The 72,089-nt window shown below is 36.4% G+C and overlaps 3 protein-coding genes, 1 long non-coding RNA gene and 1 pseudogene across 4 annotated transcripts in view; 4 read left to right on the top strand and 1 right to left on the bottom strand.

Annotated features, from left to right (window-relative positions):
• Positions 1-12,161: 12,161 nt before the first annotated feature.
• LOC145088986 (homoserine kinase-like) lies at positions 12,162-16,075 on the bottom strand (annotated as a pseudogene).
• A 283-nt stretch (positions 16,076-16,358) lies between these two features.
• On the top strand, positions 16,359-23,482 carry LOC145090220 (MLO-like protein 9). Its single transcript, XM_079028537.1, has 16 exons — positions 16,359-16,492; positions 17,211-17,317; positions 17,406-17,463; positions 17,558-17,781; positions 18,805-18,921; positions 19,111-19,171; positions 19,270-19,358; positions 19,637-19,711; positions 20,601-20,689; positions 20,848-20,897; positions 21,195-21,235; positions 21,569-21,742; positions 22,352-22,387; positions 22,473-22,540; positions 22,633-22,693; positions 23,026-23,482. The coding sequence occupies exons 1-16, from the start codon at positions 16,471-16,473 to the stop codon at positions 23,257-23,259; spliced, it is 1,506 nt and encodes a 501-aa protein (XP_078884663.1). The 5' UTR covers positions 16,359-16,470; the 3' UTR covers positions 23,260-23,482.
• Positions 23,483-24,853: 1,371 nt separating this feature from the next.
• Positions 24,854-40,112, top strand: LOC145085905 (uncharacterized). Its single transcript, XM_079023590.1, has 8 exons — positions 24,854-24,995; positions 32,222-34,940; positions 35,085-35,615; positions 36,059-36,649; positions 37,531-38,190; positions 38,446-39,474; positions 39,598-39,637; positions 39,722-40,112. Exons 2-7 carry the CDS (start codon positions 32,250-32,252, stop codon positions 39,616-39,618), a joined length of 5,523 nt encoding a protein of 1,840 aa, XP_078879716.1. The 5' UTR covers positions 24,854-24,995; positions 32,222-32,249; the 3' UTR covers positions 39,619-39,637; positions 39,722-40,112.
• Positions 40,113-50,186: 10,074 nt separating this feature from the next.
• On the top strand, positions 50,187-51,643 carry LOC145090219 (uncharacterized). The gene is made up of 3 exons (XR_013701436.1): positions 50,187-50,271; positions 51,153-51,203; positions 51,327-51,643. It is a non-coding gene; the product is annotated as an uncharacterized LOC145090219 (long non-coding RNA).
• Positions 51,644-64,962: 13,319 nt separating this feature from the next.
• Positions 64,963-72,089, top strand: part of LOC145088985 (uncharacterized) — a 7,129-nt gene continuing 2 nt past the window's right edge. The window contains exons 1-7 of the mRNA XM_079027492.1: positions 64,963-65,312; positions 70,003-70,069; positions 70,120-70,468; positions 70,661-70,890; positions 70,978-71,063; positions 71,210-71,731; positions 71,830-72,089. The exon at positions 71,830-72,089 is cut by the window's right edge and continues 2 nt beyond it. Coding sequence (XP_078883618.1) covers positions 64,963-65,312; positions 70,003-70,069; positions 70,120-70,468; positions 70,661-70,890; positions 70,978-71,063; positions 71,210-71,731; positions 71,830-72,089 — 1,864 coding nt within the window. The remainder of the gene's footprint in view (positions 65,313-70,002; positions 70,070-70,119; positions 70,469-70,660; positions 70,891-70,977; positions 71,064-71,209; positions 71,732-71,829) is intronic.

The raw sequence follows: 72,089 nt of genomic DNA, 5'->3' as shown, positions 1-72,089 counted from the left end.
AAAATAATTTCAAAATTAATTTTACATTGAGTAAGTAGGGTTTTAACCCTAAAGAATCAGTTTCACATCTACACTTGTCGACGGGCCGTTTTTTTTTCAATTTCTCTCTCAAGCATTCATCAAGTTCTTCAAGTTCTCCCATAATTCTCAAGCACAATCCAAAAAGGTATCAAATTTCTTCCTATTTTATGTTAAGAGCATGATTATAAGGCAATCCAAGGTAGAAATTGCATGAAAAACCCGTTTTTGAGAAGTTCTAAATTTCTAGGGTTTTGATTTCTCATGAATTAAGTTGTTTTGAATGCTTATTTTGGCCTAAATACATCAATACTAAGTGTTAAGACAAAACCCTTGAAAGAATTTACAGGTTAAATGGTCCAATTTTATGAGACCCATCGACCGACTCGTCCAGGTTGCGCAACTCGTCGAGTCGGGCATGGACTCGACGAGTCCAGTCGATTTACAGATGCCATCCAGTTTTTAATTATATTATGTGTTTTCTAGGTTTTGTTTATTTGTTTTGCAGAGATCATGTTCAGAAGGGGACAATCTTCAAGTGGTAGCCAAGGGGAGTTTCCATGGCTAAACTTCCCGCAGATTGAATCCGCTTCAACAATGAGGAAGTGGAAGAAGAAGCTCTCCGATATTAAGAAGAAGGAGGTGTATGTGCCGAACAGAATTGATTGGGAGTGGCTGCAAAGTGTTAGTTATGAAGAAGAATTAGCTCCTTACCTTTTGAAGGAGTTCCAACATGAAGGCGAGACAATGATCTGCGATGGGTGGAGCCGGGTCTTCCGCATACAAGAGCCGGTCTATTTAGAGCTTTGCTTGGAGTTTTTCTCCACGGTATCTTTTACCGGGTGAGTGGATATGTATCACCCAGCAAGCTTTACTTTTTGTCTTGGGGGAGAGTATCGTCAATGCTCGGTGGTGGACCTTGCCTGCCGACTAGGGATCTATGATCAACCCTTGGTGACAACAAACATCTTTCGAGCCTTTTTGGCAAACACTCACATGGTGTTCCCCGATGGAGTTACAAGCACGGGTTGGTGGAATACCATAGAAAATAAAGTTTACATCCCAAAGTCTGCACAAGAAGGGAGCATTCGATCCCCAACTCACCGCCTCATTTACCGCCTTATTTCCTCCACCATCAACCAAAGGAAAGACGATGACAAGGTCTCCAACCTTGACGTTTTCTACTTATGGAGCATAATTACACCCGGCGTATTTTGCAACATCCCTTGGTGTATAGCTTCATACCTTTCGGAGGGTGCGGTCAAAGATCGCAAAACCTCCTGTATCAATGGTGGAATGTTTGTCACCCGATTGGCTAATTCATTCGGGTTGATGAACCGCGGTGCCTGGAACTTCATGGCATTGATCCTGACACCTCCGTTCAATCCCACTCTTTTCCGAAGAGCACGGATAATTGAAGACTATGGTGGTGGCCATTATGCCATTCCAAATGATGACCCCGTTGTTGGTCCCGAAGCACCGAGAAGGCAGGTAAGATCAAGAAGAGAACGGGATGTGGAGGACGAGCTGCCAGTGATTCCGGTCGAGAATGAAGACGTACCAATGGATTGGTACAATGTAGAGATGAGGCGGATGCAGGATCAAATGGCGAGGGGGATGAACTTTAGCAACCAATCCCACATACGACTTTTTGACCACTTCAATATCCCACATATTGATGGTGGAAATTACCCATTCATTCCATCTTGGGATGAGAGGATTGGTGCGCGACGAAGTGGAGCCGGGGGAAGTGGAGCCGCCAATGATGATGAGGAGGATGAAGATTGATTTTTATATTTTTGTGTTTTTAATCAAACAATTTTAATTTTTTGTTTTGTTTTATTTTTTTGGTGTGTATGCTTTGAGATTTTATTATGTTTAATGGTTGTTTGCTTTAGTTATTTTTCAGGATTGAATTATGATTGCTTGCTTAGGATGGTTTAGAGATATAAAGCATGGATGTTTTTGCGAGTGAGAGCGAGTAAAGGAAGCAGGATTTTAACGTCAAAGTGTCGAGTCCGGTCCTAGGGGTATGAGCAATTGATCCGAATGTGAGGAAGAGTTAAAGAAGTTTTTAGAGGCTAAAACAGTTGCAAAATACCAAGATTTTTCGTTCAGTGGCCAACTCGTCGAGTGCACTAAGCTGACTCGACGAGTCGCCTTGTATTTCCACAAATTCTGAGAAGGCGCGCTGCTACTCGACGAGTCCACCATCAGACTCGACGAGTCGTTCATTTTTTATGCCGAAGGACTGCTGATTTGATGCTGATACTTGTACCACTTGCTTCCTTATTCTTCCATTTCCATTCTTGAAGATTTTACACCGATTTTCGCATATTTGGAGCGACCCACACGAGACGAAACACCCAAGACATGGATGAGATGTTACCATGTCTAAAGTTGATTGAAGTTGGAGCTTTATTGAGAGTGATCAACCTATCCACTGCTATCCCAGGGGAGTTTGTTCTACTTCCCTCTTTATTTTTATGTTTTTATGCATCATATGCAATGAGGGCATTGCATCATATAAGTGTGGGGTAGGGGGTTGGTTACATAATAGTCAATTTAAAAAAAATTGCATATCAGAAATATTACTTAGGATTTAATTTAGAAAATTTTGGTAAAAGTAAATTCGGATTCCATGTTAGAATTGTGTTAATAATTGCATGAAGACCCAAATGTTTAGTTGAGCCTATATACATTCTAGTGCATTTGTGGCTTCCTTATTTCAGTGAAATCATGAGACAAAAATACGACCTTGCTCAGCCTGAGGGATGCGATATGTTTAGCAGCCTAAACCTGAAATGTATCCAGGAAAATTTTTATCATTAGCCAATAAAGGTTGAGATTGAGCGCCCCTGCTTAAGCATGTAGGGATTTGAGTGACAAAAGTGAGGTATACATGTAAAATAAAAAAAAAGAGAGAGAATTACAAGAAAAATTGTAAGAATTTTGGAGCAATTGAAGTGAAGATCTAAAGATCGAAAATTCCAAGAAATCCAAAAAGTTGAAGATGCCAAAAATCAAACAACAAGGTGGTGAATTCAAAGAAATCAAAGATCAAATGTCAAAGAAGTGAAGAATTCCAAAGAGCTCCAATGTGGTATCGAAAAATTGTAATTTTCTAGAATATGTATGCTTGGGTTGCTCAATTAAAAATACCTTGAGGGTAAAGAGATTTTCTGAGGATGGATTCGGAGGGTTGCATAAAATGAGCATAGTTCGGGGTGAGTGGGCGAATGTTTATGAGGATTGTGAGTATTTGGAGTATGGGGGGTTTTTTAGGAAATTTTAGACACAAATGCATGCGTTGCGGTCTTGGCATAATGGTTGGGTTAGATTGGAGTTGTTATACATAATTCTAATGTGTTAAAATTCAGTTTTGCTTGAGGGCAAGCAAAAGACAAGTGTGGGGTATTTTGATATGTGCATATTTAGTGTGTATTAAGTATAGTTTTTTATTCATATATTAGCTAAATTATTGCATATTATGGACAAAAGGTACTTAAAAGTGTTAAATTATGTTTTTCAGTCCAAAGATGAAGCTCGGAAGCGAAAGGAAGCAAGAGAAGCGGTTAGGAGCTCAAGAGTGGAATGAAGAAGGAAAACACCTAAAAGAGGCTTCTACTCGTCGAGTCGAGCCTTGACTCGATGAGTCCGGTCGCGGATTCAGGAGGATAACGATTCGGAAGTCAAGATAGTTATCGTAATACGAAGAATGTGAGAGGGACTCGAGGAGTCACCATATGACTCGACAAGTCGGAACGCATATTTAACGATAACTCCACAAATCGAGAGGAAAAATTCTGGGAAGTTTCAGAAGTGCTTTGCTGCGAATAAGAAGCCAGAAGAACCCTAGAAGTCGACCAAGGAAGCTAGAATTCAATTCCGGGAGTAATTAAGGCATAATTTCATCATTATACTTATTTCTTTTGTTTTGTCAATATGATTAAGCAACTTGAACTTGTTTGTTTGCTGTTATTTACCTTAGTTATGAACTAAATTCTTTAGAATTCTGTTTGGGAATACAAAGTTGACAATATGGTTTGATTGATTGGTAGGCTTAATTCCAAGTTGGTGAATTTTTGTTATTTTAGCTTGCTAAAGAACCTTGTGTATGAATGATAATTGATTTTCTGTTAATAGGAAGATAATTGATTCGCATGAACATCTATTGATTATCAACCTCATGTGATATGTGACCACTATATCATATGTCTAGAATTAATGAATATGAAACTAGGATTAATAAGGAGATCGAGTAAATTCATGTGCAAGCTTGTAAGATGACCATCAAACAAGAGGTTAATTAAGAATAATGAATTAATTAGCTATTGCAAGTCTAACTTAACCCGGATAATTAATCTAGTAAATATAATTAAATTAAGCAATTGGCCACTGTTTGAGTTAGTTTATTTGCTAAGGATGAGGGTAGTGAACATGAACCTAATCACTTGAATCGGTAACCAACGAAAGAATTAATCCATTGCACTATTACCTTAAAATCAACCATAAAGTTAACTGAGTTGAACTAAACAGAAGTTTCTTTCCCATTATTGAATCTAGTTAAATTGTCATTTTCTAGTCTTTAATTAGTTTTAGTTAGTAAGTTTCTAGTCTTGTAAAACTAGAGAAAAAACCCCTATTTTCTTAATCAACTTAGGTAGAATTAGTTTTTAATTTAATTTGCCGTTCCCTGTGTTCGATACCCTGCTTATTTAGCTATACCACAATTGATAGGTTCCTTCCTTTTGTGTGTTATTTGATAATTAAAGTAGGATTAAAACTAGTTGGTTTTACACACATCACTATGCTTTATGATCTGCAAGATCGATTTGTTTGCCTATGGACTGTTATGTGATTTCCTTTTATATGTACACATGGTTATTTGCTTGATTTTTGGGTTGAGGCGTACCTACTTTGTGCTAAAGGCTAACATACCCTACTAGCAGTCCGGATAGATTGTAGGCCCGTATGGCGGTCCAGTCATACCGAAGGCTCGGATAGATCCAGATTGACTGAAGGCCCGGTGCGGGCGGTCCAGTCATATTTTAGACTCAGAGAGCGGACCAGGTGAACTGAAGGCCTGTTGAGGGTGGACCAGTCACGCTGCAGACTTGAGAGGCATGGTTGTTCTGCATTCTGATACAATATGTTATGATTATGGTTGTTGTGGTTGGTATTTTGGGGGTAACTCACTAAGCTTTCGGGATTACAGTTCAGTGTATTGGTTCATGTACTTCATGAGATTATGGCAAGGCGAAGGCATGATCGTACCGCTCCTCATGTTTTATGATTCATGTGATATGGTTCTGGGGGATACTCTGATGTTTAAACTATTTGAAAATAAGATGTATGAACTTAATGGTTTTTGAATGAAATAAAATGTTTAAAATTGGCTCAAATTTTTGGTTGTTACAGCCTTAGACCCACTCCTACTGGAAGGTAACTCACCTCGATGTCATGTAGTGTCTGAACTGTCCTCGGCGTGAAGATCGACTCTCCTTGACTCCTCAATCCCTACACGACAACCCTCAAGTCATCAAACAGAACATACAACCCTAACCATGGTCAATACCAAAACCAGGAAGAGTCAAAATTGGTCGAAGTCAACACCTAGTTGACCTGACTCGCCGAGTTGGTATACCAACTTGTCGAGTCCATACTCCACTAACCCGACTCCACTCATCGAATCTAGCAAGAACTCTTCGATTTCTCCTTCATTCAAACCATCGGGACCATCTTCATCCGAATCACCAAGTTCTTCCTTGAACTCAGCGAGTTCATCTCCCTCATAAGAATGTGTCCAGTCTACGACTCGCCAAGTTGTATGAACAACTCGTCGATTCCATCTTCAAATATTGGGAGATTGGCTTAGACTTGCCAAGTATGTTCATACACTCATCGAGTCCCATGATTCCCAGGTCCCTTTTCGCGTCTAAACATCTACGGGACTGTCCTCCCTAATAACTGGTCCATCCACAGAAAGGATTTGGTGGTCATTACAACGCGACTCGCCGAGTCCCAAGAACAACTCGGCGAGTCCATCCTTGACCAACACTATACAATCGATTTAGATGAGCCTTAACACCTCAAAGCCATAGATCTGGCCCCCTAATGTCCATTTCATACGTAAAGCGCCAAACTTGGTGCACATGCATAGGGCCTTTGGCTCAAAAAGCCATAAAAAGTGCTCTACAAGATGCATGGGGCTCTTATGGCCATAAATTTGGCACCTTTATGCCATGAGACTCTTCCAATGACTCAGATCTGAAGTCAAGACCCCAAATAACACTCTACAAATCCGAATATCACTTGGAAAGCCCTAAATGTGACCAAAACCCATGTCTAAATATGAATAAACACATAGAAGACCAAAAACATGGGCATTTTACCTTGATTGTGATGAAAATGGAACTAGATCTTTGAATCTCTAAGCCCCAACTTGAACTCTCAAGCTTCTTTCTTCTTCTTCAAGCTTTACAAACCACCAAATGCACCAAAATGGCCTTAGCACACTCAAAAATGGCTAGGGTTACGATACACAACTTTTTGGGAGTGATAAGGGCAATGTAGGCTGAGATAAGGTGTTTAAATATGGTGCAAACCCTCAGATTTAGGGTTTCACTCAACCAGCACCTACTCGCCGAGTCAGTCCCCCGACTTGTCGAGTAGGTTACTTAAACTGTCTGCGGGTCACGACTCTACTCGACGAGTTGGGCCTCCAACTCATCGAGTCCCAGAGAAAAACAAAAAATACTTGAATAATAGGCATACCAGGAATCAGGTGTTACAGGAAGCCTAGTAGTTACACAGGCCGTGTAAACGAAGATTCTTGAGCATCACACTTTGAAGGCCCGACCAAGTTACGCAATGTATTTTTGTATTTACATGGGTCGTGTAAATGGTAGTGTTAATTTACACGGGCCGTGTAAACGTGGTCATGAGTTAAAAACAATTTTTCTTCTTTCTTAAATGGTGCAACCGGTTCCATTGGAAGTTAAGTTGATTTTAGGAGTTCTTGGGGCAATTTTCTGGAAGAATTGGAAGTCAATTAATACTTGGAAACACTTGAATTTCGTTTGGATTTCATTTTGTAAGACTTTAACTTCAATTTCTAGATTTTGTTTTGTTCTAGTCATGTGTGGCTAGCAACCTAGACTCTCCAACTTTATGTATTGACTATTGTGTGTGATTCCAATCATGTGACTTGGTGTTTGTTTCTAAATTCTATCTAGTGAATTTGATTTTGTTTCAATTGAAAGTTTGATTTCAATTCTAGTTCTTATTGGCCATTTGAGTTAAGGTTGAATCACCCAATTATCTATTATGCAAAATCCGTAATTGTTTTGTAAAATAGAACAAGTAAGAAACACTAAATTGATTTTCTTATAATGATTCTAGTGTAAATCAAATTCATACATTCTTACGCTCTTGATCTTATGAGGAGTATTGAATGTTGTTGGTAAAATTCACACAAAGCATAATGCAATCTGTCCACCTAATTCTACGAGCTTGTTTAGATTACATTGGTAAGGTTAGAATTAATCAAAGAGCTTATTTTGATTAATTAATGTGGTGAATGGGAATTGCTAGATCTTGTTAGCATTTCTAAGTACCAACTTAGATAGAATTAAACAAATATCATTTCATACATGGAATCACATTGCTAGTTAGTCTTGCATGGAGTTGGAGTATTTACAAATATTGAATTTATTTTATTTAATCAATTGCTTACTTATTACTTCAGCTCTTTGTTTGAATCATTACATATAAATCCCCCGTCTTTTGTGATCACATTTGTACCTTACGCAGAAAGGGTATAAGCACTTGTTCTGTGTTTCTGTGGATCGACCCTACTTACCATGTATTACATTTTTAGGGTAAAGTAGTAGTGTATTTTGGAGTCATTTGTACCCCTTTATTTGTTGGGTTTGACATGCTTAACAAATTGGTGCCATTATCGGGGACACGGTGTTACTAATTGTCATAACCAGCAAGTTAGGGTTAAGATTTAGACTTCTTGTACGAAACCCTTCCTTCTATATAACCCTATTTCATCAAGATAGTGAAATTCAAACTACCATGTTATTTAGGTTCATACGTTCATGCATTGTGATTCAAGCCAAAACAACCTCATGCAAGTCCAAAACTCGATCCAATAAGTCAAGTCCAATCAGTTTTGGGCCTTGGCCCAAGAATTCTCGACCCAAAACCCTTATTGGATCAAGACTCCTTCAATGGGCCTTGTTAGGCCGAAAACCTCATATTCGGCCGGAAACTCTTTTGGGCCCTCTTATTGGCCAAGCCAAAAATCGAAACCATTTCTTTTTGGGCCGAGAACCCTATGCATCGGTTATGGGTTAATAAAAAAAAGAAAAAAGAAAGAAAAGAGAGGGGAAAATGATTGGATAATAAGCAATGCCACCTCATTTTTGTCTAGAATACCTCCAAGCCTTTAACCTCCATGCATCAAGGCATATATCCCATCAAACTCTAGCAACGTCAACCCTCTTCCCTCCACTCTCTTATACTCTTAGCCTACCCCCCTATATACCTCACAACCTCATTTTTCCTTCACTTAGCTTCAAGAAAACTCCCCTCCTCCTTCTCTCAAAAATCGTGAGTTCATCATCATCAAAGATCAATCCTAGGCTTCTTGGTAAGTCCATGTCAAACTCAAAGTGTTTTATTACATACTTTTGCTAAGAACATTCCGTTTACACAATTTTGTTGTGTTTTAAGCACTGAGAAACACCACCATTTCGAGAATCTCACCAAGAACACAAGCTTGGCTCGGAATTCCCTTCTTCTTCTTCTTCTACCACTCGAAAACTCCAAGGTGAGCTTCATACCCCATTTTTTTTTTGAGTTTTTCATACTTTTTTTTTGGGGGGGGGGGGGGGGGGGGAATACAAGTTAAGTTTTTGTTTAACCGTTGGATAATTGCATGGACCAATGTGTTATGTGTTTAACCTTTGGGTATTTGCATGAACATGGAGTTTACCTTATACATCTTTATAAAAATCATGAGAATGTGTTTGATAACATAGATATTGCATGAAAACTTGTGTATATGGTTTATACACTAAAAAATAGCAAAAATGAGTGTTGTGTTCAAACATATATAGCCTAAACTTAAACATCAACTTTCAACAGAAAAGTTGTGGTCTATTTAAGGACTGTTTTAGCCATCTTAAACTTAATAATTTTCAAAACTGTTTAAAATAAAAATATTTCAGTTTTATACTTTTCTAAGGACTACTCGCACGCATTCATACGATTTTCTACAATTTTTGGCGATTTTTACAAAACTGTCTAACATTTTAGAAATGATTTCGGACCAGTCTGTGAAGATGAACATTTTCACACTGGTTTGAGACCATTGAAAATTATGAACAAAGTAGATTCATTTTCCAAACTTTCAGAGTTTACGGATCCAAATTTCAACTTACGGTGATTTTTCTATAATTTTTCTAAAAACAGGGACAGAAAAGTCAAAAACTAGAAATTGTCCCCATCATATTAAATTTTTTATACTTTTGTTTAGATGAAAGTTTATGTGTTATAATCTTTTAAAACATCTAGACATGATAACTTACATGTGTTTATAGATTTGGTTATATAAATGGACTTAACAAAACATTCATAATAAACTATAATTGGTATAGTTTGGGAGTCACAAACCACACTTTCATTTTAGAGAACATATAATTATTCAAAGGTATAATTATTTCATTTTACAAGAAAAATGAGTCATAGGTCACGTAAATCTGTTAAGACTCTTGTGAGACTTTCCTTCGCCGTACCTACCTAGCGTACATCGTAAGTCCTGCAGTTATAACCAGAGTCTCCTAGAGGGAGAGCGAGGTAATTGTGTATATATCTATATGGATTTGACATCCCCACACCTGAAGTGTTCGCTACAGCTAGACAAGGCCAGTCTAGGGTGACAAATATCTTACCGAAACCGACGCCTGAAGAACGTCACGACATGCATATCAGTCATATTAAGCATGGTTATAGCGACTCACATATAGAATACCAATACGATTTTGTTTTACGGGAAGTTTACACTTCATCGGTTTTATTAAACTATAAAGCTGCAAATCATTTTTCAAGTATTCAGTCTCTTACACTTCCGGTCTTAGGGTTTAAGACTACAATCTCTCTTACATAAAAAATATTGGATTTTCTGGGAATGTTCACTTTACTTTTACAAACAAAAGATAACAAAGGACATGCATGAATATATCCATAGTTTTTGAACGAGACTTACAAATCATTTTCATAGAAAATGTCGGATTTTCTAAAAGAGCTACAAGAACTATTCTAAACAAGTGCAAAACCATTTTTATACAAAAATTCTTATAAACTCACCAATTTTTTGTTGGCACTTTTCAAAACGACTTGTATTCTCAGGGATTCAATAACAGGTAATCAACTTTGCTATGAGGTCAAGTGGTGCAACCTTATGAAATTTTACTTCTTGTCACTTTTGTGTAACTTATGAACAAGTACAATATGTAAACAATGTAAGTATGTATTCTCAATGTATGTCACTTGTAATGCTATGTTTCATTCATATTCAATTGTTATGGTACTCTATAATGACATCATCCGCCCCCGGATGTTTCCGTCGTTCCGGTTTGGGGGTGTGACACTAATTGTTTATGCCTAGATCTTTCCGTACAAGTACACCACTTCCAATTGACTCGGAGATAGAGAAGATTGCAAAGAAGTTAAGGAAGCAAACCAAGCTTCGTACGAGGCGACTAGGTTCCGAGACTTCTTCATCATCTAACCCCCCAGTCATTAACATTTGGGATCTTCAAATTTCGTAGCTCTTTTTTTTTCAAAATAAATATCTTTATTTATAAATGAAATGCTCATTTCGAAGTGTTTAATGTCACCGTTTTTCAATCAAATGTTTGATTTCATGGCCTAATATATATATATATATATATATATATATATATATATATATATATATATATATATATATATATATATATATATAGGCTTAGATTATTCTATTCAAACTAATTATTGTACATCTATCGTATGCTATGAGAATTACTAAGAGAATAAGTTGTTTAGCAATGCGAATACATTCAACCTTACAAGAATATCGTCATTTTCATGCATTCTCGTTAATTTTTTTTGTTCTCACACATCGTTTTTCACTCATTTTCATTCTGACATAATACGACCCAATAAAACATTCTGACAGAAATGATGATGATAATAATAATAATAATAATAATAATAATAATAATAATAATAATAATAATAATAATAATAATAATGATAATAATAATAAGTGTATAATAACCTTATAAACGATTTAATTAGTGAGAATGTATGTTAATGACAATAGTTATGTAAGATTGAACGTATTTATATTATCAAACAATATATTTTCTTTAACATTCTCATAGCATACGATATATGTACAATAATTAGTTAGAATACTTGAACCTAGCTCTCTCTCTCTCTCTTTCTTTCTCTCTCTCTCTATATATATATATATATATATATGTATATGTATATATATATATATATATATATATATATATATATATATATATATAGTTCACATTACTAAGTTTGAATAACTTTTTGTTTGATTTAAGTAAAAACTGTTTTTTTTTTGCTTCTTGAAATTCCAGAATTGTTCATTTGATTTAAAACTTGTATTCTGGAGTTCTTTTTTCCCCAACTTCGTAATTTCAGTCCGGAATCCGAAATATTGGTGTGGACTTCTGGAATGCCAATTTGAAATGTACTTCTCTGCTAGAAAAAAATGTTTCTTTTCTCTGTCTGGAATGCACCTTCCGGACTTGGTGATTTTTTTTTACCAAAAACATATTTTTGGTTATTTTCTTCAAATACACATTACATTATTAATAGATTACCTAATTTTTCTTGATTTATCTTGAACCAAAGTAGTCTGTTAAATCAATCCTATAAATTATTTTATTTTCGTGCTTTGTAAGGTAATAAACCATGGAGTGGTCTGTCTTTTTAGTACCTTTAGCATATATTAGACAATTTCCAACGCCACTTAGACATTTTTCCGTTTAAAATTCAAAATCATACATTGACCATTTCGTGGGCAAACTTATCCTATTGACCTACAATCATCTAAGAAATTTAAAAAAAAAAAAAAAAAAAAAAAAAAAAAAAAAAAAACTTTCAACATTCAATAGTAGCTTTCCTGTTTCCCTTGTATTACTTAAAAAACCGATCCATAGCCAAAGCTTTCAAATTCCCTTCCACCATGAAAGCTTCCACCATATTCTCCCCAATCTCCCTCCTTTTTCCCTCATCATCTATAACCGAAACCGTAGTTGGCCCTGCTCCACTGATCGTACACCCATAAGCCCCTGTCTTAAATGCAACCTTCTCTACAACATCCATTCCCAAAATCAATGGCACCCTCCTCGGCTCTACTATCTTATTAAAAGACAACGCCTTTCTAAACCCCTTTCAGATCTCCCTACAAAATTGTTGCCACCAACGCACCCACTTGTCACACCCCCAAACCGGAACGGCGGAAACGTTCGGGGGCGGGATGACTTCATGTGGTAGCGTAACAAATGAATACATAGTAAAGAAAGCAATACAACCATTATATATATAATTGAAAGTTTACATTTGTCAAAAGTTACATGTTCAAAACCAATTACAATATGATGTCAAAAATATGAGATTTAACTAGCGCCGCAGCATCTCTTCTTCAAAAGCATATTAGTACCTGAAATTACTGAATCCCTGGGACATACAAGTAATTTTGAAAGAGTTGATCAGCATTTAAGCTGGTGAATTTCATAAGTATTTAAGTGACAATGTTTGAATGAAATAAAAATGTTTTCTCTTTGTTCGTTTGTGTTTAGAAAATCCTATATTTTCTACTAGTATAAAAGTAGCCTTCACTCAAGACCAATGTTTGTTTCCAAAATGTATGTAAATGTAAGCTAACCAATGAGTTTGAAAACCTTGTAAATCAATGCATTTTTAATACCCCATGTGAGTTTTATAACCATACTATTGACTCTGAATGCCTATACACAACGTTCTTCAGGCGTTGGAATGTTATGACGTTTGTCACCCCAAACGGTGGACTGTAGCTAACAGTCAGGGCGCGGGTTGTCAAGCCCGTATAGATCTATACACAAACACCACGCTCCCCCTCCAAGGGATTCTGGTATATAATACAGGACTTGAAATGTGTACTCGAACGTACATGAAGTTAGTGTCTCACAAAACCGTGGTATAAAAACAGATCTACTTGTTAAAATGTTACGTTTGTTCTTGTATACGAAAGTAAACTTCTTGAAATATATGTTTCTAGTACATAAGATTTAGAAATTCGTTCGTAAAAACTATACCTATTATAGTTTTCAAAAGTGTATCTTGTTTGTTTAGAAATACTTAGAAAAAGAATCACTTGTTTATGAAAGCTTAGATTTTTGGTGTAGAGTCTAAGATAGACAAGAATAATCTAAGAACAGTTTAGTTTATACATGCATTACAACCACGTTATGTTTTAAAGGATAGAATGTTATTGTAACGTAGGTTAAATATATATAAAAGTTCCTTAGAGGTTTATAAATCGCGTGATTTGAATATATAACAGCGTATAAAAGAGTTTCTTTATGTAACACACGATAATACTCGTGCGTTTTACTTGTAATCCCCCCTTGAAAGCATATAAAAACGTTTAGAATAATTAAAAAGGTTGATTAAGGGGTATGAAACTCACTTTGAAAGTTTGAAGATAGCGAGGTGGAAAACCGGGCAGAGTTTCGTCTCGGGAAGCGGATTTTCCTCGGGATTCTCAGGGATCTCGGGAGTGAAATCAACCTTCGGGACTTGAGCCAAAAAGGCCAGAGCTTCGGGTTTGAACGGACACGGAAAACGAGGCAAAGTTGTGAGAGAGAGGAGAGAAATGAGCCCTTTTCTTGGAAGCCCTCGTATCCTATTTATAGGAAGGCTGGTCTGCCTCGGTACGCGGGGCGTACGCTCGTACGCAGCGCGTACGCGTACGTCATGCATGACCGAAGCCTCGACTGCCTCGGCCTCGGATGGGACGGGTCCCTGGGTGCGCGGGTCGGATGGGACGGGTCCCTGGGTACGCGGGTCGGATGGGACAGCGGGTCGGGTTCTCCGGATCGTGCGACGTGGACGGTTTGAGGCCAAGCTCCTCGGGTACGCGGGGCGTACAGGAGTACGCAGCGCGTAACTCGGATGCTTTCGGATAATATCCGAAATTTGATTTAAATAAATAATTAATTTATTTAATAAACTTCAAAAATTCGTATCTTCTTCATACGAACTCCGTTTTCGATGGTCCTTATATCCTCGCGTAGGTGAGACTACGCTCTACAACTTTCGTTTAGACTCCGTCGGCAAATTCCGAAATTATTTTTTTATTATTTATTAAAAATCCATCGTGTTTAAGGAATTTCTTTGAAAATTCATAACTTCTTTATCTGATGTCGGTTTTTGCCAGACTTTTTACCGCTGGAATACCATGGTCGAGACCTTCAATTCTCGTTTAGGTCATTCCGGCCAAAAGTCGCTCGATTTCTGATTCGAGTTTTTAGCTGTCTGTTGCTAAGTCGAACTTGGAAAAATCATAACTTCGCTAAATGAAGTCGGATTTGGGCGTTCTTTTCACGTACGATCATGGTTCAAAGACATTTAATCATAGAAGGAAATTAAATAGAACTTATTTGTACATTTTATTATGAAAGTAAATTTTATTGCTCAGAAGCGGTTACAATACTTGATCCACTTTGGTCGTTACAAATAGTTGAAATATCGGGTTGTCACACCACTTGACTACTGGTCCATTCATGGTGCAACATTGTTATCTCTTTCGGTAACCACGCCCTCGTCTTCTTCGTTGGCGCTTCAAATTATGGATTCACCAAGACAAAGTAGAGGTTTTTGTCGACCTAACTGCAACATAATCAACAGTAAAGGATTGTAGTTCCAAACGAGAATGAACCAACCGTGATTGTCGGCACGTTATAGGCGTGGTATCCAGATACTTTAACTTTCGGTTCCAACCCTACGAGGACTAAATACAATGTAGGTAACTTTCCATAAAAAACTCATTAACAACGGTTACCGCAATGACGACACTAGCAATGTTGGAACTGAGGGGTAAATTCTTTTCTAGAGATAGAGAGAGGCCAACGGATCAGATGTTAGAGCATCTTCATGAGGATATGGCAACAATACCAATACAATCACGTATAAGGTTTTTGTTGAGTTTATTAGCAGAGTTATCGGTTCCAATGATTTTGGTGATTGAGACCTCGCTAGAACTTGGGGGGCCGGTTTGGAGGGTGACATAGTCTCCGATTTTGACTTTTAAATGAATTTTGAGAAATGAACAAATAGTCAAAATGTGATTTTGACTTTTAAATGGAAAAATGCTCAAGTGGCTTATGAAATTGGCTAATATAGGTTAGATGGACTAAAAATACAAGTCACTTTAGAGTTTATTCCCTTATAAAACAGAAAAATAAGTTATAGGACTGATCCCACAATGTCAAAATACATGGTTGGGCCAATGTGTCATTTCCCATAAAAAAAACAACAATAATTGCAAAAAAAGAAAAAAAAAAAAAAAAACTATTAATGACTAATGTATACAAATTGAGAACTTAACCTAAATAGATGATCTGATCGTAATTGGAGTAACCGATTAGAGAAATTAGTTATCCTCTTACTTTTATTCCTACAAATCCTCCTACCCAATTAAATAATGATATGTGTCATATTAATTTAATAAAATATCATTAAATAAGCATTAAATGATACACATGTCACTATTCAATTGGGTTGGAGGATTTGTAGGAAGAAATAGTAAAAAAATATTTAATTTCTCAACGGATTATAATGATCAAATATAAAATTAGTTTTGTGTTTTTTACTTCTTTTTATTATTTTTTTATGCAAATGAAATCACTCAAAATAACCCAAAATGCACAAATACAAAACTTGCCGACTCACAGTGAAGGAGAAAAACCACCTGCATTTTCACGACATCAAAGAGAAGCATATGCATATGCTTTACATAACACATACATAGCCATGGACGCATGCAAGATACCTGCAGATTAGGGGGTGTTTGGATTAGCTTTTTAGCTTATTGCTTATAATTTATTTGTGGTGGGAATAAGCAATAAGCATGGGAATGATGCTTATTAAAATTAGCTTACTTAGCTTAAGAAACTGAATTTTATCTAAACACTTAATTTAGGGAATAAATAATAAACAATAAACACCTCTGCTATCCAAACACCCCCTTACAGGTCTTCTTTAAGATTGAAGTCCGTTCGAATCTCTACTATCCAAGCCAATGGAGATTGGAGATTTCAAGGGTCGAGCGCGAAATAACTTAATATATTATCAAATATCTACTCCGAAATAATGTTCGCACAAGTGATGAAAGGTATGAATCGTCTTCATCACTAAATAACATCATAATTTCGTGCACTTTTTTAGTTTTATTTGGTGAAAAGCCCCTTGTTTGGTTGTTGAAGGCAACCAAAACCACCACAGAGTTGGAGGTCGGAAGTTTATTTCCCGAATGCCCTAAAATTGTGCTTTAAAAATCGGATTTTTTTATTTATATTTTTGGAAACATTGCTTTCTCTTTAGTAATGAATTTCATTTCGGGCTTGAATCAGGATGAAAACGAGCTTGAAATTGGACCTAATTAATCTTCCCAACGAATCCACACGTGTTTAGACTTTTATTGGTGTCTAAATTTTTGCCAAATGTCTTCCAAAAGAAATGGTTAGAAATTGGAATGATGATTTTTAAGATGATATAACGTTACGAAGTTTTATGCTGGATTATGTTTTTGTAAGTATAAATCGTGTGGCCATGGTTTGAAACCACATAACTAAATTCCCTATTAACACTCTCGTTAATCCGTTCTTCTTCAATCATAACAAAAAAAATCCTATCTCACGTTTCCATTTCCAATCTGATTTTTTTTCCTTTCTAAACAAAATCGAATCAATGGGAATTCTTTCAATCATCAATTGCAATTAAATCGTCTGCAATTCATACTAGAAAACACCAAGAAACAATCAAGAACAGATTAGAAGGAGATGATCTTGAAGCAATAACGTCGATCAGAAATAACGCATAAAAAATGGCAGGTGAACGAGGGTTCGATCAAACGGCAACGTGGTCCATTGCCGTTGTTTGTGCAATCATTGTCATAGTTTCAATTGGGTTGGAGCATGTTCTTCATAGCGTACATCATGTAATTATCCTAATTCTCATCATGAAATCACATAAACACGATTTGATTTTGTTGCGCCTTTCTCATCTACGATTTTCTGGTTTTTTAGCTTTTTAAAAAACGAAAAAAAGCAGGGCTGTTGGAAGCACTTGACAAGATTAAAAATGGTACCTTTTTTTTTTTTTTTTTTAATATTGTTTTTTATTCTAAAATTAAAGGTATATAGTTTAATTTGATGACGTATTTGCGATTTGCATGCAGAGCTTATGGTACTTGGGTTTATTTCGTTGCTTCTGGTGTTTTGCCAGAACTATATTGCATCGATTTGTATTTCAAAGAAGCTTACGAAGGATTTCTTGCCATGCAAGAAAGAAGATTATGCTAAAGAAGATGGAGAAGGTGGTTATGATGAGGAAGCTAAGAGGAGATTATTGTGGTATGAACAAAGAAGGTTGGGAGGAGGTGCTCCCGTAGAATGCAAAGAGGTAACACTTTGGTTAATTACCAATTTGCCCTCATTTATTTTATTTCTCCATCCGCCTTCCCAAAGTTTAGGTTAAATTCATTTATTTAAGTATTTCGTAACGTATAATTTTATGATTATTTACGGATACTTGTACATACGTATTAATTTACATGGAACGGTTTTTATATTTATTATTTTTATAAAAACTTTAAGAATCTATATACAATTATACTAGGTGTGAGACCCCTGTAATACATGAGTTTAAAAAAAAAACAAATTAATATTTTTATAAAAACAGTTTTTTCCTGGAGATGAAAAAAAGAAAAGGAACATATATTTTTTTAAGCATTACATGTTTAATAATTTATAAAACAAATTAATATTATTATAAAACTAAATTTAAATTGAATTTAATACATTAATTGACAAATTACGTGAAAATTTATGGAAACATTTAAGTTTTCTTATTTTCTTTATTATACTTTTAAATTAGATTTTTTTTTATAATCTAATAAAAAGCAAAAAAAAAAAAAAAACTACAATTTGTCAAGTGGATTTAAATGAAATTGAAAAAATTAAAAAATGACATATGGCATATTGAATTAGGTAATGATACTTAGAAAAAAACCTTCATTTATTAGGTAGGATGTACATATTAATTTTTATTTTTTATTTTTGTAGTTCATAAATGTATTTGTTTTATTTGGACTCTAGCTAAACACAACCATTATTTGTTAAGTTGCTTTCAATTTCTATATCATTCATTTATGAATCTCTATCAAATCACCTTTCTTTAAGTATCTCATAAATTTATAATTCTTATATGTTGACGTTGTAAAAAAAAAAATCTATATTAATTTATCAAAGCTAGAATCTCCATGTTTTTAAATGTGTTTTTTTAGAATAAAAAAATATGTACAACTGAAATGATGTTTTTTGGAAGCTAAAGACAAGTCACAGTTATTATTTTAACTTTTTCATATTCTAACAATTATAATGATTCATATACAAAATTTTAATCCAATTGCATTATTGTGACTAGGGATATGAGGAGATTATATCAGTTGCTGGATTGCATCAATTGCATATCTTTATATTCTTCTTGGCCGTGTTTCATGTAATTTATAGTGCCTTCACAATGATTTTTGGAAGAGCAAAGGTTAGAATCTTAATTTTATTCTTACATATTATAATATTATTTTTTTTTATTAAAATGTTACATTGGATACCATTGACCCATTTGCAAAAGCCTTAAAATGCACATTCAACCTTAAAAAACTCATTTAGTTATTTTTAAAAAATGTTGCTCACTTAAATAAAAGTTAATTTTTTTTTTTAAATAATGCAGACACGTAAGTGGAAGTTATGGGAAAAGGAGATTTTGGAGGAACTTGTACCCCATGACGCAGGTACTATTGATATTATCATCATGTATTTGCTATGAATTTAGTTGATTTTTGAATAACAATGTTAAATGACTAATTTGACCCTATATGCTCATGTGCAGATCCATCAAAGTATAAGCTTACCAAGGAATTATCTTTTGTGAAACATCACACTGGTTCTTTTACGAGTACTCCGGCAATGTTTTACCTTGTAAGGGAGTTATAATAAAGTGAACTAGTTTTATAATCACTAATCGTTTTTTAAATTTATATATAAAAAAATAACATACACAAAGTATTTTAGTGAGTGATTTTTGACAATTTCAATGGTTAATTTGTAAGAAAACTATGGGTATGATAGTTATGAGCACTCACAATTGCATACTTTAGTGTTCCTTTTTCTGTATTTTAGAAAATATTATGATGATTAGAAAACTCAATTACTCATTAAAAATGTCTCTTTATTTACTTATTTATTTTTAATTTCAGGTATGCTTCTTTCGGCAATTTTTTACATCAGTTCGTAGATCAGATTACTTGGCTATGCGCCATGCTTTTTTCTCTGTGAGTTTTAGAAGCCTAAAGAATTAATGTCATTTTTTATATATATCTTGATTAACATTTATAACTATTTTAGTTTTGATTTATTTTTCTAAGACACCCTTTATAGTTGCAAAAAAAAATGTAAAAGAAAATAGTATTTGTGTAAGTTTAAAATATTTTTGTCAAAGATTTACGTGAATGCTATTTTATTTTTTATTTTTCTGCAACTGCAAAATTCTTATAGAAGTTATATAATAAAGTATAATGATAATATTTTTTTATTACTTTGTGTATTATTCATTTAAGAGTTATGAATATTGTCACCATCATCGCAATTGCTAAAATCCCACAAAAGTTGTGCGCTTGAAAAACTTGAACATATTTTCTCAATTTTCTGCTGTTAGAATAAACCTACACTAATGTGGCTTTAGGACTACTTTGGTAATATATCTAAATTAGAGGTATATTTACGTTTTATGCCCTGAACTATGTCAGGATGACAGAAACAGTCCTCAAACTAACGTGAGATGTTACTTGGCGATCATGGTTTTATGGAGAAAAGAAAACTAACCACCCTCCAGATTTCTGAAGAACATCTCACTTTAGTTGGAGGACCAGTTGTGAATTCACTATATAATTCAGGGTGCATACAGTAAATATACCTCTAACTCAGATTTCATTACAAAAATGGTCCTAAGATTTCATTAGTGTAGGTTTAATTAGACATTTGCAACAAAAATGGTTCTTTAAGCTAATACCAAATACATTGATTATAATGTTTTAAGCTTTACAAATATAATATTTAGTTAGGGTTTCTATATGTAATTATTTTTTTATAAATGTATTAAGATATAATGCAATAATTACAAACATGTTTACTGATTTTTTTTTTGTTCCAATTTTGATATAGGTTCATTTATCTCCTGGGAGTCACTTCAACTTTCAAAAATATATAAAGAGGTCGTTGGAAGACGACTTTAAAGTAATTGTAGGAATCAGGTAAATATTTATCTGAAATGTCTTAGTATTTGTTATTATTGCATTTTCGAAAGATATAATGATAATTATATAACGAAAATAATATGTAATAATTAAAAAATTGTAACATTCTTATTTTTATTTATTATCTATCTGACCATTTTTTATGATGCTTCCAGCCCGATATTATGGGCTACTGCAGTGCTTTTCCTTTTTGCAAATGTTGATGGTGAGATGCCCATTTTTTTTTTTATAAATATTTAAAGGATAAATAAATTTTTAATCAATGTATTTGGTTTGATGTATTAGCCATGTACTATATTTCCAAAAATATAAAAAAATGTCATAGTTGCATTACCATGATACTTTTAACTTGTATTTATTTTCATTTATACTTGTTAACTACAATGCTTTTTTATACATTTTTTTAAAGTACAATAATTAAAACGTTCACACCAAATACACTGATTAAAAAAGTTATTCACTAATTAATTTTCTATACTCACTCTATTGGAAACATTTGCAGGAGCTCGTGCTATGACTTATCTCTCTTTGTTTCCTGTAATTGTAAGCATCCATCTCCTATATTCTTTCATTCATATTCTTATTTGTCATAAATTAACTCTACCCAAAATAAATGCAATAATTTTATTTGAATTTTTGAAGTTAAACAAGACCTTTAATATGTTGGGTAATGCTCGGCTATAATAAAGTAGTAGCAACATTAGTTTTGGCCCATAACATTCGTCTACATCAAAGCCTCAAAGGAATTGGAATATCTGACGACATGGAATGGAATTCAATTATCAAAATTGAAAATTTTCATAAAATTTTACTTTTTTTTTCAATATGTATATAATTAAGGGTATTTTAGTCTTTTAACAAAAAAAATTGTTAAAGATTCTGTTAGCGGTTGGAACAAAGCTTCAAGCAATTGTAACACAAATGGCGGTTGAAATTCAAGAACGACAATCGGTGACACAAGGGATACCCGTTGTGGAACTCTCTGACAGACACTTTTGGTTTAGTCAACCTAGACTTATTCTATACCTTATTCAACTCACCCTCTTTCAGGTACATAATCTTTCATCTCCTTTTAATAACAACCTACTTTCATTTTATTTTACAACATTATACTTTCAAAAATTTACACCAATTTCCGCTCCTATAATCGGGTAGATTTTTAAGACTATATCGCCTTAATAAGAAAAAAGATTTAACTAAGTACCATGTTGTAATAGAAAGAAATGAAAGTAAGATGCTACAACATATAAACAAAGAATACAATATCGTACTTTCATTTCTTCGTATTACGGTATTATACTTTGAAAAATCTACCGAAATTATACCCAAATACAAGTACGATACTATAATTGAGTAGATTTATGAGAGAATAATGCCTTAATAAAAAATGTTGCACTAGAAAGAACTAAAAGCAGGATGCTATAATAAACAAATAAATGGAAATACATTACTATTTCTTGCATTTAGCCTTTTGCTTAAATGAAAAAGACAAAAGTATGCTAAAGTGAGTTTGTTTCCTTACTTTTGTTGCAAAAAAAACCAACATGAAAGTTCAATATATTGCTCACTCTTGCATACTTTATTGTTATTATTTTTAAATAAAACCATGATTAATAAATGCAAATAAGTGATTTATTTGTTTTTTCTATTTATTTGCAGAATTCATTTGAGCTAACACATTTCTTTTGGATATGGGTAATTATTATTAATCATTCCAACATTTGTTCATTAAGTTTCATTTTTTTAATACTACTTGAGATGTCCTTTTTATCTGTTGCAGTATGAATTTGGCCTTGATAGTTGCTTTTATGAAAATCCTTTTCTCCAATATGGTAGAGTCGTTATAGGGTAAGTTTGAAACCCATTTCTTAATTTGTTTCTTCAAATTAGATTATTAATTATTATAAAATTGTGTTGATATTTCACGTTTATTTTGACAGAGTTCTCGTGCAAGGCTTATGCAGTTACAGCATACTTCCACTCTATGCCCTTGTTACTCAGGTACTTGTTATATTCCATATGATATAAGTTTGAGGTTTAATCATAGACTTATTATTCCATATGATAAAAATAGCATCATACTTTCATTTATTTTTTTATTATAGCATCTAACTTTCATTTCTTTCTATTACAACATTCTACCTTCGTTTTTTCTTATCAAAAAAAATCTATTCAGTTAGAACATTCTACTAAAAAAATATTTCATCAAGACTTTGTACTTTCAAAAATCTCCCAAATTATAGCAATAGAAATTAGATGAAATTGATATAATAAGGTAGATTTTTCTTTGATTTACGCATTTAAACAAAATATGTTTATTATGACAAATTCAGATGGGTTCAACAATGAAGAGGTCTATTTTCGATGATCACACATCGAAACATCTAATGAATTGGCATGAGCATATTAAAAAGAAGGACAAAGGACACGGGAAATCAAAGAGTACAAGCGAACCACCAATAGATGCTCAAGTCAAAGTCAAACCAAGTGACATAGGAAAGTCAACAACTCCAAGACAATCTGCCAACATTGTTGCAAGTGTTGACATACCCGATGATAAAACCTAATAATTGTTACAAAAATGTTGCTAATTTATTTGTTTTACAAACACACAAAATGTGGCTTTTGAATTATGAAGGAGTTATATACACAGGTTGTTTCAAGTCTTGTATTTCGCTTATGTAGTATAGTTACATGTTATTAAGTAAAATTAATATTGTAGTGACTCTTATATTGTATAATAAAAAGTGTATATCGTTTGCATTCGTCGTTTTGTAATATAAAATCTGTCTAGCCTTCTATTTTGCTCGTGGATATTTATGGAATTATCTAGTTTCTATTGTTTTAGGTGACAATCGTTGGTGTTGATGGTCAAATATGTAATTTATATCCCAAGGCACAAATCGCCAGATCACCTTTGTCTATTAATTTTTTTTTTTTTTTTCTGAGTTCAGTACCTTGGGCTAGATGACAAAGACAAAAGAGATAATTGGGTCTTATACAAAAGGAGAGAGTAAGATGCAAAGTTGGCCCCTATTGTTTCCAACCTAAAATGACGAAAATACCCCCATATATGTATGGTAGTAACGGGCAAAAGTAGATGGAAGTTAAGTTGAAGGACCTAAAACACACATAAAGAAAAATTGCATTTTTGTCCGGTCATTTCTGCAATTTTTTCTGAAAATGACGAAAAATTGCTTGTTGCTTAAAAAATTGGACTGAACCTGCGAGTTTTTGTAAACAACAGGAACCATTTCTGCAATTTTTACTTAAATCAAGTATTACACAATTGCCCCACCATCGGCGACGAGTCCACCACCGTTTACGTCCGCTTCACTTCTGCCGATTGGCGCACAGACAACCTTGTCCTCAACAACAATGAAGAACCTGAGGAAAACGATACATAACAACAAAACCTTACGCATGCTGCTCTGATTATTTGAGGAAATGTATGAGTTGTCAGTGATTCCAGGGTGTTTGGGGTTGTTTTTAAAATAACTTCTGGATTTTAACTTTTTCAAAAAGTTAAAAAAAAAAGCCAAAAGTTGTTTGGATAGTTCAAAATATCTTTTGAAAATAACCTTTGGTAAGATGAAAATAAGGAGCTTCTAAAAGTCACAAAAATATGAGTTTTTGTGATTTTTTGTTGTTTTACCTATAAAAGTTAAATAAAAAGTTTTTTTTTCCGAATCCAAACACATTTTAAAGACCTTCTTTTGCAAAAAGCCATTTTACAAAAAGTATCTCTACAAGAAGGACTTTTGATGCTCAAAAGTAATCTCAAACACCCTCCAAGTTATGGGGTAGGAATAATAACAAAAATGCAGCTAATAAGTAGAAACAGAATATTAAGCACCACTCAAAACATGATTAGTTTCTTAACTACGACGTCTAGTTATTTTAAGCTTACTTAGTTTAAGGACCTTTATGCAAAATTTTGTAAAATAGGTTTGACACAGGGACCATAACTGCAACAAATGAATCTTGTGGACTGTACCTGCATGATTTCGGAAAGCATAAGAAAATATATAAGCAAATGGGTGGTTAGGAAACCAAGTGGTGAGCACATGTTAGATCTCGATCTCTTAACTTTTTAATATGTAGTATATGAGAAATAAAAACAAAAGTTGATATAAAAAATTTACTTGAAAGGCGTGAGCATTCCACCAAACCCACACGACCTCCCAAACTTTTGATTATAAAACCCTGTCAGTAGTCAATACCTTTTCTTCTTTACCCTCTTTTAGACTTTGAATCCTTTTGTTTGCCAGAAGAACATTGCAAGACTAAAACTAAAAGCCAGGTATTGTTTTTGTTTATTAATATTGTGTATTACTTTACAAGCAATCCATTAATTTGGTATGAACACAGAATAAACTTTGTTTTAATTTTAATCTGATTTTTTAGTTTAAAAAACACTAAGCTAATATCAACTATATCTGGTTGTAAATCTTTGCAATTAGCCTCAACTTCCATATATTTCAATTCTGTTTCTATTCCAATATAAAATCGTACTTTTATTTTTCTCTATTATAAAATTGTATTTTCAATTTTCATTTCCCATATTAATGCATTGTAATTTAATTTAATTTTTTTGTATTAATGCATTGTACTCTGCAAAATCTATCCCATTATAGCATTATGTTTTAAATTTTTTTATTTTTTATTTTGTTAGACAATACTTTGCAAAATATGTCCAACTACAACTATGAAAATGTTGTATCTGGATAACATTGTTGGTAGATTCAGACATGGCAATTGTCATTAACATGGGTCTTTTTTCATTTCAACCTAGATGATGAGAGAGATGTTAAATGCAAATAATGACTATGCAAAACTTTGTTTGTCATTGTGGACTTAGCTTATCACAACTTCATACTTTCATATTTTGTTTAGGGAAAATGACATATAGGCCCTATAATGTTTTTAGGGTTTACCCATTTAGTCACTTAATTTATTTTTTGGCCTAATAAGGAAATGAAGTAGTGGGAACCTGTTTATTTAGCCATCTTCACCTCTTTTTGCCGGTTTTATTGACAAACAGTCAAAAATTGCCACATCAGCCATTGAAAGTAATATCACCTTTTGACCATTTCTTTGTTACCATAGATCCGGACACAAACCCATCAGCCTCTCTTGTTTTATCACAGAAAATCTATCATTTCCTCCTTTTCAATTTCCAAATCCATTTTGCAATACCAAGTGATATAATGACACTATCACAGGAGACTGCACCTTGTGCACCGAACAGGGGATAAGAAGCAAAAACAGGGGATAAAAGTTTTTTGGGAAAATTGCTTGGTTACCAAGCTTTCTTAGAAACGAGAATACACAACTTGTTCTCGAATTAATTAACAAAGCTACATATGTCCTCTACTTATACTAAAACAATAAGTATTTGACTCATATAAAACTGGAACAAAAACAATTAATTAAAAAAAATTCCCAAAATGCCCTTCCACCTAAAACCATCTTTTTTCTGAATTTATCCAACATACCCGCGTGAAAACCTCGTTTCTGTATGTATGATACTGATGGGTTTCATTTATGAACAACGGGGTTATGAGGAAAGAAGATGATTTGAAAAGGTGTGGCGGTGAAAAGGAGTTGTAGGGCATGCTACAGATGGTCTTCTATGACAGGCGATTACAGGCATAGTTGAATTAGGATTCCAACTAACTCCTTCCTTGAGGTATTACATGTATCTTGCGAACTCTGGTTTAGCTGTCGCCTATTTCTTCCGGCTCCTCTTCTCGAATAAGCTGAAAAGGGGATCAAGTTTGCTCAGTTTCTTCGCCTCCTTTTGTATGATATTTGGGACTTTAGGTTCTGGCACAAACTTCACCGGAAAATTGCCGAAGAAATTCGGAGGCAACGTTGTGGATATGATCATCTGAGGCATAGATCGTCAGTGGTGAGTTCGCTGATTAATTGATTGTATCCCCGACGACCTTTCCTCGTGCTCATCGCTCTGAATATGGCTCCGCAAGTGTATTGAGAAAAAAGGAATTTGGGGTTGAGTTTTGTGGGTAAAGTCGTAGAAGATGGAAGGTTTTGTAGGCGTGAGAATTTCTTTTATATGGTCTTCTATGGTAGGCGAATGAGGAAAATGGAGGGAAGGAGGGAAGAATGAGGAAAATGTTATGGGGCAAGTGAAATGGGGTCATAAGAAGTGCTTATGTGGCAAGGGGTAACCGGTTTACCCCTTCAATTCTACCAAAATGACCTAATAGATCCGACAAAAACAAGTTTGTTCCCTTATCAGGCTAAAAAATAAGTTAAGTGACTAAATAGGTAAACCCTATAAACATTATAGGGCCTATATGTCATTTTCCCTTTTGTTTATCTTTACATTTATAAATAAACAAGTACACATTTAAAGATTCATCTTCTTTTAATCATTCAAACTTCATATGGCTTTGGATTTTTCTTTTTTAAACAGAATAAATAATCCGTAAAAAGTTGACCATATTGGATGCCATTTTGTTGATTTCTATTACCATCATTTTGTATAACATTATCAAAGCTTTAGGTCTAGATTATGAGATAACACTTTCTACAGGTTAAACTATAAAATATTCTTCTATTCGTTCATCTTTCATTACAGGGAAAATACACAATATATATAGAGGAAGAAAATAAGAGATCCTGTCTTCAAGGCTAAGAAAAGGAAACACAATAAAGGATTAAAAAAATACGTGAATAAGAAAAGGAAAGAATCAATAATTGGAATAATCTAAAACTCCCCCTCAAGTTGGAGCATGAAGGTTGCAAATGCCCAACTTGTTAAGTAGAGATTGAAGATGTTTAGCTCCCAAAGCTTTGGTAAACAAATCCGCAACTTGAGACTTAGTGTCGATGTGTAACAATTTCACTTCTTTCGACTCGACGCGTTCACGGACAAAATAACAATCCATTTCAACGTGCTTGGTACGCTCGTGAAATACCGGATTGTTTGCAATGTGTTTCACAGCCATGTTGTCACACAATAGTTGAGTAGGATCACTTTGTTCTAGACCTAACTCTTTTAGAAGCCATCGAAGCCAAATGACTTCACTAACCGTAGTTGCCATTGCTCGATATTCAGCTTCCGCGGAAGAGCGAGACACAACAGACTGCCTTTTCGATTTTTTATGATATCGGGGCTCCCCCCAGAAGTAATAAGTAACCGGTCCTCGATCTTCTCGTATCTGGACACCCAAGCCAATCTGAATCGGTATAGACAATTAAATTTGCATCACCCTCCTTTGGAAGTAGAATCCCCTGTGCCGGTGTAGCTTTTAAGTATCTCAACACCCTCATAGCAGCATTCATGTGGCTTTCACGAGGATCCGTCACAAACTGGCTTAAAATGTTGACCGAGTAGGTAATGTCGGGCCTGGTTGCTTGTAAGTATAACAATCTTCCTACAAGTCTTCTATATTTATTTGCATCAACTCGCTTATCTTCATCATTCTTTTGGAGTTTAGCATTTTGCTCCATGGGAAAAGCGCTAGGCCGACACCCCATCATTCCACTATCCTCCAGGATATCAAGAATATACTTCCTTTGATTGAGCACTATTCCGTCTCGAGTACGAGTCACTTCGATACCTAAGAAGTATTTCAAGGGGCCTAGATCCTTAATGCTAAACTTCTCATTCAAGAATGTTTTCGTTTCTTTGATCTTTTTCTCATCGTTTCCCACAATTATGACATCATCTACATATATGAGTGCCGCCACGAATGAGTTTTCCGGTTTAAAGATGAATAACGAGTGGTCCGCTTGAGACTGTCTGAAACCGATCATACGTAACGATGAAGTAAATTTTTGATACCAATTCCTTGAAGCCTGCTTGAGACCGTAAAGGGATTTTCTGAGACGACATACTTTGTTTTCGTTTCCTTTCTCGAAACCTTGTGGGATTTTCATATAGACCTCTTCGTGTAATTCTCCGTGTAAGAAGGCATTGTTTACGTCAAGTTGATTGATAATCCAATTTTTCTTGACCGCCACTGCTAAAAGGGTCCGAACGGTGACGAGTTCGGCTACCGGGGCGAACGTGTCATGAAAGTCAATGCCTTCCATTTGAGTGAAACCCTTTGCTACTAGTCTCGCCTTGTATCTTTCGATCTCGCCGTTCAGTTTTGTATTTTATTTTATATATCCATTTTGAATCAATCGCACGCTTCCCTTTCGGCAATTCTTCAAGAGTCCATGTACCGTTTTGTTCGAGGGCTCGTATCTCCTTCTTCATGGCTTCTCTCCAATTTACATTTTTTACGGCTTGGCTGAAACTCTTTGGCTCATTATTGGTGCTGATTCCCGCTAGGAATGCTCTGTGAGAATGAGTGCAATTTTTGTAAGAAATAAAATTGGCTAAAGAATGTACCGTAGAGGAGTCTCGATTGGTGATGGGTGTTGCTTGGTCTATGGATGATGGCAAGTTAACAATGTATTCATTGAGGTAGGCCGGCCGCGACCTATTCCTTCCTTCTCTAGTGAGTGGAGGATTTTCAACATTAATTTCAACCGAATCTTCTTCATGCGTGTGTGAATTATTTGACTCCATGTGCATGCCATTTGAATTTACATTCACACTATCAACGTTGTCTTGCATGGGAAAATCATCTTCATGCATATTTTGTGGAGCATTAACTTCTTCATGGCCCACTGGTACACTTTGATCATCTTCTTTATTAGTGACGGTTTGTTCATCGGTAAAGGTTTTATGATGCCATGTGGGTGCTTCAAATATATCGCCTTCTTCATTTTCAATTTGTATTTTTTCCTTACCATGGGGAAACATATTCTCAACAAATTTTACATCTCTTGACACCACCATTTTCTTGTTCTTTATATCAAAAATCTTATATCCCTTTGTGCCATGCGGGTAACCCAAGAAAATTCCCAGTCTCCCCCTTTCCTCGAACTTATCTCCTCTCGTTTCTGTGTTGCGATAATATGCAAGACAACCAAAAACTTTCATGTGGTCATAACTTGGTTTTTGGTTGTAGACAATTTCGTATGGGGTTTTGTTGTCAATCGTCTTGGAAGGGAGACGATTTATGATGTAAGCCGCCGTTAAGATGCACTCGCCCCAAAAGGTAGAAGGTAACTTTGCTTCAAATCGTAGAGCTCTTGCTGTCTCGAGTAGATGTCGATGTTTTCGCTCAACAACCCCATTTTGTTGAGGGGTATGGGGACAAGTGGTTTCGAGAAGAATTCCTTGTTCCGTGTAAAAGTTCACCATGCGATTCGAGGTGAACTCCCCCCCATTATCACACCGGACCCTTTTTACACATTTATTAAATTGAGTTTTGATCATTTTACAGAAACCAATCAAGCAATCACTTGCATCGGATTTATGTCGTAAAAGAAAAACCCATACTGATCGACTAAAATCATCAACAATCGTAAGAAAATAATTTGCATGCGTAAGTGAAGGCATTCGGTATTTTCCCCATATATCGCAATGTAAAAGTTCAAAACACTCTGTTGATTTGATAGAACTAACAGGAAAGGGCAATCTAGTAAACTTTGCCCTTGCACAAGAGTCACAAGCCATATTGTTCGAGCTTAAAGAAAAAAAAATCAAAATGTGAAAGTTTGCTATGTGAGGCATGTCCCAAGCGTTTGTGCCATACTTCACCTGTTGTTGCTAAGGCTTCTCTTTTATTTTCTTTGACTTTCATCCGGTATAGACCTCGTTGGCAACTACCCGTCCCAATCAATCTCCTCGAACTCAAGTCCTGCATAACAAAAAAAATCCGGGAAGAATGTTATGGCACATTTAAGTCCTTTTGTTAACCGGCTAACAGATAACAAGTTACACGTGAAGTCTGGAACATACAAAACATCTCGGATTTCACTCACGTTAGGTAAAGTACAAGTTCCTTTTCCCTTTACAGGAATAGAGTCGCCATTTGGTATTGTCACAGGTAATTCATGTGATGGTTCAACATTGTTGTGAAGGGAATCAAGAATGTGGGTTATGTGCTCGGTACAACCTGAGTCTACAACCCAATCGTTACCTTCATCAAATTTACCTGCCATGTTGGCTGCCGGTTGAGTAACATCAATATTCTGAGAATTTTTCGCTGTGAACAGATTGACAAATTGCCTATACTGTTCGCTGCTTAGTCCAGCTATAGTAATCTTTTCATCACCATGCTTATCATTCATTGAGTCCCGTTCTGTTTCAACAAAAGCTGCTTTCGCTTTTCCTTTTTCTGGTTTCCCTTTTGCCGAGCCACCATTCCGGGTAACCGAGCCGCTTGAAACAACGGTCACGAGTGTGTCCGTCTTTTCCGCAAAAATCACAATGTTCAACTTTATCATTTCCTCCTCTTTTTCCATTTCTTGAACCCATTTTTCTTTGTGACCAAACATCAGCATCATGTTTTATGTGAGCTTGAAACGCAGCTGTTTCACTATTGGTCCTTTTTCCAGTTAAGATTGCCCATTGCTGCTCGTCTTCTGCCACAAGGTGGTATGCCTCACCTAAAGTAGGAATAGGCTTCATTGCTAATATTTGGGTTCTGATCGTGGATAACTCACTGTCGAGTCCAAGTAAGAACTCGTATAATCTCTCCTTGTCTCTTAGTTCAGTGAGTCTTTTACTGATCCCACATTTGCAACCTGCACAAGAACATTTGGGTATATTAAAAACTGAACTTATCTCGTCCCAAAGTGCCCTTAGCTTGGTGTAATATGTAGAAACAGAAGCCCCGTCTTGCTTAGTTGTTGTGAGAAGTTGTTTTAGTTCATACGCCCTAGGTGCGCTTTCCTTCCCGAAGCGTTCACGGAGGTCGTTCCAGATTTCTTCGGCAGTGCTAGCATATTTGACACTAGATCTGATCTCCCTTTCCATGGCTGTAGTCAGCCACCCTTTAATCATGGCATCGCATCGAAGCCACCCCATATGATTAGCATGTGTCTTTTCTGGTTTCTGAAGGGTTCCGTCAACGAACCCTATTTTATTTTTCGCAAACAGAAAATTCTCCATTTCTTGAACCCAATCAAGATAGTTGTTGTCGTTTAATGTTTCATTCACATGCATTTACCTCGGATAGTCTGACGGGTGAAGATAGTAAGGAGAGCCATGGTCGGATGTTTCGTTGTCAGTCTTGTTTGATGAGCCGCTGCCATTGTCGTCTTCCCCAGCCATGTTGAATGGAGATTGTTATTTTAGGGTTTTGTTCAAGCGGTACGTAACCCGCTTTGATACCATATAAAATATTCTTCTATTCGTTCATCTTTCATTACAGGGAAAATACACAATATATACAGAGGAAGAAAATAAGAGATCCTGTCTTCAAGGCTAAGAAAAGGAAACACAATAAAGGATTAAAAAAATACGTGAATAAGAAAAGGAAAGAATCAATAATTGGAATAATCTAAAATAAACTAACATTATTCGTCTATGGGCCAGAGTTAATACAACCATATACTCAGTGAAATGAATTTAGGATGCATGAAATTGCTCGATTATAGATTTCCATCGAATTCCCTTTGTTAACCTTGTTGGCTACTATACAATGTATGCAGGTGCTACCACAAGTGAGATTTGCCAGCAATGGAGGTTGCTATTGAAATAGTGAGAGGAGTTGTTCAAGTTCTCATGGTTCCCGTTAAAAAACAACTGGATTACCTAATTTCCTACAAAAAGTATGTGAAGGATATGCACGCCAAATTGAAGGATCTGGATGCTGCAAGAGTCGGCGTGGAATCCCAGAAGAAGCAAAACAGAGAAAGACGTCTTGAGGTTCCTGCCCAAGTCGACCCTTGGTTGATAGAAGTAGAAAAGATGAACGAAAAGGTGGAAGACTTTCCAAGTGAAGTCCTTGGTTGTCTTGATCTCAAGAGTAGGCACAAGCTCGGAAGGAAATCCTTCAAGATATTTAAGGAGATCGAAAGTGTTTTGGGACGATGCCCTGCTATCCAAGGTACTGAACTACAAATTCCAGTAGGGAGAATTGATTCCACCATTGCATGCACATCTACACCATCAAGTGATCGAAATGACTTCCGCTCAAGAGAGAAGACTTTTACGGAAACACTAGAATCACTTGGACCCAACAACAGTTCCCACATGGTAGCCTTATGTGGTATGGGTGGAGTCGGAAAGACTACAATGATGAGGAAGCTGAAAGAGGTTGTGATAGCAAAGAAAATGTTTAATCATTATGTTGAGGTGGTTATAGGGGAAAAGACGGACCCCATTGCTATTCAGCAAGCTGTTGCAGAGTACCTTGGTATAAATCTAACCGAAACCACTAAGCCAGCAAGAACTGAGCAGCTGTGTAAATGGTTCACAAACAATTCAGATGGAGGAAAGAAGAAGTTCCTGGTAATCCTGGATGATGTATGGCAGTCCGTTGATATGGAGGATATTGGTTTAAGTCGTTTGCCAAATCAAGGTGTCGACTTCAAGGTTTTGATTACATCACGGGACAAAGCCGTTTGCACTGAGATGGGAGTTAAAGCTGATTCAGTTATCAAGGTGAGTGTCCTAGAGGAAGCTGAAGCACAAAGCTTATTCTGCCAACTTTGGGAACCTTCTGATGATGTTGATCCTGAGCTCCATAAGATCGGAGAAGAAATTGTAAAGAAGTGTTGTGGTCTACCCATTGCCATTAAAACCATGGCCTGCACTCTTAGAAGTAAAAGCAAGGATACATGGAAGAATGCACTTTCTCGTTTACAGCACCATGACATTAACACAGTTGCGCCAGCTGTCTTTAAAACCAGTTATGACAATCTTCAAGACGAGGTGACTGGAGCTACTTTTTTGCTCTGTGGTTTGTTTCCGGAGGATTTCAATATTCCTAGCGAGAACCTACTGAGGTATGGTTGGGGATTAAAGTTATTCAAGGGACTGGATACTATAAGAGAAGCAAGATACCAGCTGAACGCCTGCATTGAGCGGCTCATTCATACAAATTTATTGATTGAATGTGATGTTGTTGGATGCGTCAAGATGCACGATCTGGTGCGTTCTTTTGTTTTGGATATGTTTTCTAATTCAATCAAGCATGCTTCGATTATCAACCATGGTAGCAGTAAGCCAGGATGGCTTGAAACTGAAAATGACATGAGCGCCTCTTGCAAAAGAATCTCCTTAACATGCAAGGGTATGATTGAGTTTCCTAGTGACCTCAACTTTCCAAACCTCTCAATTCTGAAGCTTATGCATGGAGATAAGTTGCTGAGGTTTCCTCGAAACTTTTACGAAAAAATGGTAAATCTTCAGGTTATATCATTTGATCATATCATGTATCCTATGCTTTCCTCATCACTTGAATGCTGCACCAACCTTCGAATGCTTTGTGTCCATGAATGCTCATTGGCATTTGATTTTTATTCTATTGGAAACCTGTTGAATCTTGAGGTGCTCAGCTTTGCTAAATCTGGCATTAAATCGCTACCTTCCACAGTCAGAAATTTGAAGAAGCTAAGGATATTGGATGTGACAGGTTGTGATGGTCTATGTATAGATAATTCTATCTTCAAAAAACTGGTCAAGATTGAAGAGCTTTATGCATGCCGTTTTGATCATTATCAAGGGACCATTAGCTTTACAGGTGATAACTGCAATGAAGTGATAGAACGCTGGAAAAACATTTCTGCATTGGAATTTGACTTCTGTGAAAACAATTCTCAGTGGAAGAATCTATCATTTAAGAATCTTGAACAATTCAAGATCTCAGTGGGAGGTTGTTTAAAAGGAGAAGATGATTTCATAAAGAGAAAGCTCTCATTCAAAAACACGTTGACATTGGTAATCAAGAAAGGTGAAGTATCGGGATCTAGAATTAACAGTTTGTTTGAGAAAACGGAGGTGCTTTGTCTAAGTGTGGAAGATATGAATGATCTTGAAGATGTTGGGGTGAAGTCCTCACTTGGTCCTCAGTCCTCTTCATTCCACAATTTAAGAATCCTTATTGTTTCAGAATGTGCAGAGTTGAAATACCTGTTCACAATCAGTGTTGCAAAAGTTCTTTCAAATCTTGAGCATCTTGAGGTTTTTGATTGCCTTGTTATGAAAGAACTCATACATACCGAAGATAGAGGAGAAGAGACAATTACATTCCCCAAGTTGAAGGTTCTATCATTGAGTGAGCTACCAGAGCTATTGGGTTTATGTCAGAATGTCAACATAATTGCGCTACCACAAATCGTGAAGTTGAGAATTGGAGGCATTCCAAATATCACAAGCATTTTTTCCAAGAATAAGCCGGCAACATCTTGCTTGTTAAAGGAAGAGGTAAATATGTTTTTATGTTAATACAGTTCAAACAATCTTTTCGATCAAAAGTTTCAAAAAAATGTTGCTTTCACACTGTGTTTTATGTGTAATAACTGGTGAACTATATACAAAAAGTTATATATAACTTCATTTTTTTGTCAGGTTTTCATTCCTCAGCTGGAGCATCTGTGCATTTGGGGTATGGAGAATCTGAAGGAGATATGGCCTTGTGACTTTAGGAGTGGTGAGGAAGTTATGTTGAGAGAGATTGAAGTGATGGACTGTGAAAATCTTGTGAATATATTTCCTTGCAATCCCAGCCCATTGCTGCGTCATCTTGAAGAACTTCAAGTCAGGGATTGTGGATCCATTGAAGTGTTATTCAACATCGACATGGATTGTGTTGGTGAGACTGGAGAAGGAGGCAGCAGCAGCTTGAGACGAATTGAAATAGTTGGATTAGGGCAGCTAAGGGAGGTGTGCAGGATAAAAGGTGCAAATCACTCCTGTCTCCCTATCCGTGGGTTTCAAGCTCTTGAAAGCATAAGTATTTATAGTTGTAAGAGATTTAGAAATGTGTTCTCACCTACCACCACCAATTTTGATCTTGGGGCACTTACCTACATGAATATATACGGTTCGGGAGAAATTGAGAGAAAATACGGATTGGTGGAAAGTAGCCAAGGACGAGAGGTAGGGTTTAATGAATTTTAGTTTCTATTTAACTAACTACAAAATAAATTACCAACTCCATCTCTTCTCTGAAATTAAAGATTTCGCATTTTCTTCAATAGATACCAAAATTTTGTTTGATGGGTAGGAACCAGTTGCAGCTTTTCGTGATTTATTATTCAAACAACCTTCAAAAAAGTGCTTTGACTGTCTTTCTGTGATTTTTTTGACCCTTCCATGTCATAATTTTGTCACAATCAAATAACAAAATGTTCATCATTTTAAGGACAAATCGGAATGTTGTTAAGTTGTTGACTATATCTGTCGTTTCCAAATATTCCTTACAATAATACTTAAAATAAAAATGATCCTTCTCAAATCTAAATGTTTAAGAAAAAGAATTGTGAATGGATGTTCAGTTACAAATTGTGGAGGTTAAATTTCTTGTTATGATATCTGTGCAGAATACTCTGTTCCCAACCTGTCTCTTACATTCATTTCATCACCTCCGTAAGCTTGAGTTGGAGAAATATGAAGGAGTGGAGGTGATATTTGAGATCAAGAGTACTCCAACAAGTCAGGATAATCAACAGCGAATACTTCCCTACCTTGAGAATTTGAATATAAGCTCTTTGGAGAGGGTCAGTCGCGTATGGAAGTTTCATTGGAATGAGTTCTTAATTCTTCACAGAAAACCATTTGAATCCCCATTCCACAACCTCACAACCATATTTATTGATAATTGCAAAAGCATTAAGTACTTGTTTTCACCTCTCATGGCAAAGCTTCTTTCCAACCTAAAGAAAATCAAGATAGACAATTGTGATGGTATGGAAGAAGTGGTTTCAAATAGAGACGATGATGAAGAAGAAGAAAAAATAACATCTACATCTACCCACACAACAAGCACCACTCTCTTCCCTCTTCTTGATTCTCTCATTTTATATGGCCTGCATAATCTCAAGTGTATTGGTGGTGGTGGTGCCAAGGCTGGGAACAATGAAATATCTTTCAACAGTACCACTACAACTACCTCCTTTCTTGGTCAAGATAAGGTATGTTTTCAACATATTCAGCTACCTATTTAATTTCCCTATAAAAATCCTTTTTTTCTTTGGAATATTCTTCTGGTACTAAGCATATACTAGAAAAATTCAACAAACCGCCTAGAAGATAATGAAAAAGTTAGGGCATGTAATTGAGTCATCGGCTGCTATACAAACCCAACGATGAGATTAGAAGGCATAAAAAATATCTTTCATTTGAACACACAAGAGAATGAAATTTGTACAGCTTGTACTTGGATTTCGAGTTATTCTTGTATGTGTATATCAGTATTTGGATTTTCAACAGTGTTAAACTCAGATTTCTATTAAGTAACACACAATGTCAATAAATTTCTTCAAATTAATTTATGGCTAATATTAGTTTTGTTCTAATTTATGCATGATGTTCAACTACTAATGATATACATTCTTCTCCTATTATATGTCTTATACAAGAACATCTCATCATTAACCAAAGTATTACAAAATCATTGGCCAGGTTGTTTCTCATTTCAAGTAGAAAATATAAGCTTCTTGTTCTAAACATATGCTCTCTTAACCTGGTTAATCTTGCATTCCAAAATTTTAGCCCCACATTAAAATTCTCTTTTTGTTTCAACCTCCTGTTCTAAACATATGATTTCTTAACATCATTAATTTTGCATTCCAAAATTTTAGTCACACATTAAAATACTTTTGTGTTTCACCTTCCTGGGCTACATTGTTTTTGAACCAGTTTCGTGATGTTGATCATTGAGACAATTCCTTACAAAGAACCAAATGTTGAGTTGAATTACTTTCATAAAGCAGTGTATGTGTGGGTAACAAAAAACTAAGCTTTGTTAATAATCTAACATAAATTTACATTAACTTTTTGTTATTTACTGTAGTTTTCTCAAGGGAATGGTGTTTCTTGGAGCTTATGCCAATACTCTAGAGAGATAATTATATATGATTGCCATGCACTGTCAAGTGTGATTCCATGGTATGCAGCAGGACAAATGCGAAATCTTCAAGTGCTGAAAATAGAGTATTGCCATGGGATGAAGGAGATGTTTGAAACTCAACGGATCAACAAAAGTTTTATTAGGATGAAACTGGGCAACCTAAAGATATTGAAAATCGATGGTTGTGACCTTTTGGAACATATATTCACATTTTCCACACTTGAAAGCCTTGTACAACTTGAAGAGTTAAATATTGAGAAATGCAAGGCATTGAAAGCGATTGTGGTGAAGGAAGAAGATGATGGAGAGCAAACAACAAAGGCATCTTCTTCTAAGGTTGTGGTCTTTCCTCGTCTAAAATCCATTGTACTATTTAAACTACCAGAGGTGGTGGGTTTCTTTTTAGGGACAAATCATGAGTTCCAGTGGCCTTCATTGGATGATCTTGTGATAAAGGACTGCCCACAGATGAAGGTGTTCACAGCTGGTGGGTGCACAGCTCCACAGCTCAAGTATGTGCAAACAAGCTTAGGCAAACATCTTCGTGGACATTGGTTTAACTCTCATGTGACAACCACTACTACTGGGCAGCATCATAAGGAGGTATAATTGTTTATATATATTTCACATGCATATATTATATGATTAATAAGAAAATCATGATGCCAAAGCATTTTTAAACACATTACAATTAAGATTATATAATCCATTTTGTCCATATCTAACTAAAGCAGTAACCCAACTTAAACTTGTTTTAGTTACCAACATTAATTAATCTCTTAATTATTAATCATTACTTTTCCAAATGTTTTTGTTCAACATTTGCCTTATTATATTCCCTCTCTTCTGGCCTTGCAGAGTACAAGCTTCTCCTTCTCTGCTGCTACTTCAGAAGAGATCAACATTTGGTCTTTTCATAATCTGATTGAATTACATATGGAATTTGATAGATCTGTTGAAAAGATTATTCCAGCTAATGAGTTGGTACGATTGCAAAAGCTTGAAAAGATTCAGGTAAAGGAATGTAATTTGGTAGAGGAGGTATTTGAAGTTTTGGAAGGGACAAGCAGTGGTTTTGATGAATCACAAACAACTCTTGTCAAACTTCCAAACTTAACACAAGTGAAGTTGGTGGGGCTACATTGTCTCAGTCATATATGGAAAAGCAATCCGAGTACAGTATTTGAGTTTCCAAACCTAACAAGAGTCTGTATTGAGATATGTTATAGTTTAGAACATGTTTTTAGTAGTGCCATGGTTGGTAGCCTAAAGCAACTCAAGGAGCTACAAATAATTAATTGTGATAACATGGAGGTGGTATTTGTTCAGGACGGAAATTTCGTTGTAGAAAAAGAGGAGGAATCTGATGGAAAAATGAATGAGATTGTGTTGCCTCGTCATCCGAAGTCCTTAGAACTTTATGCACGTAATCGATGGACATTATTTGAGTTTCCAAACCTAACAAGAGTCTGTATTGAGAGATGTGGTAGGTTAGAATATGTTTTTAGTAGTTCCATGACTGGTAGCCTAAAGCAACTTCAGGAGCTAAGCATATCTAAATGCCACAAGATGGAGGAGGTAATCGTTAAGGACACAGATACTGCTGTAGAAGAAAAGGAGGAATCTAATGGCAAAACGAATGAGATTGTGTTCCCTCGTCTCAAATCCTTAAAACTTTCTAAACTTCGATGTCTCAAGGGGTTTTTCTTAGGGAAGGAGGATTTTTCATTCCCATTATTGGATACTTTGACGATCCAGAAATGCCCAAAAATAATGACTTTCACCACGGGAAATTCTGCTGCTCCAGATCTAAAAGGAATCGAAACAGGGTTTGGCTGGTTTTATGTGGAGGAAGACATCAACTCCTTTATAAAGATGAAACAACAAGTAGGTATTCTTAAAGTGCATTTGAAAAGACGTCCTGTATGATTTTTGCTATATATTTTCATCAAAAGCCCCGACTATTTTCTCTGTATTTTCACCTTTATATCTATTACGTGTTTTATGCAGCATTATAAAAGATGTTACTAATGGCAAGTTATTATCAAAGGTAGATTCTATTTTCACATAGTCCTTGATGCCTAAAACCTTTTTTTCTTATGCATTAATGGCGCCTTCTATTCATGTTTTTCAGATCATGGTGATGTCGACTCTTGCATTGAATTACAATTGAGATCGTGTTTGCTTTTCCGTGAACTAAATCATAATCAAAGAGGATAAGTTATGATAATTTCAACCATTTGATATCTGACTTTGAAAAAGACGTTACTTATGTTCATCTTTTAGTTCTAGTTAGTACTCAATTCTTTGTTGGTGTAAATAAGAAGGGTAGTTTGGTCATTATGTTTTCTTTGATTGATCAGGACAAAGCCATGTTGTCTGTAGTTTGCAAGAGCTGAGGATTATTTGTTATTTTCTCCTTTTTTCTTGGCTAGTTCTCTTTTATAAGCTAGGATTAGGTGTCATTTTTAGCGTGTGTAATTTCTATTATATCCAGCAGAAAATAAGATGTGAAAGTTGGTTCATCTTCTTGCCTCTTTTATTTTTATGCTCTCCTTCCTGTAGATCACGCAGCAAAGTGCTGCTTTACTTTGTTATTATAATATATCTTCTTTTTGTAGTGGGTTTGTTCACAGAGGGCTGGTTCCAACATTCTTTCCCTCCGTTTTAGTTCTAATTTCTTATGCATTAATGGCACCTTGAGGGTTACGCCTCAGTCGATTTTCTAAACCATGGTTGCATGGTTGCTTTTTTCTCTGTGAGTTTTAGAAGCCTAAAGAATTAATGTCATTTTATATATATATATATCTATCTATATCTTGATTAATATTTATAACTATTTTAGTTTTGATTTATTTTTCTAAGACACCCTTTGTAGTTGCAAAAAAAATCTAGAAGATCTACGTGTATACTATTTTATTTTTTATTTTTCTGCAACAGAAAGATTCTTTTAGAAGTTATATAATAAAGTATAATGGTAATATATTTTTTTTAATACTTTGTGTATTATTCATTTAAGAGTTATGAATATTGTCACCATCATCGCAATTGCTAAAATCCCACAAAAGTTTTGTGCTAGAAAAACTTGAACATATTTTCTCAAGTTTCTGCTGTTAGAATAAATCTACACTAGTGTGGCTTTAGGACTATTTTCGTAATATGTCTAGATTAGAGGTATATTTACGTTTTATGCCCTGAACTATGTCATGATGATAGAAACAGTCCTCAAACTAACGTGAGATGTTACTTGGCAATCGTGGTATTATAGAGAAAAGAAAACTAACCACCCTCCAGATTTCTGAAGAACATCTCACATTAGTTGGAGGACCAGTTGTGCATTCACTATATAATTCAGGGTGTATACAGTAAATATACCTCTAACTCAGATTTCATTACAAAAATGATACTAAGATTTCATTAGTGTAGGTTTAATTTGACATTTGCAACTAAAATGATTCTTGAACCTAATACCAAATACATTGATTATAATGTTTTAAGCTTTACAAATATAATATTTACTTAGGGTGTCTATATGTAATTTTTTTTTATAAATGTATTAAGATTTAATGGAATAATTACAAACATGTTTACTGATTTTTTTTTGTTCCAATTTTGATATAGGTTCATTTATCTCCTGGGAGTCACTTCAACTTTCAAAAATATATAAAGAGGTCGTTAGAAGACGAATTTAAAGTAATTGTAGGAATTAGATAATTATTTATCTGTAATATCTTAGTATTTGCTATTATTTCATTTTTGAAAGATATAATGATAATTATATAACGAAAATAATATGCAATAATTAAAAAACTGTAACATTCTTATTTTTATTTATTATCTATCTGACCATTTTTTATGATGTTTCTAGCCCGATATTATGGGCTACTGCAGTGCTTTTCTTTTTTGCAAATGTTGATGGTGACATGTCTATTTATATATATATATATATATATATATATATATATATATATATATATATATATATATATATATATATAAAGGATAAATAAATTTTTAATCAATGTATTTGGTTGATGTATTACCATGTAGTATATTTCCAAAAATATAAAAAAAATGTCATAGTCGCATTACCATGATACTTTTAACTTGTATTTTGAAGGGTCTAATTAATGGTTTGGTCTAGACTTTCGTTGTAATAGGTTCTTTTGGTTCTGTATGCAGTTTTGGTAGTTTGGTTAGTAGATTACGGCCTTGTTATGAGTTTATGGCCGTAAGCCTGTTTACGGCCGTAAACCCAGAGTCGGCCCAGATCCACTATATATAGAGGTTATGTAGGTCATTTAATGGTTGTTGATGCAATAGAGTTCACGGTAGCTGTAAACAAGTTGTACCAGACGTTTTTCATTAATAGAAGTGTGTGCAAGCTTGTTCTTTATTTTGTTTCTACTTCATTCTTATTATAATCAACTGTTTTGTTTGCTTGATCACTAGTAAGATCCGTTTCAGGACCTTACAATTGGTATCAGAGCAAACCCAGTGTCAAAGCATCTTACAATCGAGTTTTTGGCCATATTCCTCACTGTTTGATATTGGAGTTGGTGTTTACTGCGAAAGGGAATAAGTTTAATCCAAAAAACGTGATTTCTTGAACTTCTGGGAGTTTACTGCCAAGAGTTTACGACAGCAAACCCAGTTTATGGCCGCAAGCTCAAGAACCTTCTTGGACCGTAAACTCCGTTCTTAGACTGTAAATCAACTATCTTCAATAACCGCAAGCTTAGATTCATAAACCGTAATCAGAATCCGCAAACTCTCGACCGTAAACCGAGTTTACGGCCGCAAATCCACTCTTGACCGTAAACTCTTGTGTTGACCGGAAACTAAATTTTTTTAATAAAATATTTTTTTTAAAATTAATAATCAATGGATTCACAAAGTTAAACACATCACCATGAGCTGGACTCTATCATGGGCACAACTATTCGCATTCCAAGACTCTTGTCTGCAGATGGTTTTCCTAAGTGGAAACACCGGATAGAAAAGTACATTAAAATGAAGGACTTCAAAATTTGGAGAAGCATCATCAAGAATCCCATCAAAATAGCCACAACTGTTGCAGGGCAAGTAGTTGACAAAGCGGTTGAGAATTACACTGATGAAGATTTTGAGAAGGTTAAGGAGCAAGAACGGGCTTTGGCCACTCTGACCATGGCCCTGTCTCCGGATATAGCTCAAGGTTTTAGGGAGTATACTTCAGCAAAGACTTTGTGGGAAGCCTAATTAAGGTATATGAAGGGAATGAAGATATGAATGAGAATCGCCAGGACATACTACGCCAAAAATTCAACATGTTTAATTACATTCCTGGTGAGACCCTGGAGGCACATCTACAACGATTCACAACTCTCACCACTAAGATGAACATAGCTGGAATCTTCTTGAAAAAGTCTGAAATAAACAAGAAGCTACTAAATGCTCTTCCAAAGTCATGGGACATGAATGTAGCTGTTATCAAGAAGACCAAAGACCTAAATCGCCTTACTCTTGCTGAAGTGATGGCGATCATCAAGGCTTGTGATATTGATGATAAACAGCGGGAGATAAATCATGTGAATTCGTATTCAATTGCAAATCTTGGAATTTCATCTAACAATGGTCTTTCATCTCTCACCTTTCCCTCTACAGGTGAACCTTTTGATGCTCAGCAAGCTCAGACTCAATCCTTTTTGCACTTCATCAGCTACTTCACTTCCTGCTGCATCATCCATGCCTCTTCTTCAAAACCAATCATTTGCTGCTTCTCAAGTTGCTTCTTCCTCTAATGGGGGTTCTTCCTCAAGTGCTAAGGAGTGTGATGAAAATCTTGCTCTCGCCACAAGACTTGTTAACTACTACAATGCTCTTGTAGCTGGAGATCTTCCTCCACAATTGCCGTTTGCTGATCTGGATCAGATTCATCCAGAAGATGTGGAAGAAATGGATATTACATGGCAAATTGCCATGGCAGTATTTAGGGAGAAGCAGTCTGCTAAGAAGACCGGGAAGAACAACTGGGGTATGAGTGCTGATAAGAAGGTAGGGTTCAACAAAGGAAATCTACGTTGTTTCAATTGTCACGAGCCAGGTAATTTTTCTCGTGAGTTCCCGATCCCGGATCGAAGATTAAACAACGACAGGACAATGGTTGCAATAGGAAACAATCGGGGAGGTGCTCAGGTCAACAGCGAGAAGGCTATGGTTGTTCAGTCATTTGACTGGGAGGACCAGATGCAAGCCTTGAATATTTCAAAACCTGAAAATGCTCACCTAGCCCAAGTTAAAGATGAAGCTTCCGTGGAGAGTGTTGCAGCTGAAGAAAAGATGATGGTGCTTCAGTTTGCGTTGATGGTATCTTCTACTTCTGAACCGAAGAAAAATGAGGTAATTTTTCCTTCTTGTTCTCAAGCTTGTATTGATTATGTTAAAATTCTTCATGAAGAAATAGAAACATTACGTAGAGAAGTAGAGGACCTTAGATATGAGGGTTATCAACTTAGAAAAGGACAAAAACCCCTTAAGGCCCAGTTAGAAACTAAAATAAAGGACTTTAGAAGACTTCAGGAAGACTACAGTAATAAATGTGAGAATTACGACTACATAAAGAGACAGAACGTTGAGTTAATTACTGAACTTGACATATTAAAGGGCAAATTTGAAACAGCTGATTTTGATTTTAGAAAATTTGATGTATCAAGTGAAGTAGTTGCCAACATGATAGACCACTGCATGTAATTTAAACATAATCAGTCAAAAGGTCTAGGGTATGATAAAGTGCCTCCTCCTTTCAACCATTCATATCTGTGACATCCCCATTTTCATGACCAGAAAAGACCGATTCTGTTTATGCTTTATAAAAATCAGAGTACCTCTTTTAATAAAAATGTTGCGGAATTCGTTCCCAGTAAAACGTGATAAATACGTTATCAAAGCATTTCCGAAGAAATGTATTTTTTTTTATTTATTTTAAACCATTGGGATGTCATCGTCAATACATAAGCATAAGCATAAACAGAACTTACATTCATTATCACTAGTGATTTGTATGTCCTTAGTCTCTCAGTGTAATGTGACTTCATATCAACACCTGTGATATAAATAAGATGGAGTGGGTTAGGTTGGGAAACCTGGTGAGTACATAGGGGTTTCAATCCCATAATGTTATATCATATATATAATTTAGAACTCACAAAATATACAATTTCACCATATATATAAGCAACTCTTACCCTACCCCGTTAATCCTTACAACGAGACTATCCATACTCTTGGACCTTAAATTTTACCTCTTACTTAACCCATACTCTCGGATCTAGTTCATGCTCTCGGATTAATAATTGTGCCTATTCCTTACTCTTGGATTAGGGACAAGTATGTATGTGTAAATCCATTCTCTCGGATTATCGACGAATGACTATGGCCTATCCCTACTCCCGGACTAAGGACGACTGACTATGTATTAAGCCATAATCTCGGATTAAGGACAACTGACTATGTCTTAATCCATACTCCCGGATTAATGACAATTGACTATGTCTAATCCATACTCTCGGACTAGGGACAATGACTATGTCTAATCCTTGCTCCCGGATCAATGACATATACTAAAGTTCTATTCTCTAAGTATAACTCACTTGTACTCGTAAGAAAATAATACCCAATATTCTTCATAATTAATTTAGGTCTACTCTTTATCCTAAATCATCATATATAATCAGGTATGTTCTTTAACACGTATTTCAAGCAACATCAATTAACTCACACATAAACATATAATTAATACTTCAATCAATACTTGAATTAAAATCATGTTCATGAAAGGGACTATGCATTCACACATAAACTCTTCAACAAATATTTAACTCTTTAACATATATTTAATACTTATATTAAAATCATGTCCATGAAAGAGACTATGCACTCACTTGAAAAGGTGGTGATTCCGAACTCCGACAGCGCTTCACTTCTTAAAAATAATTTCCTTCGACGAAACCTACTATTATTACCACTAGAGTTTAGTCTATTATTTATCGAGACTAATTAATAGTCTAGATATTATTACTATTATATAAGCGTTATACAATACTTATATAACCTATAATAATAGCCCAAATATTTATTATAAGTTCCTAATAATGTTACTATAATTAAATAAAAGCTATATTGAAAATAGCGTAGGCGTAGCTCACTTACAACGAGTTTTATAGAAAACCGGGCTTTGCTTGGAGCAGCGTTCCCGAGCCGAAAAGCTCTTCTTCTCAGATCTATTGAGCACTCCGTGGTTTCCGCTTCATGCTAGGGAGGTTCCCTAGGCTTTTCAGGGGGTTTCGAGGCTAGAGAGAGGTTCTAGAGAGAGTAAAGAGAAGAAAGAATGGGAAAGGTGTGAAGAAAATGAGGGTGGGAGAGGTTCTATTTATAGGGTGAAAATAGCTGAACTTGGTGCCACATGTCACCATCTAGTGGCAAGACTTGGGGAGAAAGCAATGGCCAAGATTGTGCCACATCACCTATTTTCGCACAACACACTTCCAACTTCTAAAATCCGTAACTTTTACATACGACCTCCATTTTTGACGTTCTTTATATCCACGCGTAGGTAAAAATAAGATCTACAACTTTCATTTTGACTCCGTCGGCTAATTCTCGACCGATCTTAACTTTCATTTTTTTTATTATAGCATCTAATTTTCATTTCTTTCTATCACAACATTCTACCTTTGTTTTTTTTTTTCTTGTCAAGACATTTTACTTAGAAAAATCTATTTAATTATAACATTCTACTAAAAAAGATAATTTTCTCAAGATTTTGTCCTTTCAAAAATCTCCCAAATTATAGCAATAGACATTAGATGAAATTGATATGATAAGGTTGATTTTTCAAAATACAAAATTTTGCAATAGGAAGAAAAAAATGAAAGTACATTGTTATTTCTTTAATTTAAGCATCTAAACAAAATATGTTTATTTTGACAAATTCAGATGGGTTCAACAATGAAGAGGTCTATTTTCGATGATCACACATCGAAACATCTAATGAATTGGCATGATCATATTAAAAAGAAGGACAAAGGACATGGGAAATCAAAGAGTACAAGCGAACCATCTATAGATGCTCAAGTCAAAGTCAAACCAAGTGACATAGGAAAGTCAACAACTCCAAGACAGCTTGCCAACATTGTTGCAAGTGTTGACATACCCGATGATAAAACCTAATAATTACAAAAATGTTGGTAATTTATTCGTTTTACAAACACACAAAATGTGGCTTTTGAATTATGAAGGAGTTATATACAGGTTGTTTCAAGTCTTGTATTTCGCTTATGTAGTATGGTTACATGTTATTAAGTACAATTATTATTGTAGTTTGTTTTATATTGTATAATAAAAGTGTATATCGTTTGAATTCGTTGTTTTGTAATATAAAATCTGTCTAGCCTTCTATTTTCCTCGTGGATATTTATGGGTTTATTTAGTTTCTATTGTTTTAAGTGAAAATTGTAGGTGTTTATGGTTAAATATGTATTTTATACAATAGCCACATCACCATTGTCTATTTATTGTGTCTATTTACTCTGAGTTCAATACCTTGGGTGAGACGACGAAGACAAAAGAGATATTGGGTCTTATTCGAAAGAAGAGACCATCTGGTTTCCAACCTAAAATGACGAAAATGCCCCCCACATGTGGTAACAACAGGCAAAAGTAGATGGAAGTTAAGTTGACGAACCTATACGACAAAACAACTATTTTTTTATACAGTTTGGTCTAATCATGAGCATTAATTTCTAATAAATGGACTGAACCTGCACGTTTTTGTAAACCACAAGCACCATTTCTGCAATTTTTCTTAAATCAAATATAACACAATTTCATTTGCCCCACCATCGGCGACGATTCCACCACCGTTTACGTCCGCTTCACTTCGGCCGATCGACACACAGACAACTTGTCCTCAACAACAATGAAAAATGAACGATAGATAACAACAAAACCCAAACACTAGAGCCCGCATGCCGCTCTGATTTCTGAAAAAGAAACACCCCGCCGGTGCAATATCCCTTTTCAATTCTGCAGTTTCTCAAAACCTCAAAGGCAGTGGATCTTCTTTTGAAGCTTGTAAGGGGTCAGCGCTAGCGATAACCAACCCTCCAAGGATGTTTGATTTTCAAACTTCTATTTTCAATGCCGATACAGTAACTGATCTTCGTAAACATTTATGCAATTGCTTGAAAAAAGTATCTGAACCATCCTTAGCTGTTATATGGAGCTTCAGTGTTCTTTGGAAATTGTATCTCTAAGCTCTCATCTAAAGATGGGAATGTTGGATTTCTTCTTTGTCTGATAGCGGTAGAACTATAGAATATTTCAGCTGCTGCTCCGATAGTTAGAACAATCTTATTGTTGGATTTCTCAAAGTTTTAATTCCATTCCACACATAACTTGCTACAAAAAGGGGTTCTTAAGTGCTCATTGATCGTAGCAATACCATATCAAGATCAGGAAACACGAGTTCTTGCACCATCAGATATTCTCCACTGTGCTCATGCCATCATTAAGTCAGCCTTCTTCAAGCCATAAAGCTGGCAAATATAAAACCCAAGATGAAAGGGGAATTGGTGACAATGCACTCTAACTGTATGATAAAATGCTGCAACAGCAGAACTGCACCCCTACTAAAAAATCTCTTAATTTGGATACTCTTTGTGATGCTAGATAACAAAATTGACAAAGATAAGTTCCTTCATAAGCTCGAGGTTTTTGTAAGGCAAAAGTGTAAAATACTTGAATTTGATTTTGAAAACCCATTGTAATTTGTAAGGGAGGTCGTGTGAACAAGACTCGGGCATTGATTGCAAAGATGGAAACCCAAAACAATGTAGTGTATATCAAGAAGAAGAGTGAAATTGATACAGTGGTGAAACAGATCTAATATTGAGGAACTGTGTGAGTTGTCAGTGAAGTTATTGCTGGTTGGAGCACCAAAGAAGTCAACACTAGGCCAAACGCAAATCAGAAGCTGATAGAGAATCTTCGTTTTGGGAAAGCCAATGTGAAGGGTGTGGTTTAAACCAACAAGAATGTGGGGCATCCCAAGGTTGGAAAGAACTTCATTTAGGTGCTGTTTGTTTTTTCGAAGTGAAAATGCCTGAAGTCTGCGGACCACCTCTGCAACCCTCTATAGCAAAAGAAGGAGACCAAACGGCTGACGCATGTAATAAAATGTTTGTTTTTTTAACCTCTACAGATTGCTGTAATAAGTTAAAGTAAGGTGTGAATAAGTTTGAAATAGAGGGTCCAGTGCTGCGTCACGCAACACACGCACAACAATTTTTCAGTCTGAAGTCTTCTGAAAAACAAACAACTACGAAGGGCCAAGTGCTGCGTATGTGCTGCGCAGCACAACAATAAGTGGTCAGAAGTGGTTTTTTAGAAAAAAAACAAAGAACACCTTAGTAAGCATGCCATGCATTTTAGGAGTAATTCCCTGTTTTCATTGGAATGATTTGACATTGATGAGACACTCATAGTGACCAGCTTGTACATATTGGTCATTTGAGAATAAGATTGAAGCTCTACAATGAAAAGCAAATTGCAAGAGACAAAAAAGAGTGGGATTGTTGGGGACAAGGTGAATCTTTTGGGGTGGGGTATTGCTACACATCCACTTCAGTCTCACATGATAGGAAGGGGGTATTAATTATTGGAATATCAAATAAAGAGCATCTTTGGTAGTGGAAGGGCAGTTTGGCTATTTTAGCTTTAAATTATGCTAGATAAGGGTAATCCAATAATTTTGTGTATCCGGGTTGTTTGCACATGAGTAGTATGTATCCAATAGCGAAAAAGAGATTGTCCTTGTTAAAAGCCGCATGAGATAGGTCAGTTTTTTCGGTTTAGTTCGGTTTTTCGGAAAAACCGAACTATGCTCACACGGCATGAGGAAGAGTAAAAGAGGTGGGGGTGGGGTATAGGATTTTTTTAAATAAATATTTTCTTAATATAAAATATTAAAATGAAATAAATAAATTAAAGAATTTAAGTTTGATAGAGATTAAACCACAACAAATCTTTGTCATAAAAAAAGACAATATTTGCAAGTTGGAAACTTTTTGAAATTTTCTTAAAAAAAGTTACAAAAAACAGGGACCATTTTTGAAGTTTGCTCTTTTCATAAATATCCAAATATTCAAAACTTTACTACATTACAGCTGTCCCATTTTGATTTCATGTTTTGAAATTTTAGACAATAATTCTTAGTCTATATAGTCTATAGCAAGGTTCTAAATAACGTAAGGCGTGACTTAGCGGCAATGTCAAATCTCAAGCTTTTTCGAGCCTAGGCGAGTCATGTCGTTTGTAAGGCGTGACTTAAGGTGGCAATTTTGTATATAATTCATATTTTTATATGTATTTTCAACTATTATTTATTTTTATACACATATATGAATCAAAGCGGCGTTTTGATAAAGCTTGGCGGCACATACAAGCCTTGCAGCCATGGCGCGCCATGGTGGAGCCATAACGAGTTTTTTAGAACCTTGGTCTATAGCCACACATCTTCTCTTCTTATCTCTCATCTGTTCCTCTCTCCTAGTCACCCATTTGTCTCTCACTCTAGGAGAGAACATCATTTTTCTGCTGTTGGCCTCTCTTTCATTTCCCTGGACCGAGTTAAGAAACATTGAGGTAATTCTTATTGTTAATTGTTCATATTTGTTAGTTTTAATGTTTATTTCTATTTATTGTTATTTTATTAGTTTTAAGAGTTATGTATTTGGGATTCTTTCAAATTTTATGGAAACGCAGAAGCAAACATGGAAGATTATTTTTCTTATTTAATTGTTATTTATTAGTTTCAAATTGTTAATTGGTTATTTCAATTGCTAGTTTATATTTTATATTAACCGGAAATTTTAGTTCGACTGTTATTTGTTAATACTTGATTATTTAACTACAAAATGGAAAGATTTTTGAAAAAAAAAACCATATCGTCATTTTAGATTTTATTTTATATTATGTTGAGTATATGATCACTACAAGAAATATACCCTTTACCGGCGATACTATTACAGACGATAAGGGGCTTTAGCGGCGACTCTAGATATTGTCGCCGCTAAACCCCATTGTCGCCGGTAATAGTGTCGCTGGTAAAGGGTTGGCACCCGGATCCGTGCTTTCCCCCTCTGTTACATCTACATCTGAACCGTTCGATGAGATATCTAATCCAACGTGTGAGGTGTCTTATCCTATCTAACCTAATACCGACGACATATTTGTCGCCGCTAAAGAGTTAAAAAAGTCGCCACTAATAGTTAATGAAAAAACACGCGGTATCCTTCCCTCCAGTTTGTCGCCGCTATTGCTAAAAGTCGCCGGTAAAGCTCTACCTGTCGCCGCTATTGCCTCTCGCAGATAAAAAAAAAATGCACGACGAACCCTTATTTCTCCATGTTCTTTCTGTTTGCTACGCTTCTTTCCTTCGCCATTTCCAGCTTCTTCCGATTTTCACTTCTATTTACTTCTTCCAAGCAAATTTCTTCCAACATTGTGTCCTATTATGAATCTAGGTGTGGTTAAAGCTTTTGGGACCAATTTCTAACTCCATTTCTTCAACAAAGGTAAGTTGAGTTTGTATTTTCGTTTTCAATTTGTATGTTAATTTCGATTTTTAGGTTCATCTAGTGATTGAATGGTAATAAATTGTTTATATATTTGTTTTTGGTGGTGTTGTTTTGGATTAGAAGCAAATTTCTCCCCACATTGTTCCAAGCAAATTTCTCTAGGTGTGGTTAAAGCTTTTGGGACTAATTTCTAACTCCATTTCTTGAAGAAAGGTAAGTTCATTTGCTAATTTCGCTTTTAATTTGAATATATGTGAATTTGTTGTATATATGTCAATGTATATGTATTTGATGTATATATGGTATATGAGTATTTGGTAAAAATGATATGTATTGTAAGTAGGATGTTATTGTGTGTATATGAATGTATGTATGTTTGTTGTAAATGTGGTATATGATTGTGAAACTTTTGTATATGTGTATGTATTTGTATTTAGTGTATATGTGGTATATGTATGTAAAAGTATGTGAAGTTCATCCTCTTATGTATTATGTAAAAGTATGTGGTTTTGGTATAAGTAGGATGCTATAATTGAAAAAAAAAATTTGTTATAATTTGAAAAAAAAAAAATTATAAAATTGTTTAAAAACTTATATACAAAAACTAGAAAGTTTCTAGTTTTTACCCAAGCTAACTCCAAATTAATTAAACAATAAGTTATATAGTTAACTTATAATCTTCAAATTAATTTATAAGGTTATATTTCTATAACCAATAATAATCGGTTACCATAAAAATAGGTTAAAGGATGCTATAATTGAAAAAAAAAATTATTGTTATAATTGGAAAAAATACACAAAAGAAAACTTATAAAATTGTTTAAAAAGTTATATATATTTTAATCTCGACGTTAAAAAAGAACAACACAACAACATAATATGTATGTAAAAGTATGTGAATTTCATGTTCTTATGTATTATGTAAAATTATGTGGTTTTCTTATAAGTAGGATGTTATTATTGAAAAGAAAATAAAAATTAATTATTGTTATAATTTGAAAAAAACACAAAAAAATATATATAAAATTGTTTAAAAACTTATATACAAAAACTAGAAAGTTTCTAGTTTTTACCCAAGCTAACTCCAAATTAATTAACCATTAAGTTATATAGTTAACTTATAATCTTCAAATTAATTCATAAGATTATATTTCTATAACCAATAATAATCGGTTACCATAAAAATAGGTTAAAGGATGCTATAATTGAAAAAAAAAATTATTGTTATAATTGAAAAAAAAAACACAAAAAAAAATTATAAAATTGTTTAAAAACTTATATATATTTTAAATACAAAAGAACAACACAACAACATAATGTCTATTATAAAATTGTTTAAAAATTTACAAGTAATTTTAATTAAAATTAATTAAAAAAAGGCATAAATAAAAATTTTTAATTTATTTTTTTATATTTTTTTATTATTTAATTTTTGTATTATTTTAGATGTAAAAAAATGTGGATTGGAAAAAAAAAAATAATGCTAATTCTGTATACTAAACTCTAAACCCAAAATTATGTTTCAGCAACATCATGTCTACTGATAAAAGCTGGACTACTAACCCATATCGAAACCATCTCGATTTCCAAGCAGGACTCAAAGCTTTTATCGAGAAGTCCAAGTCACACCTTGATAGTAATGGTAAAATCATATGTGCGTGTGAAAAATGTGATAACCATTACTTCAAGTACCCGACTGCAGTTGAACGCCATATATTTATAAATGGTTTCAGTAAGGCGTACAAAATTTGGATCTACCATGGTGAATCTTTTATTCCTCCAGTCGTCTTGCCAAGTAACGAAATGGCCAATTTAATCGACAATGTGATGTGGGAGTCGAGAGAAAATGATACCAACCTTGATGAAGGAACCTCGAATACAAGGGGTAGTAGTGTGGATGATGATTTTGCACAGTTGTTGGAAGAAATGGAAACTCAATTGTATACTAGTTGCATCTTTTTTCCCTTGAGTGTCTAGCAAAATTAATGCATATCAAGGTGAACAACAAATGAACTGATAGTTCGTTTGATCAACTCCTTGAGCTCTTGCAATTAGCATTTCCCAAAGGCAACAAGGTTCCCCTTTCACATTATCTAGCCAAAAAGAAACTAAAGTCTATTGGCCTGGGGTATGAGTCGATACATGTGTGCAAAAATGATTGTTGTCTCTTTTGGAAAGAACACGATTCATTGCAAGCTTGTCCCGTTTGTAAAGAGAGTCGATGGATCGATAAAAACACCAAGGGTAAGAAAGTACCTCATAAGGTGTTACGGTACTTTCCTGTGACCCCTAGACTACGACGTTTATATTGTTTGAGGCACACTGCCAAAAATATGATTTGGCATAGTACCAGACGTTCAGAAGATGGTGTGATGATTCATCCTGTTGATGGGGAACATTGGCAAGATTTTGATAAAAAATACCCCAACATCTCGAGTGAATCCCATAACGTACGTCTGGGTCTTTCAGCTGACGGTTTCAATTCATTTGGAAACATGTGTAATCCACATAGCACATGGCCGATCATACTCACCACATACAATCTGCCACCCTAGCTTTGTATGAAAGAGTCATCATTCATGTTGACTTTGTTGATTCCAGGCCCGAAAGCTCCAGGTAAGGATATAGATGTTTTCCTTAGACCGTTGGTGGAAGAGCTTAAACATTTGTGGAACTCAGGCGTACGTATTAAAGATGCAGCGACAAACACATTCTTCACGATGAGAGCTATGTTGTTGTGGACAATAAACGATTGGCCAGCTCATAGTAGTCTATCAGGTTGGAGTGGGCAAGGGTATAGAGCTTTTGTTACTTGCAATGAAGACACTCCTTCGTACCGTGCAAAAAAAAGTCGTATATATCGGTCATCGTCGTTTCCTAGATGCTAATGATCCGTTAAGAAAGAGGTTGGACTTTAACAGGATGGAAGAGACAAGACCCGCTCCGAGACACTTTACCCGATGAAGTAATTGCTGGAGGCCCGGTTTGTATGAGATGGATGTTTCCCTTCGAGAGGTATATGAAAAAACTAAAAAACTATGTCAGAAACGAGGCGAAGCCAGAAGGTTCTATAGCTGAGGGTTATGTTGCTGAAGAAGCTTTATCATTTTGTTCGATGTACCTTCGAGATGTAAAGAATCTTCCAGAAAGAAATGTAGATGTTGTCATTGAAAAAACAAAGTTTTGGAAGTTTGAGTCTAAATGTCGACCGACCAGCACAACTCAAATCAAAACTCTTAATTTAACGGAAATGCATAACATGGAATGGTTTGTATTGAATAGCTGTGAAGAAGTCAGACAATATATCAAGTAATTAATCTTAACTCTAACTTTCATTCTTAATTTTTTATTTTATCTTTTTAAATCTATATCTTTTGGTCATCAACATAGGAAATTCAAATATGAGCATCCCCAAAGTGATGAAAAGAGAGAAATGTACTTTAGCATCGTAAAATGCATGTTGATTTGGTAGTTTTGGTTTTGTGGTGATTATTTGCTAAAAAGTTTGGTAATTTGGTTTTTGTCCCAAGTGCAAGAAATAGCAATGTACTTTGGTTTTCTATCTTAGTTTAAAAATAGAAATCTACTTTAGCATCGTAAAATGCATGTTGAATCGGTAGTTTTGGTTTTGTGGTGATTATTTGCTAAAAAGTTTGGTAATTGAGTTTTTGTCCCAAGTGCAAGAAATAGCATTGTACTTTGGTTTTCTATCTTTGTTTAAAAATAGCAATCTACTTTAGCATCGTAAAATGCATGTTGATTTCGTAGTTTTGGTTTTGTGGTGATTATTTGCTAAAAAGTTTGGTAATTTGGTTTTTGTTCCAAGTGCAAGAAATAGCAATGTACTTTGGTTTTCTATCTTAGTTTAAAAATAGTAATGTATTTTAATAGTTTTTGTTTATGTTTGACGATCTAACTTATAAGTTTATATATATTGTTATTAATTATGTAGTTGGAAAATCTTCGTGCAATGCTCGCCGACCCGACATGTAGGGATGAACTTTATTCGTTTTTTCAATCCCAAAATAATCAAGGAAACGATGGGAACAACAATGATGGTATGTAAGGATGCGTTTTATTTGCATATGTTGTCACGTTTTGCTACTTGGTAGATTGTAAAATTTTTGTTGTTTTGCTACTCGGATATTATGACTTTTGATATTTAATTGTATTTGGATGTTTGTTTGTAATTTGCATTGACACTATTATGTTTGATATTTAATAGGATGTTTGTTTTGTAATTAGCGTCGACACTATTGGTTTTGATATTTAATCGAATATTTTTATTACCGGCGACATTATCACTGGAAACCAAAATCATTAATTAAAAAAAAAAAACTAAAAAATTGAAAAAAAAATTACCGGCGACACTTTTACTGGCGACAGAAGTCATTAGCGACTAGCTTATTAGCGGCGACAATACTCATTAGCGGCGACAGAGTCAATAGCAGCGACTTTTATCATTAGCGGCGACAAACTGTTCAATAGCGACGAAGCATTAGCGACGACTTAGTATCGGCGACACGTCGCCGCTATTAGTATTACCGGCGACTTTTGGGACTTTTACTGACGACTTTTGTCACCGGTAATGGCCTTTTTCCTTGTAGTGGATGGAAAGTGAACAACTGGTAAGCCCATCTAATATTGTTAATATTGTTAGGTCGGAAAGTAAACAACTGGTAAGCCCAAACAATATCTGATGTTGATCGAGTAGAATGTGCATGAAAAGAGTCCATATCAATTTCAACATAACAATTGACGTAAAAGTTCTTTAATGATAGTTGATATACATAAGAAGAATTGTGTTGGGCTGAAGATTATATTGAAGATTGCGTCTTTTGGGCTCGATAGCATAAGTTATTTTGTATTCCAGTTTGGGCCTGTCCAACCGAGAACCTTTTATGTTTTGTATATAAGTTTACGCTTGCATGCATATTAGGTTAACGTTTTCAGAGATCTACAAAATAGCAATTCATCTAGACGATAACAGGTTTCTTTAATCGTTCTTGTAACCATCCAATCCTCTACAGTTGATGTTCCTAATAGAGCTCTTCTGAGGATTTTGTTTAATCATTTGACACGTTTGATTTCATCTTGACTTGTTCTTATTATTGCGTTCATACTGTTTTATGTTTATATACTTGTTCAAGATCTAATCGATCTTTGTAGATTAAAGGTTAGTTTAATCTCATCAATTGGTATCAGAGCGGGAGGCTGTGTAATCAATACACATCTTTACTGTGAAAAAGATTTCCGTTAGGGTTTTTCCGCAATCATCAATATTTATTGAGCCGTCATCTCTTTATTGATGTATCTTGATATTTATTGTTTTGCCCTAATCTGCTTTATTACAAGTCTGATCTTTGAACATGTTTTTATGATTATAATGGACGTGACGCAATCAAACCTTATTAATATTTCCAACAGCATCGGTTCGACGACAAAGATTCCAATCTTATACACCCATGACTATGAAGTATGGGTGCATCACTTTGAAGACTACGTGATTGGATCGGAGGATAATGGGTACCTCATATGGGAAGCCATCATTAATGGACCGTTTTCTCATTCTGCATCGTCCAGAATCATCAAGACTCAAAAGGAGTACAATGATCTGCTAAAGGACGTGAAGGATATTGCACAAGATGAAAAGGATAAATTCCAGTGCAATATTAAGGCATTAAGGTTGATCAGATTCGCCCTTCAGTCCGACACATTCAGGTTGGTCAGCTCATGCACGACGGCAAAGGAAGTTTGGGATAGACTTCGTGAACTGTATTGTACAGACGAGGATCTTGAACATTCCATTTAAACTTTGCTTTTATCTGAGTTTGGAGAATTCAGGCAAGGAGCCGAAGAAACGGTGACCCAGACGTTTGATCGCTTCAATCATCTTCTCAGCAAGATGATCAAACACGATATTGAAAGGAAGCTTATCGAACAGAAGGTTACTTTCTTGAACGGACTGAGGTCTGAATGGAGAGCAGTAGTTTCCACAGTCAAAGCCCATGAGCAGTTTAAATCATACTCTTTGGCGAAACTGGTGGGTATTCTTAAGTCCCAAGAGAAGATTGTGGTGCAAGAAAAGAACGTCGTTTCTAGTCTTGGTTCGTTGGCCCTCCTATCTAAAAGTAAAGCTGTGATGGAGGATGAAGACCTCAACTTGGAGGAATATGATCTCACGTCTGAGGATTATGCCATGATGATGTCCAATCCCAAAAGGTTCATAAAGAAGAGATTCCCCAACAACAAAAACCGAAACTGGCAGCGGAGTTACAGCTCTGAAAAGGTGAACAATGAACCGAAGGCTGAGGAGCACAAGAAGGAACCGAAGGTTGATGGCGATTCCGGAGTAAGCTATTTCTACTGTGGTGGGAAAAACCACTATGCTAAGGACTGTGTCCTTAAGAAGATGGCTGAAAAGGATGATGGAAATGATGAGGAAGCTGTGTTGCAGAAAAGATTGGACGAGTTGAGAAAGAAGAGGTTTACCGCTAACCCCTCTATTAATGCTCTCATTGTGCAGGGTTCGGTTAAAGATGACGAGTTCGGTAGCACGGAAGTTTGGTCTACCGACTCAGAAGACGATGAAGTGAGGAAGCCTACCCATGGAAAGGCTTATGTGGCTAAGGAGGAAAGCAGTGGAGGAAGATGCTTCATGGTGACTGATGTATCTCAAATGAGGGGATACAACACCGATGGAGGAAGCGATGGACCGAAGGTACAGGAGGACATGTGCTTTACGACCAAACCACTTAGCCAGCAGTTCAATGAGCTCGATGAACTGATAAAGAAGGTACAATCTATTTTTATTTCATCCAAAGTACCACCATCCTCATATGAGAAAGAACTAAAAAACGTTAATACAAGAATTTCTCATCTAGATAGTAGCTTAACTCAAACTCGAGTCACCAATTCTAACCTAACTGATCAATTAAGTAGGGTGGCGTCGAAGAGTGAGGAACGGAGAATGTGGATCGAGTTAAAGGAGTCGGAATTAGTTAAAGTTAAAGACGAAAACATTTATTTGCAAAGAGACAATTTAAAATTGTTAAAACAGCGGAATGTTTTTTGTTTAATTGCTAAACGTTTGTATTCTAATATTACTCAGCTTCACTTGGATTGTGAAATAGGCCAAAAGATCCATCGCATGATTTTGCCCTTCCTAGAGTTTAAGGAGGATGAAATCGATGCCGGAGCCTACAATTGTGAGAGTGTGACATCGTCTGATGATGTCAATCCGACCTACATGTATGGACTGGAAAAAATTGAGTCCTTCATTAAATCCAAGGACCACAAGGACATGCTTAAAAACCTTTTGGATGAAAATGACAGACTTAAACTGAGAACCGAAACCATGCAAAAATTTGACTCTTTAAACGCCAACGTAAGCTCAGAAAACAAAATTGATGTTGAAAATGCATCTGAGCTTAACGTGGATGAAAACATGAGTGAAATTTCTGTAGAGGACACGGTTGACTGCTCAGAATTTATTAAAAATGAACCTGAAAACCACAAGAATCTTATTTCTGAAAATTCAGTGGAGTTCGCTCGATTGTCCCATCAAAAGTCCCCGATTTTAGTTGAGAAAGCAGTTGTGTATCAAAAGGTCAGGACCACTCCGAATCAAGTATACAAGGTGACAGGAGTTACCGAACATCAAACAGCTGAACTCACAGCTATTGTAAACGAAGACAATGCTGACGGCTGCAATGAGTACTTCTGGGAAGCTCCAATAGATAATGCAAACGAAACCATTGGTTTATCTGAAAGAACTTCCTGGAAGAGCAAAGGAAGATACATACCTGAACCCTTGAATAAGCCGGATAATTTCGATGAGCCAAGTACCAGTGGTACACAAGATATTCCTCAGGAGGATGATCGTTCGGCAAAAGAACACACTACCTCTACTCCCTCAGCTCAAAGTGGAACTTCTACAGACATTCTCTCTGCTCCTTCGGCTCAAAGTAAAACTCCTGCAATTCAAAAGGAACCAGCCAAGGAGACACCGAAAACGAAAGTGAATGTTCATCATCAACCTAAACAGATGAGGAATAGGAAGAGAGAAAGGAACAATAGATACAGGAAGAACCTTTCTGAAAGGAAACAATTCTGGCATTCCCAGAATGCATATTTCTCACACCAAGACAAGAATCTGAAGTATGAAAACAATCCTGTAGGAAAGCCTGAAAGTCACAACAACCGAAAGCCAAGGTTCGGTTCACGAGAAAATATCAACCGAAGGCAAAGGTTCGGTTCTGAAAAAGACTTCAACCGAAACCAAAGGTTCAGTTCCAAAGACAGCTCAAACCGAACGCAAAGGTTCGGTTCTGAAGTCAAAAGAAAACAAGACTCTAAGGTCGGTCCCCCCAACGATCAAAAGCAAAAGGGTCACCTAGAGTCTCCAGCCAGGAAATCCTCTCAATCCAAACCCTCTCATTCTAATTCTTCTCGTTCTTCTAATTCTTCTACTTCCACCGATTCATCTCCATCTTGCTCTAAAGCTAATTCCGCTTGTTCTCAAAAATCTCATTCGTCAGTTGAACAAAAAGGAAAGCAGAAGGTCAATGAATCCAAACCAGAGTCCAAACCGAACACACCCAATCCTAACAAAATAAAAGTTTTTACCATTAAAAAGAAAGATGAAACAACTCTTATAAAACGAACATATCTAGTTGACATCTCTCTTACTGTTCCAGTTCCCATGAAAAGCTCACGTGGACCCAAGAAACTTTGGGTTCCTAAATCTGCCTAATTTTTGCAGGTTATAAGTGACGAGCAGTTTGACAAAGAATGGTACATCGATAGTGGCTGCTCACGTCACATGACAGGGAGGAAAGAGGAGCTTAGGGAATGCAGATCTCTTGCAAATGGTGGCAATGTCAAGTTTGGAAATAATTCTTTCGGCACCATAAAGGGATACGGGATGATAACAAATGGGGACTTTACTATAAGGAAGGTGGCTTATGTGGAAGGACTCCAACACAACCTCATTAGTGTATCTCAGCTTGTTGGAGGTACAGGTCTCAAAGTCTCATTCGATGATGAAGGTTTTGAAATCATAGAGAAAAGGACAAAGAAAGTGATTCTCAAGTCAGAGCGAAAGGGTGAAATGTTTCCCTTAAACCTTAAACCCATCAAAGGAAACCCAGCTATATGCTTGTTATCAAAAGCTCAATCTGACGAAAGCTGGTTGTGGCACCGAAGACTCTCTCATCTCAATTTTAAAGATATCAACCGACTTGTCACTGGAGGTCATGTTAGGGGTCTTCCTTTGCTCAAGTTCAACAGAGATCATTTGTGTGCTGCATGCGAAATGGGGAAGCAAAGTCGTCAAAGTCACCCATCTATAATCAACACAAAAGTTGTTGAACCACTCAAATTATTTCATATCGATTTGTGTGGTCCTTCATCTATCGAAAGCATCGGTGGTAGCAAGTATATTCTTGTTATTGTTGATGACTTTTCACGATTTACATGGGTATTCTTTCTAAAGCTCAAATCTGAAGCAACTCAAAAGCTGAAAGTGTTTATCAAGCAAATTGAAATACAACTCAAGAAGGTCGTCCGCAACATCAGGAGCAACAATGGTCTCGAATTCAAGAACAGGGAGTTTGAAGAGTTTCTTGAAGAAAAGGGAATAAGTCACAATTTCTTAGCTCCCTACACACCGCAACAGAACGGAATAGTTGAAAGACGAAACCGATCTTTGTGTGAAGCTGCCCGAACTATGCTAAGTTTCGCTTCCTTACCTCTTTATTTTTGGGCTGATGCTATTTCGGCTGCTTGTTTTACACAGAACAGGTCCTATCTCAACAAGCGTTTCACGCTCACTCCATATGAGATACTAAACAACAGAAAGCCCAATGTGAAATTTTTCCATGTGTTTGGCTCAAGGTGTTTCATCTTTAATTCTAAAGAACACTGCAACAAGTTTGATGTCAAAGCCGACGAGGGAATTTTTCTAGGTTACTCGCTCACATCCAAGGCGTCCAAGGTCCTAAACAAGCGTTCGAGAAGGATTGAAGAGACATACTATGTGACCTTTGACGATAGCTATGTCAAGAAGCTATAGGCCAAAGAAGACACCGCTGGGGAAATCTTTCCTCTAACTGGCCAGGTCACAGTCTCGGTCGCCAATTTATACGAGACATTTCTGGAGCTCTTTGACGAACCAGAGAAAGCTTCACTCTCCGAAGCAGGTGCAGCAGACAACAAAGTTGATCATATGAAGCAGATTGTCGAAGATGCTGCAAGAAGAATGCATGAAGTAGGATCGACCACTAATGACTCTCCTTCCAACAACGCTCATGTCGAGGGGGAGCCAAGCTCACAAGTCGAGGGGGAGCCAAGCTCACAAGTCGATGGGGAGCCAAGCTCACAAGTCCAGGGGGAGCAAAATTCTACCACTTCAACCGAAGGTCCTTCATCACCCGAAGGTGCTTCTCCAACCGATGATACCTCTCCAACCGAAGGTGCTTCAACGCCTGGAAGCTCAGCACCACAAGAGACACCTGCACCTCATGTTTCTTAAAGCTCATCAATTGAGGGGGAACATAATGATATGACGCTTGAGTACGATAGCCAATCTGAGCCAGAAGAAATGATTAATGCTGAACTAGACCCAACCTTTGATCCGAATTACCCTCCTCTTATCAAATGGACCAGAGATCATCCTATCTCTCAAGTAGTTGGTGATGTATCTGAAAAGGTTCTGACCCGATCACAACTGAAGGCAAAACAGACATCCTTATTTTCAAAGGTTGAGTTTTGTATGTTTAACTCATTCGTATCAAAAGTTGAACCGAAGATAGTTAACACTGCCCTAGATCACTCTGATTGGGTTCAAGCAATGCAGGATGAACTGAACGAATTTGAAAGGAACAAAGTCTGGCGCCTCATTCCAACTCCTCCAGATGCTTCGGTTGTGGGTCTCAAATGGGTTTTTAGGAACAAAATGGACAAGGAAGGTAATGTTATAAGGAACAAGGCTCGTCTGGTGGTAAAGGGATACTGTCAGGAGGAAGGGATAGACTATGAAGAGACTTTCGCTCCAGTAGCTAGGCTAGAATCTGTTAGAATATTTCTGGCTTATGCTGCTCACAAAAACTTTGAGGTTTTCCAAATGGACGTCAAGTGTGCATTTCTCAATGGAGAACTCGAAGAAACTGTGTATGTGGAGCAACCTCCTGGGTTCGTGAACGAAAAGCATCCAAATCATTGCTATATTCTGGATAAAGCTGTGTACGGCCTCAAACAAGCTCCGAGAGCCTGGTATGAAACGCTTACAAAATTTTTGAAGATGTCTAAATTTAAACAAGGTTCGGTTGACCCAACCTTCTTTCGCAAAAAGGAAGGTAACCACCTTATGATAGTTCAAATTCATGTCGATGACATCATCTTTGGCTCCACGAATCCCAGCTTAACAGCTGAATTCAGAAAGCTGATGGAGACTAAGTTTGAAATGAGCTCAATGGGTCCTATTAACTTTTTCCTTGGTTTAAACATAAGACAGGGACCCGAAGGCATCTTTATTAATCAGGAAGCTTACACGAAGACTCTCCTAGCAAAGTTTGGCATGATGGGAGACTCAAAAGTCAAAGTCCCAATGGCATTTGGCACCAAGCTTACCCCATCTCTAGACAAACCGGCTGTCGATATCACGCTCTATCGTCAAATGATAGGCTCACTGATGTATCTAACTGCTAGCAGACCTGATATCATGTTTTCTGTGTGTTATTGTGCTCGATTTCAGGCAAACCCACGCGAACCTCACATGCTTGCAGTGAAGAACATCTTACGCTATCTCAAGCGAACCACCTCCTTAGGTCTATGGTATCCATCCAACTTAGGCTTCGTCGTTCAAGCCTATTCTGATGCTGACCTTAGAGGATGTGGACTCGACCGTAAAAGCACAACTGGTGGTTGTCAATTCCTTGACGGGAAGTTGGTCAGCTGGCAATCCAAGAAACAAACGTGTGTGTCGTTGTCTACTGCCGAAGCGAAATACATTGTAGCTGCATCCTGCACATCACAAGTGATTTGGATCCAAAGTCAACTTTAAGACTATGGACTCAATATGAAGAAGATCCCACTATATTGTGACTCTGAAAGTGCAATTAGGATCTGTCATAACCCAGTGCAACACTCTAAAACCAAACACATAGCACTGAGGTATCACTTCATCAAAGATCACGTGGAAGATGGAAACGTCGAAGTTCACTTCGTAAGAACCACTGATCAACTGGCTGACGTCTTTACCAAAGCTCTTCCTGAAGCATTATTCAATAAAATATTGCAAGGGCTAGGTATGATGGAATCAGAGTCAGTACCTCACACTACCTCTCAACCTCAAACGTAAGAAGCGAAACCAACCGAACGTTCGGGTTCGGTTCAACTATCTGACTTGCTCATTACTTCAAAGGTAGTCTTTCTCTGTTATATATTTCTTGGACAATTTTGTTTTTCCTTGTGTTAAAAATATTTTTTCCTTGCCTGTCTAAATTCCTTGGTTTCTCAAAATTTCTTCAAAACCGAAACCTACCGAAGGTTCGGGTTCGGTTTTTCAAAATTTTCCTAAATCGAAACCAACCGAAGGTTCGGGTTCGGTTTTTCAAAGTTTTCTTGAACCGAAACCAACCGAACGTTCGGGTTCGGTTTTTCATTTTTTTTTATTTTTTTTCTTTTCGTCTTACTTATTTTTTTTTAATCTAAAAAACTCCAAAAATATTTTTTAATTTCTTGTGTGTTCGTGTTCGTTTATGGGGATAAATTTGATGAATACTTAAGTGTCCATAGAAGCATGCTGCTGTATGTGTCTCAAGCCTCATAAGATTTTGAATAATGGCCTTCATGACCTGGTATACACAAACCTTGTCTTCCCAATAAGGCTAACTCATTTATTCTAATCGTGAGCTACCTCACTCTTTTCTCACATGAGTTAAGAGTTTCCTGCTTGGTCCTTATTTTCGCAGCAGAGGTACTACGTTCTCTTACACCATCTCCATTTTTCTTCTCCACTACACTCGTTCCATCATAGTAACCCTTGAGACTCTCAGAAATGACCGCTGAGGTTTATGGTTACACAACATCTGTGTTTATGATCTTAGTCTCGTGTCACTACGAGCTGAGTGAAACCCAAAATTCAATACCTAATGAATTGATGGTGAACAATTAAGTTGCTCAAGTTTTCACTAAAGGATTGACGAATGTACCCTACTAAAATCTCAAATTCTATTTTGTGTGATTCCTATGAAATTGTTAAACACCATAACATTTCTTCCCTTGGGATCCAGTTTTTTTTTAATTTTCTTCTGAGATTTTATATTTTTCCAAGCCACCCTTATTTAGCCTAATTAAAAGAAGCCTTTCAACATTTCTTAATAAATGTTTGATCGTAATTTAACGAGAATCCACTCTAAACCCCTAGGGTCTCTCTTGACCTGTGGCATTAAATGCGCGTGTGGAAATAGTAACGGCTTTTCTCTCTGAAACGACACTTGTTGGGCGGCGTGATCCTAGGAACCTGACACTCTCTCTCCTACGTGATCATCGCATGCCTCAACTGTCATCCATCTGTCACTCAACAACCCGGTTCAAATTTCCATAAGAGATTTGAAACGATTTTTCTCTCTCCTATCACCCACTATAAATAGCCCTCTACACCACCTTTTACCTCTTTACCGCCTTCAAAATTTCCAAAGCGCAAATACTCCCAAACAGTTTCCTGTTCATCATCTTCTTCATACCTGCAAAAATGGCTGATTCCTCTTCCGTTCATGCTACCTCACAGATCCTTCCCATTCGCCCACAACAATGTCTGGTCATTGATCTTAATCCACTGGCGTACGACTCCTATATGTCGCCGGTCATAGAATGTTTGAAGTATTCCCAACTTGTTCCGGCTCTCTCCAGAATTGAATCTGTGCCAATGGTGGCCCTATCGCAGGTTTACGCGACTGCATACTACGACAAGGCCGTCGACCGGGTGTTTTTCGAGATTGCAAAACACAAGACCTCAGTCTCTCGCCAACGCTTCTGTCACTTGCTAGGGTTTGCTGTTGACCCTTCACGAGTTCATCCGGAGACAATTCAGATTGGTCATCTGTATAACATGTTTTACAACATGGGATACACAGAGGTTCTCACCTCTGTCGCTAAGTTTAAGAAGTCTTGCCTGCCGCCACAGTGGAATGGCCGATTTACAGTCCTTTTCAAGGGCTTGTCGGAAAGGAGCTCAAGATCCGACGGTGCAAGTCGTCTCTTCCTAACAATAATGTACGAGGTTTACAACAGGATTAACCTGGACTATGGGTTTGTCCTATGGCAACAGCTTATTCAGAGCCTCTCCTCATCATCCCGACACTCTGAGGTGTTGTTGGCCCGGTTCTGGATCTTGATTACACGATGGACAATGGATAAATTTGATGTTCCTACTGCTGACGGTGCATCGATGTCTTCTATCGGTACGTTCCATACCAAGAAGATCATCGTCTCCGATGCATTGAAATTTTCCTTCATTGGCTCCATCCCGGAGTCAATGTATGGCGACGTGCCATCTGACAGCAGGTTGATTCGGAAGATCAAGGAGCTTAGGCCATCTGGTCCAAGGGAACTGACACCGGATATGCTCAGGTCGATTCACGATGCAAACAAACCGGTGAGCAGGGGCAAAAAGGCAGAAAAAGGGAAGCAAACGTCCAAAGCTCCAAAGGGACCTTCTCCTAAAAAGAGGAAACAACCGAAGGCTGCACAATCCCCACAGCCGAAGAGGAGGAAGACTTAACAAAAGCGAAAGCTTGTAATTCCCTCTTCTTCGAGTGACTCTGAGGGTGAGATTTCGGGTTTTGACGGCTCTCAAGGAGACGAATCTCCTCAACGAGGCAACACACCACCTCGGTCCCCTACCCCAGAGATGGAACTTCCCAATTCCCCAGTTCCTTCACCTCCACCAATCTTTATCACTGCAACCGAATCACCTCACGTAACCGAACCACCACAAACCGAAACCCATGCAACCGAAACTACCCATACTCAACCACTACCCAAAACTATACCAACACCCACTCAACCTGATCCTACCAAACCCACAACACCCCCAACTTCCCCCCCCCCCCTTCATCTCCTGAAAATGCCTCTGATGGTGAAAACCCTTATCTTGGTGGTGAACACATGATCTTTGATTCGGTCTACTATAGTCCGTTTCAAGTTCAGAGTGATGAGGAGGATGATGCTCCAGTGACAAAGAAGCATCTCAAAGAGCTTAACGAGAAGATTGACCTACTTCTCGCCTCCTCTTCCAACCAGCAGTCCTCTCTTTCTGAAGCTGCCCTTCAGAAAATTGTTGATACCTTCTCCAGGGCTCAACATGATTCGGTGGCCTCAGCAACTGCTGCGATTGATGCCTCCACTAGAGCCTGTGAGGCGGCGACCGCAAAAGTCGATAAACTATTCTCTGATGCTTCTGACCTGCTGAAGTCCTTGCAGGAAAGCGCCCATGCCACCAAGACATCTTTGGAACCAATTGTTCAGCAATTGGCCAACTTTGTCTCATCGGAGTTGACTTCGTTCGCTACTCTTCGCCAAAACCTAAGCGACGACAACTCGACACTTCGTGCCTCCATCGATGCTCGCCTCGCCAAGCTACAAGAGGATCTTGCAACCGAGCATTCGTTGATGGACGATCTGGCGAGCAAAACAACCACCCTCAAGGTCAAGAGCACAAAACTCTCCAACTCCCAACAACAACTGGAAGATCTTCGATCCGAAAGGGAGGTGACCAAAACGTGTGTTTCGGATGTCCACGCCGCAATATCCAACATCCTGGAAGCACATGATCCCATTCTAAACTTTTCGGTGAGGCGTTCCCTCGCTGAAAAACTCTCTCCGGCCATCGATCTTCTCAACAAAGTCGAAGGGCTACCGAGTTTCGTGTCCATTCCGAAACAAGGGGGAGATGAGAAGACAGGATCGAAACCGCCTCCTTCCTCCAAAGCTACTCACACGACCGAACCATCTCCGACTGGTCAAGCTTTAGGCTCGGGTGTGAAGAACAAAAGCAAAAACTTAGCTGGGGAAGAAGATGAAGAAGGAGACAAGGAGACCATTGCTGACATTTTAAAAAGAAAGAACAGTCGCAAGGTTGACGATGATGCCAGTCGTGTGGCGCGAGAGGCTGAAGAAGCTGAACGCAAACAAAAGGAAGCCCACGATCTCCTTGAGAGTTGGAAGACTCTCTTCCCTGCCTGGACCAGGGAACGTTTGATTAAAGAGGCCATAGAAACTCCTAGCATTTTATGGCTCGAGCCGGTTATCTCGTTCGACTGCAACAACTCTGTCGATTCGCAGTTCGATATGCCGTTGACTCGAAAGGCGTTCATCTTCCACGTCTTCTCAAACATCTTTGAAGTCCCTCACCCAAATGCTGAGCTTGACAGGGAGCTCATTGACTTCTATCTGGCGGCTGCTTGTCCTCAATACCTCACTTGGAGCGCCCAGAAGATTGTAAATGTTCGGGTGCTGAAACCTTATACCGAAGGTCGTTTCATAAACGTTCGGTTCAAGTTGATTCGGGGATCTGCAAGAACTGCTCATATTATCTCCCTGGCAGATCTACCGAATCTAAATCCTCATGATTGGATTGTCCTGTATAATATCCTTTTGACTAATGAAGCCGAATATGGTCCCATTCTAGACCATGTCAAAAGGATGTTAGCCTGCTACATCATGGAGGTTGCCCTAATGGATCAGGAGGTCGCCACAGTCTTCAAGAAGAAACCAAAGATTGCTCCTGTGGGATCGGCCAGTGATCTCAACCAAATGCAATTGGGCAAGATCGACCCGAGAGGCAACTCGGTTATGTTCACTAGAGCGGAAGGACAGAAATGTCTCTTCGCTTTAGCTGACAAGCACCTTTACACCATAACTTGTTTGGAGCATGTGTTATTCATTATCAAACGGTGTAAAGAGAACATGGCTGATGACATCAAGTACTTCGAAGATATGATTAATTGGTACATTCGGTTTAGACAGACCATTCTCTCCATCACCAAATGTCTGTTTAGCACCGTGAAGAAGAAGGTACCTGCTTCAGCTGCTGGCCCAAGTAACTAGTGAAGGTCTCGCTCCAAATTGATGCAAAGGGGGAGATTGTTGGGTTGAAGATTATTTTGAAGATTGCGTCTTTTGGGCTCGATAGCATAAGTTATTTTGTATTCCGGTTTGGGCCTGTCCAACCGAGAACCTTTTATGTTTTGTATATAAGTTTACGCTTGCATGCATATTAGGTTAACGTTTTCAGAGATCTACAAAATAGCAATTCATCTAGACGATAACAGGTTTCTTTAATCGTTCTTGTAACCTTCCAATCCTCTACAGTTGATGTTCCTAATAGAGCTCTTCTGAGGATTTTGTTTAATCATTTGACACGTTTGATTTCATCTTGACTTGTTCTTATTATTGCGTTCATACTGTTTTATGTTTATATACTTGTTCAAGATCTAATCGATCTTTGTAGATTAAAGGTTAGTTTAATCTCATCAAATTGAATGCAATAAATAGCAACGCAGTATCATTCATGTATGTAATATAACCTGCATCTTATTTTTATTTTTCTCTATTACAAAGTTGTATTTTCAATTTCCAATTTCATAATAATGCATTTTACTCTGAAAAATCTATCACATTTATAGTTTCATTTTTTATTTGTTAATACTTTGGAAAATCTGCCCAACTAAAACTATGAAAATATTGTATCCGGATAACATTCCTGGTAGACTCAGACATGGTAATGGTCATTAACATGGTTCTTTTTCATTTTAACCTAGATGACAAAAGAGATGTCAAATGCAAATAATGACTAGGATAAACTTTGTTTTAATGTAAATATCAAAGAACCAAAGCTAATGTCACCAACTTAAAATAAACTTTGGTTTGGAATGATGGCCGTTGAAAAACATTGACAAGTGTGGATTGAGCTTATTGCAACTTCATATGTTTATCTTTTGTTTATCTTTATATTTAAATAATAAGTAAATATTTAAATATACTGTGTTTAAAAGAAATAGTTTCGCATTCCAAAAAGGAGTTGAGGCACAATTTGTTGCTTGTTTACCGATAAGCCCCAACTCAGCCTTGATTGCTTTTAGTTGAATTGCTTTATTAGAGTTATTTGATTGTCTGTTTTGGGTCTAGGGGTAGTGTCCTCTTTTTGAGTTTCTATCTGGTTATGTAGGACCGCTATCTTTGTCTCAAGTCTGTTTTTAGGACCATGTGTCGTATTTATTTCCCTTTTGAGGTTATTGTTTAGGAAGCTAAGAATTATATTGTTAAGAACTTTGTTCTTCTTTGAAGAGTCCATTCCTCTCGAATGAACGGGATTATCATCTTAATATTATCATAGTTTGATTATCAGTTCAAGAAATGTATTAGGATCTATCATTTACCTACTACGTCTGTGTAAAACTTTTAAATATTAATCTTCACTTAATCATTCAAACTTCATTTATGTTTTTGGATTTTCTTTTTAAAACATAATAAATAATCCCTGAAAAGTTGACCATATTGAAAATCCATTTTGTTAATTTCTATTACCATCATTTTCTATAAAATTATCAAAACTTTAGTCGTAGATTATGATCGACACTTTCTATAGGTTACAATTACATTATTGGTCGATGGGCCAAAGCTAATACAACCATACTCGATGAAATGAGTTTATGATGCATATAATGGCTTGATTATAGATTATCCTCGAATTCCCTTTGTTATCTTGTTGGCTACTATACCATGTATGTAGGTTTTACGACAAGAGGGAATTTTCAGCAATGGATGTCGCTACTGAAATAATAAAACAAATTGATCAGGTTCTCATGGATCCTGTTAAACAGTATCTGGGCTACATGATTTCCTACAGAAAATATGTGGTCGAGATGCATACCAAAAAATGAACTATTTGGATGTTGCAAGAGCTGGCGAAAAAGAGCACTTGGACCGGAACATAAGAATACGTCTTATGGTGCCTGACCAGGTTAGCCCTTGGTTGGAAAAAGTACAAAATATTAATGCAAAAGTGGAAAACTTTCCAAGTGAAGACCTCAGTCATCTCGATTTCAAGAGTAGGCACAAACTTGGAAGCAAAGCCTCCAAGATAATCAATGAGATAGATACTATCACAACACAACTCTCTCTGATCAAATGGACTGGTGAGAAAATTCCTTTGGGAAGATTTGATTCCACCATGACATCCATCTCTACACCATCAGGTGATCACAATGACTTCCAGTCATGAGTGCATACTTTTAAAGAAGCACTGAAAGTACTCGGACCCAACCACAAACCTCATATGGTAGCCTTATGGGGGATGGGCGGAGTGGGGAAGACCACTATGATGAAGAAGCTAAGGCAGTCTGTAGTTGAAAAGAAAATGTTCAGTTATTTTATTATGGCTGTTGTAGGGGAAAATCCGGACATCAATGTTATTCAGGAATCTATAGCAAGTTACCTAGGTATACAGCTAAAGGACCAAGCTAAGCAGGTAAGAGTTGACGAACTTCGTCAAGGGTTTAAGGCCAAATTAAAGGGAGGTGAAAGTAAGTTCCTCGTAATACTGGATGATATTTGGAAGCAAGTTGATTTGCAAGATATTGGTTTAATCCGTTTGCCAAATCAAGGCATCGAATTCAAGGTATTGATTACATCACGGGACCAAGTTATTTGCATCGAAATGGGAGTTAAGGCTGATTCCATTCTTAATGTGGGGCTTTTTTAATAGAAGCAGAAGCACAAAGCTTGTTCGTCCAACTTTGGGAACCTTCTGATGATGTTGATCCTGACTTCCATAAGATTGGAGAAGAAATTGTAAGGAAGTGTTGCGGTCTACCCATTGCCATCAAAACCATGGCCTGCACTCTTAGAAGTCAAAGCAAGGATACATAGAAGAATGCACTTTCTCGTTTACAACACCATGACATTAACACAGTTGCACTTGTTGTTTTCAAAACCAGCTATGACAATCTCCTAGACGAGGTGACTGGAGCTACTTTTTGGCTTTGTGGTTTGTTTCCGGAGGACTTCAATATTCCTACTGAGGACCTTTTGAGGTATGGATGGGGCTTAAAATTATTCAAGGGAATAAATACTATAAGAGAAGCAAGATACAAGCTGAACACTTGCATTGAGCGGCTGATACATACCAATTTGTTGATCGGGAGTGGTGCTGCTGGGTGTGTCAAGATGCATGATCTGGTGTGTGCTTTTGTTTTGGATATTTTTTCTAAAGTGGAACATGCTTCGATTGTCAACCATGGTAGCAGTAAGCCAAGGTGGCCAGAAACTAATATTGATGTGAGTGCCTCTTGTAAAAGAATCTCATTAAGATGCAAGGGTATGATTGAGTTTCCTAGTGACCTCAAATTTCCAAATGTATCGATTTTGAAACTTATGCGTGGAGATAAGTCGCTACGATTTCCTCGAAACTTTTATAAAGAAATGGGAAAGCTTCAGGTTATATCATATGATCATATGAAGTATGCATTGCTGTGCTCATCACTTGAATTCTCCACCAACATTCGAGTGCTTCGTCTCCATAGATGCTCATTGATGTTTGATTTTTTTCTATTGGAAGCCTCTCGAATTTGGAAGTGCTCAGCTTTGCTAAATCTGGCATTAGATCTCTACCTTCAACAATCATAAATTTGAAGAAGTTAAGGGTGCTGGATGTGACAGGTTGTGGCGGCCTTCGTATAGATAATGGTGTCTTTAAAAATTTGGTCAAACTTGAAGAGCTCTATGCATGCCCTTTTGAATATCATGGAGAGACCATCAACTTTAAAGGTGATAACTGCAATGAAGTGGTTGAACGTTGGAAAAACCTTTCTGGAATTT

Source organism: Lactuca serriola, chromosome 2 (assembly GCF_051521515.1).
Source record: "Lactuca serriola cultivar US96UC23 chromosome 2, Lser_US96UC23_V15, whole genome shotgun sequence".
NCBI lineage: Eukaryota > Viridiplantae > Streptophyta > Magnoliopsida > Asterales > Asteraceae > Lactuca > Lactuca serriola.
This window is presented reverse-complemented; position numbering and strand designations above follow the sequence as displayed.

Bases quoted from the DNA above. Each gene is read 5' to 3' on its own strand.
- LOC145090220 (XM_079028537.1), top strand. From the start codon at position 16,471: ATGTTCGCACAAGTGATGAAAG. The intron at 19,712-20,600 runs GTGAGTTTTAGA...ATTTTGATATAG, and splicing joins TGCGCCATGCTTTTTTCTCT to GTTCATTTATCTCCTGGGAG. The intron at 22,541-22,632 runs GTAAGTTTGAAA...TTATTTTGACAG, and splicing joins TATGGTAGAGTCGTTATAGG to AGTTCTCGTGCAAGGCTTAT.
- LOC145085905 (XM_079023590.1), top strand. From the start codon at position 32,250: ATGGAGGTTGCTATTGAAATAGTGAGAGGAGTTGTTCAAGTTCTCATG. The intron at 38,191-38,445 runs GTATAATTGTTT...CTGGCCTTGCAG, and splicing joins CTGGGCAGCATCATAAGGAG to AGTACAAGCTTCTCCTTCTC. The intron at 39,475-39,597 runs GTAGGTATTCTT...TGTTTTATGCAG, and splicing joins TTATAAAGATGAAACAACAA to CATTATAAAAGATGTTACTA.